Source organism: Lagopus muta, chromosome 11 (genome assembly GCF_023343835.1).
Source record: "Lagopus muta isolate bLagMut1 chromosome 11, bLagMut1 primary, whole genome shotgun sequence".
In the NCBI taxonomy this organism is placed as follows: Eukaryota; Metazoa; Chordata; class Aves; order Galliformes; family Phasianidae; genus Lagopus; species Lagopus muta.
Window position 1 is genome coordinate 16,321,923 of NC_064443.1, and position 63,007 is coordinate 16,384,929.

The 63,007-nt window shown below is 48.8% G+C and overlaps 1 protein-coding gene across 2 annotated transcripts; it reads right to left on the reverse strand.

The window, feature by feature from the left end:
* Positions 1-5,000: 5,000 nt before the first annotated feature.
* Positions 5,001-39,478, reverse strand: LOC125698798 (RING1 and YY1 binding protein). 2 transcript variants are annotated; one of them, XM_048957594.1, is made up of 5 exons: positions 39,237-39,478; positions 38,247-38,372; positions 12,623-12,799; positions 12,408-12,506; positions 5,001-8,899 (listed from the first exon to the last, which is right to left on the reverse strand). In XM_048957594.1, the coding sequence occupies exons 1-5, from the start codon at positions 39,266-39,268 to the stop codon at positions 8,647-8,649; spliced, it is 687 nt and encodes a 228-aa protein (XP_048813551.1). In that variant the 5' UTR covers positions 39,269-39,478; the 3' UTR covers positions 5,001-8,646. The 2 variants fall into 2 exon arrangements, with proteins under 2 accessions (XP_048813551.1, XP_048813553.1); XM_048957596.1 differs by lacking the exon at positions 39,237-39,478 and adding an exon at positions 38,513-38,608.
* Between the last annotated feature and the right edge of the window lie 23,529 nt (positions 39,479-63,007).

Here is a 63,007-nt window from a genome sequence, read left to right on the forward strand (position 1 = left end):
CCCTTTTGCAGACTTCATTCCTTGAAGGCTCAGCTCCGTCCTATGCAGGTGGCACACAAACCACCATTTTAGACTCACACATGAAGACTTTAACTCCTCCTGCTCACCTGCAGCCATTCCCATGCCCATGGCACAGTGTGCCAGATGCCTCCGTGAGGTTTTGTTATGGATGACCAGAAACTGAATTAGGCTGCATCCAAAGAGACAGCGCGACGTTGCTAGGCGATGCCGTCTGGCTGAAAGGAGCCGACAGTCACAGAGTTACTGATCTGCGCAGGGTGCAGCGATAAGGTTATCTAATTCTGCACGTGGGACTGGGGTAAATTTGCACTAAGTATGACTTCAGACAGAGAGGTTGAGAAGGCTTGGGTTTGGCTGCTGCTGAGGCTTCTCCAGTGCACCAACAGCCGTGGCCAAGGCAAATCCTAACTGCTGGAGTCCCACTGCATGGGCACATGCAGCCCCCATAGAGCCCCGGCCAGGGGGCAGGAAACCATACACACACCATCCTATAAGTCTATCTTTTTTAACATCCTTCATTTTCCTGTGCTTAGTGGGAAAAGAGGGCAAAACCAAAGCACAGCCTTCACACTGCCTAAAAGCTAAACCCCCTTCCTCTGCCAGGACAGCCCCCAGCGCCCCCCTAGCCCACTATGAGCCCCAGCACAGCGCTGGGGCCTCCAGCTGCCGAGGAAGCAGGAACGCACCCGCCGCTGCCTCACAGGATCTTGGCGTGTAGCAGCAATTGGCACGGAGTCATCCTTATCAGCTCGCACATTAATCTTAATTAGCAGATCGACAGCAACAGTTCCTCCCTGCAGCTCCCCCGAGCATTCACAGCGCTCGCTGCCTCTCGCAGCGCTGCAGCCTCGCAGCAGCAGGGACTCATCCTGCATCTGCCTGGGGCAAGGGCACCCTGCTGCCTCTGGGATCCCCCACTTCTTTTGGGCTGAAGATGCACTGGGGTTCAGGCAAAGAGGTTTGCTTCAGACGTTGCCTTCTGAACGTGCTGACTTGAGTGTTTTTCCAGCACAGAGAGGGAAAAGCCTGTTTCAGCTGAAATACCGGGGCTTTAAAAATTAGTTGCTGTTCATGTGCAGTAGCTCTTGTTATTAAAAACATCATAAAAGTTTTACTGTGCTGACTTAGGGTGCACGTAAAGAATTGAGTTTGTCTTGACAGACCGTAAAGGAGCATTTATGACCTATGGGGTCAATGATTTGCGAGGCAGGATTTAGCCAGCAGCGGGCAGGGATGTGGCACAGCAGGAAGAGTGCTGAGAGGTTCCCCATGGGGTTGTGCTGGAGAATGGGGGGGACGTGCAGTGTGACATCGCACAGCAGCAGACCTGGGTGTCACACAGCTGTGCTGAGGCAGGGGACACAGCATTACGTGATGATGGGCCTTTATCACTTTGGGGTCAAGAGGGACACTTCAGCCGAAAAGTTCCCAGTGCAGCAGCTCAGAGCTAAAGCTGAACTCTCAGTTGTGCAGTCATTTTATTCTCTGTTGCAAGGTGCTGGGAAAACAACAGCTCCACTGCTCAGCTCAGTGTGCTGTGTGGGGTACAGCACAGGAGAGGGCTCAGAGCCATTCTGTCAGGCCCGCCTGGGCAGACTCAAACTGCCCAAGGGAAGCCATGCTATGCTGGGGACTTTGCAGCAAAGCCATTTCCCTTCAGCAGTGCTCACTGCCCTTTACAAACCAGGGCAGAGCATCACCGTTGCAACATAAGCGCTGCTTAAATCCCAGTGCACAATGCTCCTTCAGCCGTAGAGATTTGGGAAGGCACCCCATCCCCTGCGTGAGTGACAGAAGATCCCCTGGAGAAGAGAACCCCCAACTTGGGGCCGAGAAGCAGCAGAGCACTCTGCATGTTTGCCTTTCCAAAGCTGTTTCCTCCAGTTCTTGCCATCCAGACAGACAGAACCAGCTTTGCTACACACATGGCAACCAAATGAAACGGTTTCTTTAGCAACAACAACCAAAGCACAGAAAAATTTTGCTTTCTCCCTCCCGTGATTTCAGCAGCCCAGGTAACGCAGAGAAACTCCACGTGTCAGAGTTAAATGACCGCCTGCAGTGGGAACCAGACGTGCAACCCAGCGTGTGCTGCACTGTTATTTATTTATTTGAGGTCTGATTGATTTAAAGACTCCCCCTCACCCGAGCAGCACCATGGCACCATAACTCACAGCAGCTCTGATTTATGGTCTGCGTTGGAGTGATGCCGGCCGCTTCTGCCTGGCACAGGGCTGTGCCTCACTCCCTTCTTCTCATCACAGGGATCACTGCGGGGAGCAGAGTTAGGAACTGTTGTTCCCTGCACTGCTGTTTCCTGTGCTGCTTCCCCTTTGGAAATGCCCCATAGGATGAAGGAGGATAAAAATAGCAGCAGCCAGTGCAAGAGAGCTCCTCAGAAGGAGCTGTAATCATACAGAGCCAGATTCTGAGCTCCAGGTCACAGCACACAAACCACCAGTTGGTTGCCTTTAAAGCAGCACTGAATGAGGTCTGTCTCATGACTTCAGGGGATGGAGTCCTTCCTGAGATTTAGAAGATCCATATTCTCCTGCTCTGTTATTTTATATCACCTTCTCCTGGATGGCCTCATTAAACCAGAGGCCCCTCCCTGCCCCGTTATGAGGGCCCCTTTCCCTGGTAGGAATGTTATTTGTGCTGCACAAAGAATTTACCAACTGCCTTTATAGCCCTCCCTGCACTAAATCACACTCCTAATGGATTGCCTGAGGTAAGTGCACCACTGTTTATTGTATTATTTTTTTTAAATCCATTTAATGGCTGGGTCACACACAGCAGAGCTGCCAGGCTGATCTCCGCCTCCTGCTGCGACAAATGGGACATTCTCTGGGGCTCCCCAACCCTCACCCTGGGCTGAAGCACGAGCAGCAGCCCCAGGTAAGCGGCCTTTGCCACGTGCATCCCATACGGCAACGTGACTTCCACGCTTCTCAAGTCTGGAAGATGCGTGTTTCTTCTGCCATTTGCACAGAGCTCTGAGGCACGGCAGTCCTCCTCCAGCCCCAGCCAGCTCTAGGAGCTGTGACAGATTAATGCTTCCTAAAAGCTCCTGATGTGCTCTTATCAGCGTGTGCTACGCTGGGAATTTCGCTGGGAATTTCACGGTGTTGAGGCGAAGGCTGTTGGCATTACACGGCTCGCATGGTGCTGACTCACCTGCTGGCACTGACATGGGGCTGAGCTGGGAGAGCAGAGCAGGGCAGACCTCTGCTCTGCAGATTTTTGGTATGTAACGTGGAGATGTAAGGATGAGGTGATCTGTGCTCTGGAGCGTCATCTTCTGCAAGTTGGAAGAGCATTTGCACCTCCAAATGCTAAAGAAGAAGTTGAAGAAGGAATATGGCTACGGGTGATAGAAAATCATGACATTTTCAAGGTAGTGGAAATAGCCAATAATCGTGGTGGGAGCTTCCTCTTGATATCTAGATAGAGACATGCAGCACAGGGAATAACACCATTATTTTCTAGCCTCATACTGTATGAAGACCAGTGTTATATATAGATTCCTCTGTGCCATCATGAGTTTCCATCTTATTCCATAAGCAGGATCATTACACAGGTATGGCTTGTAATGCTTTGGATTCAGGATTTCTATGACAGCCATTTGGTGCTACTGATGATTTCAGTGCACACTTTGTTCTTTGCAGAGACGCAAACAAGCAATGAGAAAGCACAGCAAGCACTTCCAGCACATTTCTATCAGACAGGTGTGGGCAGGATCAGCATTGGCCTCAACCCTGCCTAGAAAAGGGCTCCCTGCAGTACCAAGCACTCAGAATCGTGTAATAGAATCATAGAATGGCCTGGGTTGAAAAGGACCACAATGATCATCTTGTTCCAACCCCCTGCTGTGTGCAGGTCGCCAACCAGCAGACCAGGCTGCCCAGAGCCACATCCAGCCTGGCTTTGAATGCCTCCAGGGATGGAGCATCCACAGCCTTCTTGGGCAACCTGTTCCAGTGCCTCACCATCCTGTGTGTGAAAAACTTCCTTCCATCAAACCCAAAGCCAACAAAGGGACCTCACTGCACCACCCAGCAGCAAAGTGGCACAACGGGTGAGTCTTGGACACGTGGACACGGTCAGCCCAAGCGTTCCCCACCTCTGCCCACAGCATCCCTCAGCTCGCCTCCTCACTGCTCTGCTGCTCAGGCAGTCTGTGCCACCCGCGCTGCTCGAGCCGTACCAGCACTGCCTGTCCCACCATCACCAGCTGCTCACGGCCGCACCGCACAGCGCCTTTCCTGCCGCTTCTTATTCTTGGCACCCGCCGCTCTGACTCGCTTCCAGCTGAGGTTAAGGCATTTAGGAGTCTGTTTGCACAGTGTTTTTTTAATGCGACCTCTGGTTGTAACACACACTTCCCCCTGCACACACAAAAATACCCAGATTGCTCTTAGGTTAGTAACTGTCTCATATTCCCCAGCAAAAAAGAAAAAAGAACTCTGGATAAGATTTCTTACTTTGCATTTTACCAATCACTTGGTTCCCATATTTCAACTTCGTATTTGGATTAGAATGGTCACAAAATGCCTCCAGCCAGGGAACATCAGCCTGTTTCCTAGCAGAGGATCAAACTACTGCTTGCAAAGTAACAGCACTTCTATGCACCAAAAATACAGTTAGACCCTCAATTATGTTTAAGTTCCATTAATCCCACTCGTGGGAATTCGTTAGTGCACGGCAACCAGAGGAGCTCCCAGGGGCTCTCGCCAACACCTCCTGCACGGAGCTTCACCTCTTCCATGGCCACAGCACAGGGAAAACGTCACAGGAAGAGGACCCCAGTTCTGCAGCCACCACCACAAACCCCAAACCCGACCCTCAGGAACATGGTGGATTCACAGTCGTGGCTCTGCAGAACTGGGGTGCTCCAGTGACAGCTTGAAGGGAAGACAAAGTGCTTCCCTGTTACCAAACAGTGGCATCTCCCAAAAAAGAGAGCTTGCAGATGGAAGTAAATTTTACTATTTTATTTGTGAAAAAACTACAAGCAGAATTCATAAATAGACATTTCTATTTAAAGCAGGAAAATGATAAAGTGGCTTCTAATAACAGTCGTGCACATGCCAGTAACAGGAATATATTAACATCTTTTATTTGCTAGACAAAGAGCAGTGTCCAATATAAATTTCTCGAAAACATTTAAGACCTGTGAATTTCTGACCAGTTCACAAAACCACCATTGACACTTTAGCATGAAGATTAAAACAAACCTAACAGGACTGTCAGCTCTAAAGACTTTACAGAGCGGAAAAACTTTCAGAAGCGTTATACAAGCTGTCTTTCTGGGCAAATGAAAAATATAGCTCGTATAATACATTAACATAAAAATCCACAAGATAAGATTATGTTTTGACATACTTAAACAAGCATTCTATATTTGTCTCCAACAAACAAAGCTAAGGAAATAATGTAACCATCTTTACACAGTAAATTAAGGTTACAAGTCATACACAAGAACAGAACTGCTTGCGCATTAAAAACTGTTCAGCTCCATTGTCATACTCTAAATGTTGGCTCTTAAAACCATTCGGTTACATACAAGCAAAGGTTATTATATAGTCAGCAATTAATAAGTTTTCAATAATTTAAGTTTATGGTAGAGCTTAAAAAAGTAGACTGAGAATGATCTTGGTAAGGCAGGTGAAAAATCTCAGTGGAAATAAACTCATGGAAGCTACTGCCACATTTTAGATCTGTCCAATTTGAGACCAGCCAAGTATTCCAATTAAAATAAATAGTCTGTTTGCCTGAAATGCTTTTGGATTCTTCCTTTGCATAACTACGTTAAACTGAGTGAGTCGGGCAAGCTGTGTTGGTATGTGTGTGTCTGTGCCAAATTGAAACTTAGCGAACGTAACACTGTGCTTTACTTACCTGCTTCTGTGCCACTGAACGCCCAGAGCCCGGTCCTTCCTCTAGACTAGTGTTTTGTTGGCTTGGTTGTCAGCCACGCTCCCCAACAACAGCAGGAAACCTACGGACGCAGTGTGAACAGAATCCCATTTCTGGACACGTGCCTTGGGGCGCTGAGCTCAGAAACCAAGAGCAGAAGTGAATGCTGTCCTTCAAACCCATGGCACAACGAGGCCGGCTGAGCTGGATGCTTTGCTAGCAGTTCCTACCAAATGCAGAATTACAAGTCACTCGTCCCAAAGACATTTTCCCACTTATTTACAGTAAGCTGCTTTATCAAGGAGGCACACCCAAAACCAGATTTTGCTTCCTGAACCAGTAGCCGATGAGTAGCCGGGTACCGCGTTAAAGCTCATCTACAGGTCCATCCGTTTGAGAAAGAAGCCATTTCCTGGTACACACAATGCTTTTTTTGCACCAATTCCCAGATTCAACAACGAGTGGGAGCACACGGCTGACTTGAAGCACCAGGAAGAGCCCCACTGGAGGGACGTGCCATGCGCTCGCACGCGCCGCCGGATCATGGGCACCATGCGCGCAAGCCTAATCGATAATGGATCGTTTATAAAGCAGTGCAAAATATACAAGTTCGGGGGCATCTTCAAAAAATCTCTCTTAAAAAATTATTCCAATACATTTCAGTAAAATAAATAAATATGGCTGACCAGTTTACCCTCCCTGAGACCCTTAAAGGAATAGTAAAAACTGGAAAAGGAATGTCTTTGCAATATCCCACTAATGTTAAAACGTGGATTGAGAAATTCATAGTATTTAAAACTATGTATAATAAATTGTCTTGATGCTCATAGGAAGCATCCGGTTTTCCTTTGGTTCTTTAATAAATACTTTAAAAATGCTTAAAAAGGTAAAGACGGCCAACACCGCGGGTATCAGCAGAGTTACACTGGGGTGCCCACAGGAACGCACTGGGGACACCGCCACCAAGGCACCGCCACCGTGTGCAACCTGGGGCAGAGGCTGGGAAGGAGCGGTGGCACCGCACGGCTTTGTGTCGCTGTGTGAAAGGAACCTACACCTGCTACTCACAACCACGCTGATCTTAAAGGAAAGGTTACACCAGTTGCCTCCATAAAGAGAAACGCCTCTTGCTGAGCAAATAATTCACAATGTAACAGCCGGCACGGAGTTGTCAAACAAGAAAAAAAAAAAGTGGCACTCTTTCATCACACCCCAAAGTTACTCATCAATGTTGACCAAAGCCACCGCCTCTGTGCCTGAAATTACTGCAAAGCACTCTGGGGCCACTAAACAAAGAAAAAAAAAAAAGCAAAAGAGGTTTTTTTCTACCTCTTCAGACTAGTGTTTTAGCAGGATAATGCATGGAAGGTAAACTGTAAAGCAACACTAACAGGCCAGGAAAATGACAGCCTGAATACATCAGAGCACGAAGGAAGGAGGCGCTGGTCACAAGCAGTGCCCAGCACCAAAGTTTTTCACTGCTTCTGCAGCAGGATACCAGGAGCATCTGCTGCCACATGCCTAAAATCCCCGCTGGGTGCTGCTCAGCTGCTCTGGAGTACAGCTGGAATTGTGCTGAACAGCAATCACACAGCACAGGACATGGAGCTGATGGCACCCAAGCATATGCTGCAGTGAGAAACAACCCCACAGCACTGCTGCCTGAAATCCCAAGCACAACTCCAGTTCTAGAGCTACCTCAGTTATTGATGCAGGTTTGAAAAACAGCCAAAATTCATTAAACCTACGAATGCTGAACTTCTGTGGGATTGGCTATGCATGATACAGGGATGCTCGCGTTACCAAAGCACGTGGATCGAGGTGTGCTGACACCAGCCTGGCTCTGAGCACTCATGCCCAAGTTGGACACAAACCTGCAAAGTGCCGAGCCACTCCAGTGCAAACACGAGCTGCCCCGGAGCGATCCTCTGATTTCACATCCCAAGGTATAAAAATCCAAACTGTGTTCAGTACACTTTAGCCATTGCTTAGGGAAGAAATGGGGAAGGAACAAGTCAAGAAAACGGGTCCTGTCTAGGTTCAAACCTCCAGGAACACTCCTCACCTACGACCAGTTCCATTTCAGTTTCAGCACTTTCACAGAAGGGGACTGTCTCAGATCTCTAACTGCTCAATATTTTGTTTTCACTTCACAGTGTTTCAAGCACCAGCGTTTCCATGTATTGGTTTCAAATAACCCTTTATATATATTTATTTATATATATATTTATATATAATTTATATCAAAACTGATAGTACACAGTATAACTGGAAGAAGAACTGAACTTAAAAAGGATATGTTGAGAGAGGATGGAGTTTGTGAATGCAATAAATAAAGCCCCCTTCCCTCCCCACCCGCTCCCTATCCCAAAACAAAAGTCGTAACGTTCATGGAAAATTGTGCACAGCAGATATTATAAAAAGTAGATTCAGGAGCACATCCAATTATAAATGATTGTTAGGAAAATCATATAAAACAATGGAATACATAAAAGTGTCAAGAGTAATCATTAGGGTGAGAAATTCCTTGGTGGCCAGATGCCCACGGCAAGCAGAAATTATCCTGGTTGCATCAGTAAGACGTCGATGTCCAAGGAAGTGTGTTCAAGCACAGAAGAGGCTCTCCAGGATGTGAGCAGCGTGGGCAGGTGGAGTGTTTGAATTTCATACCCTGATTCATAGTTTCCACAACTCCATGTGCAACTTTCAGAAAGATTCATCATTGACTGCTGACATGTCCCCCTTTGGCGTGGAGGAGCGGGACGAGCCCTTGTCTGTGCTCTCAGAGCCCGAGCTGCTCTGATTTTGTTGTTCTGAGCCTGCACTGGAGGTCACTGTAGAAGATGACGTGGAAGAGGAGCGAGTCTTTTCCTTAAAGTCTGTGATAATTACCGTGACATTTCCCACTGTGACTGCCAGCTGTTGTGCAGTACTTCTGTCCACATTTTTCAGTCTGGGTCTAGAATAAATGAGAAAACGTTTATGAACAAAATGAAAACAAATGAGAAAGTAAGAGTTTATTAGAAAAAAAACAAAACAAAACAGCATTCAACAAGTTTGGTGGCCTTCCTTCCACTTGCCTGCACAGACTGTAATAATTGGGAAGAGAACCCAGGCAGCAGCAAAAGCTGCGCAGCAGAGGACACAGGTCTGACCTCCTGCTCCCTGCAGCAGGGTGTTCCATCCCAGGGGGAAGACCTGTCATGTAGAGCAAACGGTGCCATGCTGCTGACAGTTATCTTCAACCATCTCTGCCAGAAAACAGGACACTAAGCCAGAGCCAGGCAGACAGAAGCCAGGGAGACCCAGGGATCTCCTCCCTAAAGGGAGGGATGAAAGGGTTCTGTTATCTAAATTCTCCATCTCCCCATGCTCCCTGATGTTATGAGACAAGGCTGTGACTCCACAGTACAAAGCCACATTAAAGCAGTTGAACACTGCTCTTTCATTCCCATATTGGAGCTTTGCAGCTGCAAACAACACGGGCACTGGGACAACTTGGCTCCTCTTCCAACGGCTTCAAGCTTCTACAAATCAGATGCCCAATCAGCCTGTGTGTGAAATCGCTCAGAACATTCCCTCTGGAAACAAAGAGATTGGAAATAACATCCAGAACACACAATAACATTTCTTGCAGCTAGCTCTTTGGGTTAGAGGAAAAAAAAAACAATAGAAAAGAAACTGATATTTATAGCTTAGGATTATCTCAGTAATTTGCATGCTGTGCTATCTTTCAATTAGTAATGCAGCTAATAAGGGTCTAGACTCTAGGAAGCTGACATCCACGTGTGCTTCAGGGGCTGGTCCAAAGCTCTGATACAAGAAACCTTGGACACTCCTCCAGCTGCCAACCAATTCCAAGTCAGCTTCAGCAACTGCTGCAATTTACTGCTTTTCCTCCTAATTAAAGGTCAGACTTAAGCAGTGGAATATTCTCAGTAGGGAAATTAAAAAGGAGAGTCTTTATACTTCAGTGAAAAGTAGCTTGCTGAGAACTGCCTTATTCCAAGAGATGGAGGGAAGGATAGCTGCAGCTTTTAAACCAATTTTCTCTTTGTCTGCAGCATATTAGGCTAATGCAGCCTAAACAAAAAAGAAAATTAAGCTGATTTTGTATTTGCCATGTATACTTGTTGGCTCGCAGTGCTAAGTTAACAAGAAGGAAGTCCTTAAAAAGTTAATCCACGTGGTATTCCAGAACTAGACAGAGTAGAAAGAAGCATTAAGGATGAATGTACAGCTTCAGGGATAGACAAAACTGTACTGCTGCAGACTTCCTTAACAAAGATGAAGCTGCTACAGCACAAGCAGTATTTTCATATCAAACCGAGAAGGTGTTTCATACAACAAGTTGTATATTTCTAACAAGTACAGCAGGAGCAACAATTCTAATAGCTTTAGAACACAACCAGAATGCTAACCACACAGAAATACCCACGGGTAAAACTTCCCAGTCTTCTCCACCCGGCAGCAATGAGACGCACGCCCACATGCACGCGTTGCACATACACACTTGCTAGAGTGAGCAAGTGTAACGTAACCACAGACCAGATGAGATGATGTCACCTCATTTGTGGGTGACAAGGAAGGGCAGCCAGCTCAGCAACTTCTGGGGTTTCCGTCAGCTTTTGATAACATCTCAGATGAGCGCTGCCCCAAAGCATCAGCACTGAATGCAGTGGTAAACGTTCCCGGAAGCGTAGTACACGTACGTATTTTCCTCCTCAAACCCTGAGTTCCTCTAGGAAACCCAGCTCTTCCTGTAATTGGGCTGGGGCAGTTGTTTTCTCTCTTACTCAGCCCAAGAAATGCTGGCCCAGATAAACAGACCTTGCCGCCTCCACCTCCTGACAGCACCAAACGCTCCTGCTACAGCTTCTCCAAAGCCACCACTGACCAAACACACTGATGCTCCACATCCTCTTTTATAGCTGAAAAAGTTTATGGCCGAGTACGAAATGCAATTCAAAACAAAGAGCGCACGACAATGCAGAATTAAACAAAGGTTCTGTCAGAAATAAGCACAGAACTCGGAGTTCAAACAGGACTCCTTCAGAGAGTTACCAAAAATGCTAAGGAACTTGGGCATGAAAACCAATAAAACAGGTAACCTGGAACTCTGTAAAAATCAGGGCCTTGAAAAGATGACTGACAATTGCTCTTCAGGGCACTGAGCTGTAAGCTGGGTTCCACTTAAGCACTTTGAAAGAGAGTTTAATATTCAAAGGAGATTATGTATCCCCTTAAAAATAGTCCAGGTAGACCTGATACTACTAAGGATTAATTAGAAATGACAAAGTCTTGTCGCAAAACATGAATTAGATAACTCTGCAGTCGACAGAATGACTCCTTTAAGGAGTGAAAACAATTATTTGATGCAATCTATCAACATAACATTATCTCATTAGTCAAGTGCATTGAGACTCGAGCATCCTAAGCTTTGAAGGAAGCACTGTTTCAAACAGAACAAGAAAAAAAGAAAAATCACTGCAATAAAGCTGTACTTCTACAACCAGCCCAAGAATACAGCCTTAAATCTTTGGGCATTGAGGAAGACAGTTGGCAGGAGTCACCACAAACAGCTCTGTCTTCTCGTTTTAGCACAACAAATCTCACAGCACCTTTCCTACATTCAAATGAATTACTCTATAGAGGACAGCCACTGTTAAACATTCTCATTCTATTATTTACAGTCTTCCAAGCCAGTTTTCTGCAGCCACGTCTTGCCAATCTTAATGCCAATACAACAGTGGAAATCATACTTCCCATGTACGTCATGACTGTTTGCAGCTAACTAACGTTGCCTCGGTTCACAAAGCTTCACCGCAGCGGCTCTTCAAGAACATAAAGCCTATGATTCCCAATTTTTGATTTATGAAGTAGAGCACAAGACACTACTTAAGGAAAACAAGCATGGAGTAGCAGTGTAGGCCAAGACTAGGATCAAACCTCTCTCCAAAAACAGCTGCTCATTTCAGATAGGTAAACAAAACCAACCACTGATGCTTTTTGCTGATAGCAAGATTCCAACAAATCTGCTCACACAGCCTCAACTCCAGCACACTCAGGGAATTACCTGACAATTACCGTGACTTAATTACAGGTAAGGAAATAAAAAAAGTAAGCCTTCATTACTGGTATCAAATGGTGGCAAGAATTTGACCAAGATCAGTATGATGGCTGATGAATTCAGTCCGGCCAAGACACATTACTGCCCGAGTGTCATATGATTTAAGCAACGAAATGAGAACCGAGTGGCTAACAGAACAAGCATTTCCAATGCTTGAATCTGTCCTCACCAGAAGAGCGTTTGAGAGCTTACACATGCACAGCCAAGGAAGGTCTTGTCATACTGACTGTACCAGAGCCTGTCCTTTAGGCAGTACTGTCAGCCCACCAAAAGAGCAGTGTCTGCTATGTAATACAATTCTCAAATATTTAGAGCTTAATGTTGTCCATAAAGTTACCTTGAAGTGTGATTTGAGTCGCTTGTCTTCGTTGTAGTATTCCCAGACTGTATGCTGTTTGCTTCACTAGGAGGATCTTTCACAATATCTGACTTTGGTCTGTAAGAATTGGAAGGAAGAGGGGAGATTGTGTTAGATTAACATTCAAATCAATCAATCGATGCACAGCACTGCTGAAGTCACACCACATTTAACACTGCATCCTTGAAACTTACTTAGTCTTCTTATTAGTGTTCTTCTTTGTGACGCTGGGACTGATTTCCTTCTCTTTGTCAGGTTTTTCTTTATCTTGTTTTTCCACTTTCTCTTTCTTCTCCTTCTTGGGTGGTGGTGGGGTTGCATACTGCTGGGCAACTTGCTGTGCCACCAACTGAGAGTTTATCCTAGGTTTTCTACAATGGTAATAGAGAGATCTGTAGTCAGACTTTATAAAGCAAAAATTACTTTACAGCACTGCAAAGATTTATTTCGGCAACTGGGGAAGAATACCTCACTTAAGAAATACCACATGGATGCCCTCATTTCATGTTGAGTACTACTGTTGCTACCAAACAAGACACAAGTGTTCAAATTAAGAAATGCTCCCAACTGCTGTTCCACCATTTTCAGCCTCATCTAATACTCTTAAGTATAATGCTCCCTTTCTCCCACCCATTTCATGAAAACACAGCCCAAATTTAGACAACAGTGAAAAGCAGCTTCCAAGAAGTTGCCAACCACACTGCATGGGCTACTCTTCAACAGAAGGAACAGAGGTAAAGACAAAAGTCAGTTCCCTGATAAATACCAGGCTCCAGCTGTATTTTTTCAAATGAGTTTCTGGTGCACTGATGCAGCAAGCAGTAAATGTAACAAAGAACAAGAGAAGGTAACTGAGATGGCTTTGTCCCAAGCACCAGGATTGAAATTCACAGAAAACAAACAGGCATTCAGTACCCTATGGGGAGAAAGGCTGTGCCAGCCCCCGGCACGTTGTCCTCACACCATTGTCTGAAAGCCCTGAGTGGAGCTCTGGGATATAGACATGGGTTGAAAGAGAAGCAAAAGAGTCACCTCCTCCAAATCACAGTGAGATCCTCAGCACAGGGCAGGAGGAATGGCTGCTCATCATCACAACATGTGGCAACCCAAGGCAAGGCACCAGCTTATACCATGACTGCCACAGGAGCTCGAATCTGAGCAAGGACACCAAGCAGTGCACAGGTCAAGCAATGCACAGCAACACAATTCACAGGCTGAAGCCAGGAAGAGAGAGGGAACACAACACAGGTAAGCAAAATGTCTTGCAAAGACAATTTCAAAATATGATTTACACAAAAAACAAAACAAAAACCACCAAGGCATGCAAGAACCTGATGCTCCCACAGTCCCAAGTAATTCATACCTTGGTTTCTTCCGCATTCCTCAACCAAACTTTTAGCTCAGCAACTTGCCAGCTCACCCTCTGGTCCAGTACAGAGCAGTACCATTACACCACAAAGACCTACACCCTCCCTGTGGCTTTGGAGAGGAAGGAAACAGAGCTGTCAAGTCTATTAGGAGCTGAACTCTAATTGCAACAGTTGTTCATCCACGTTGTTACACTGCTTACAAGCACAGCTCAAGCTTCATGCAGGTTAAGGGAAGACTCTCAAGGCAGCACACAGCTGACATCTGCACCAACTTTGGGACAGTGGGAACTATGGGGAGCCATGACCCTCACACAGCTCCCAGGCTGCTCTGCACTGCAGTTACACCACTGGCTGCTGCTAGAACCCTGACACAAACCCTATTAGTCTGATCATCACCTACATCATTAATGCTGCCCTGCTGATTACCTGGTCCCTGGTCTTTGGTCCTGCTCAGCATTACAGGGCACAAACCCAAGGCACTTCAAGGACCCAGGAGGAACTCGTGGTTGCTGTCCTGCAAACAGGGAAGCCTGGTCAGCCTGCTTCAGCAACAGGCATCACCAACCTCCAGAGCCATCTCTGGTGTGACTACTCTTCCTGCAAATGTATGCTGAGCCACATCTACCCTAACATTTGATTTCACAACAAGTTTTTGCCAAGTCTACAGGCTGGAATCAGGGAAATCTATGTCACCACCACCACCATTTGCATTTTTCATGCAGTACAGAAACTATTGCACAGATTGTAGCACAAAATGCATACGTTTTCTAGAGAACAAAGAATCTGGATTTCAGCCTTCAGTAAGTATGGTGTACCAATAATTATCGTGCCGGAAAGCTCTGCAGATCAGACCACACAGTTCCCTGTTTTATGCAACAGTTTACAGACAGCAGAGGTGTTCAGCACCCTGGCACCTAGAATCCTGGTATACAGCAACTTGTGTCTGCTGACTGTGAATAAGCATGCAACAAAGCCTTCTGTTATAGAGAGAAGTTACTCAGATGCAGCCACACGCAGCTGGCAGCAGCAGCTCGTCTGAAGCAACCTGCTGACCCATCACTCTTCCAGGAACAGAAAATTATGACATTTTTCCTTGCCAGCAGCTAATTCAATTAAATAATAATAATAATGAAGGATGTTCGTGCATTGTTTCCTGATTTTCACTTCCTATATCTTAAAAAGTAATGTGAAAAATCTCAAGCATCAAGGAACCTTGAAAGGAAAGGCAAACACCATCTCCCTGCATGATTAACCCCACAGCGCGGAGCTGCCTCCCGTGCCACACTCTCAGCAATATGCTGTTTATCCACACAGGTAAATCAGAACCTCGGGCTGTGTGTGGGCAGTCCCAGCTCAGGAACCTAAGAGCACCACTTTCCATGTCTCCCTGTTTTTAATTCTGTTGCTGTTTGTGATGTTATTCTCAACCTTAACAGCTACTGAGGTGTACACAGTTCATGTTGCTTGAAAAAAGATTTGAATTTTAAAGGGGAAATTACTTCTTTTTAACGCCTGGCCTTAGTTGATAATAGAACACAAGTCAGAACACCAGTTCAACAACTGGCATAATAGCAGTAATAGCAATAGCAGTAACCAATGCCTTGCAGTCAGACCCACAGTGCTGCCCCAGCCAGGACCCGCTGGTTAGAGGCCTTCACAAGAAGCCAAACAAAGCAAGCACAACAGCATGTTTCCAGCACAGCAAGCCATAACCATAGTAACCACAACCAAAAGATGTGTATGCAGTACACCAGCCTCGCTCCAAGCACAGCCCTGTCCTGCAGCACGCCGGCTGCTCAGCCTTCCAGGAGCAGCAGCAGCACTGTTGGGTGACAGCCCACACTGGGCACCACTCACCTTGCCTTCCTGAGTGCAAGCAATGACATAAAGCTAGTGGGAAGAACTAAGTCCTATTCCCACGAGGGCTACAACAACTTCGCATCCCTTCCAGAACATGAACTCATAAAAACAGAAGGAACCCTCTTTGCTGCCTTTTTTTGTTGTTGTTGTTTTCCTCCAAATTTCTTTTTCCTTTCTTTTTGAACATTACAGTGTGGCTGAGTGCCCCTTATTCTGTTCCCATCTGGTACTTCTTTTTTTTTGGCACTCTCCAAAGAGAATGCTTCAACTCTAATACACCATTATTATCTCAATATAAGTTATCATTCGAGCAGAATAACCTGAACAGAAACTTAAAGCCCCTTCCAAATTTTCTGTATGACAGAGAGCCTCAGAAATGAGCATTAACCATTTTAATCCCAAATCTGCTCACCAGCTTGCTGTCTGTAACGTGAAAACAAATCATACAAACCATGAACATATTCAGGCGACAAAAATTAAACCTCATCTCAGCCTCTTCTAAACAGAACACCAATATCTATCTCATCATTTAGTCCAATGTCATCATGCACACAACACAGCTAACAAATCCCAGTTTCCACAATGAATGCCTTGAAGAGATGCAACACTGCATAGTGGTCTCAAACGCATCCAAGTTCCACGCTAGCAACAAAAAGGGCAGAATTACTGTAGTGATGCCAACAGCTGAGCATAAGAACAATTTGTTAGTGTATGTGTCCAGGACAAGATGGTTTCCCTTTACCTGGCATTAAGTTAGGCCTTGCTTGGGCAATTTCCCTCTAATTAAGTGACAGTCTGGGTAAAAACCCAACTGTGAAGATGCAATCGTGATATGACATAAGTGAATACTGCCTGTGTTTTCAGAATCCAGTGACAAGAATTGGCTTCTTCCACCCTAAAAGTAAGCACAATTAAACTATGCTTTCAAAGGTGCATTCAATCAATTGCTTCACATTAATTATAGTGTTCAACTGCAGCAGACCACAGGAGAAAGTATTTTCAGCAAAGAAATTGTGATTCATGAGAAAGCTGAACATATCTGGCTATTCAGAGTATGATTCAGGCACCCAAGTCTTCACCTCGTGCTGTGCACAAATACTCCCAGCTACCACAGAACATCTCAAGTTGTAAGGGGCCCACAAGCACCGAGTCACACTCCTGACTGCAGAGAGGACCACCCTACCCCTTCCCTAACAGAGCTGGGCTGTACCCTGGACTGTCCCATTAAGTGACACTGTGTGAGACCAACAGGAAGCGCCCAAAGCGCGACTCCTTCCACCAAGGGCTCCCACACATTGCTGTGCTCCCAGAACAAGGAAGCACCATACTCCTAAGGTTCTGCCAAGCATCTCCCAGTGCATTTCCTTCCATATCTTCAGGCTCGCCTTTGGAAACTCGTTTCAGGGCTGAAAATAGAGCACAAGCACTGCACGCAGATCACACCACGCGTTCAACATGTGCTATTTACTCGGAGCTGGATTTGCAGGGGGATAAAGGAGGATAAGTCTCACTGTATTTTTCACGTGACCCTAATTTCTGTATCTGTTTGGGATTTCTCTGATCCTGCTTCCTCGACACATCACAAACCACCCATCTCCTGAAGACACAGCGTGGAAACCGCAGCCCGCTTTGCAGCCACAGCAGCACACACGGGGACTCTGGCAATCCCAGCAATGTGGATCTAATTATAATTGCTCTTACTTTCCTACAACTCTGTTATCAGAAGAATGAAAGTAGCATCAAGTGGGATTTCAGAGTCAAAAGCCTCATGTAACACGAAGTACTGAGGATTTGGGTAATTTCATGCTGTTCGAGCTTTGATGCAAGTGGTGATACAGCAGACCTCTGAGAGGCTCTCTGCTTCTTTTGAGGAAATCTGTTTCATATGCAGCACAGTGTAAAGTTGAAGTACATGATTATTTTAATAATCCCAGCAACATGAGTGTCTCTCTGCTCAAAGGGAAAAATGAGACTAAAAGTATTGATGTGTTTATGAAACCACTAGTGCCAGAACAATGGTACATAAATCCCACTTCAGAGAAATTCTGCAAGAGAGGTTAGGAACCAACCCATGGACACATCCAACAGAAGAGAATAAAATTGCCTCCTTTAAGGAACGTTACACCTGAAAGAACCTAAACTTTAGAGAAATTAAGCCATAAAAACAACAGGGTAAGCACTCCATGCATGTGTTTTCCAGCTCAGTTGTGGTGACCATACAGCCTTTTTCAGCAGCAAGAAAAGAGATGAACGGACAAACTGCCCTTAGTGTACAACTACACAGCGTTACAGAGGCTGTGCACAGATACCTCAGGTTCCCTGTGTAATGCAAGACCACAGGACAGCAGCAGTACCAAAAACAAAAGGTCAAACAGCAAGAAACGTATGACTGAGCAGTACTCTGTTGAAAAAGGGGAGTTTTCCTTCTGCACTGACTGTTTGAAGTAGATGTTTAAAAATAAGTAAATTAACCCAAGGAAGATCTGATTTTGGGTTGCAGGTTTGGGGTTTTCATGAGCAAGACACAGTTGTGTCTACGGGAAGGACAGGCTTTGCTGTAAGCTGTACACACGAGGACACAGCAAAGCATTATGTACGACTTCCAGCATTAGGTCTGAACATTTTAGAAAGAAAAAAGTGCAAGAAAATGACTTCACACACACAAAACCAGTGTTCATCACATAAAGTCCATTTAAAAATGCATGGCCACCTACAGTGAGCTTCCAGCACACCCTCAGAGACTGCCAACCCCCACCTGCTGCCTCCTGTGTGCTCTGCAGCAAAGGGCAGCGATGTGCAGAAACAGCACAGCCAGGACTGCAAAGGTAACCCCTCCTTTTTCTTCTTCTTTTTTTTTTTTTCTTCCTTAGATTAAGAATTAAAAGGTTATTAAATTAAACACAAGCACTACTGGAGAAAGCATTTACTGGAAGCTGCCCGCTCGCTGCCCATCCGTCACTCTGTGGTGTCAGAGGCTCTTTCAGTGATGCCTGCAGGAACGTGCAACTCTTACGTCTTACCAGGGGCCTCAGCATTGGCTTTTTCCTTACTATTTGGGCATATTTACAAATCATGATGATCACCAGTTGGAGAAGGAGCTCAGCAGCAGGAGTATCAGCACACAAATTACACTGAGGATAAAGCCAGAGAGCGGGGATGTCTGAGGAATGGCTGGAGTATTTGTCACTGCAGAAGCACCCTTACAACTCTCCCTGAAGTGCACCTGCTTGCCACCAAGGGACAGAGCTCGAAACCCCGAACACAGAGAGCAGCAAAGAGAGCTCCTGCTGCACTCAGGAGTGATGAACCATCCCCAAAAAGTCCTCTGCAAAACTGCACTTTGAGAGCAAAACCCCTCCTTTTGCAACAACTTAAAACTGTTTTTGCAGGGAAGAAGTTCTACAGCAGCAGGACAACTGCACCGTCATATACAAAACCCACAGCCGAGTTCATACAAAACCAGATGCAGCCATAAACGTAAAAACACCACCAAGTCTGAACTTGAGATGATGGCCCTGAGATCACGGCCCTTAGGCTATGTTCTTTGGTCACCAAAACTGCAAGAGCTGCAGCACTGTTGCTTCTGGCACCTCCATCCAGACACACCTCACTGCAGAACTACCAAACGATCCCTGATTTACAACTTCTAAAATTGTCAGGGAAAATTCACTGATCTCAGCACAAAATTTACTCGCCTGCTATCACCCAAAGGATGATAAAACCAAAGCGATTTCACTCGCGTGTCAGAAATAAGCTGCTCTCACTAGCAAAAATTGGAAAACAGTTCATAAAGCTGGCAGCAACCACAATGCGTGTAATAAAATACTCAGATTTACAACAAAACAATTCCTTGAATGCTCCTTCCTTTTGGACTCGTTATTGAGCTGTGTGTAATCCTGTGGAAAGCAAACAGTCCCCCAACTTGCTATCCTGCAGCAAGGTGCACCGGCAGCACAAAGGCTGACAGCTCTGTGCTTACAACAGCTGAGCCATTCCTCTGGAGTCCCCGTGTTGCAGAGCTACCTGCAGTGCAGGGATGTGCCAGTTCATTGGTGTGAGATCGTGCTGTGCTCATGGCACAGCAGCACTCCGTATGCTTGGGGAAAAAAAAAAAAGACTTATCTATCATTTACCAGCTAGGCTCAATTCACACAGCAGCACGAGAAGATGCTACCTGTTCTGCAGCAGATGCTGAACAGTCTCTGTAGGCCCTAAATCTCCAGGGATGCCATGAGAAGGAGCCAAGTGAGCAAGGTGGTGATTTTAATTCAGCTACGTCAGGAAGGCTTTATCTCACGAGAGAAGCTGAGCTCTGTCACAGCACACTGCACAGAAACGGTTGCTGCCTGTGGTCCGAGAGGAAAGCTCCCTGCCCAGCGGAGCAGCGTGCTCTCCTAACACTGCATGGAATACCAGATGCTCTGAGACAAGGATGCAAGCAGGCATGCCTTTTTATAAGGAGACCATGTGCCTTAGAGCCTTATTTCTTGTTATAAGATACACAATGAGAACAGAGCATAGACAGGCGAGTGAAACCCACCGTGCCTGAGCACAGCACTCTGCTGAGGAAGCCCAGGGAGCCCCCAGCTGCAGCTCTGCCGCTGCTCCCACACCTGCTTCAGGCAAATCAGTACTTCAGCCCCAGGAGCACCACTCTGGCTTTTCAGAATTATGGCTCCTGGGCTGGAGGAACTGACTTCAATTCAGCTCTTCCTCACCTAACGTTTATTTGTATAAAACAGACCCACACAAACATACAGAGATACAATCAGCTGCCCTCCTTCTGGACTCCAAGGGGGGAAAGAGAGCAAGCTCTGTTAGAAGTTCTTTCTTTGAATTCTCCAAAACAATCCTGGTGTTCCATCACATAGCAGTGGTTATCACTGCTGAAAGCTACCAGCTCAGCCAGGAACCCAGGCCAGCTGCAAATCACCACGACCAGCCCAGCACCATCACTTAAAGTCATTTTCCATTTAAAGAGCCTCCCATCAGTGCCCGAGCAGCCTTTCATTACCCATCCCACTTAATACCCACAATCTCTCCACAGCTCACTCGCTCCCTCTCCACTGACCGAGCAGCACAGGGACTGCTGCGTGCATTATTGGGATTCCTGATGCTTTTTCCCTGCCGGCACAGAGCCGCCCTTGGCTGCGTGCCCGACCCACAGCACATTGAGGACTGGCAGCCTGATGCAAGGCAGCAGCTGAGTGGACACACTGAGCCCAGGGCACTGCCAGCAGCTGCACAGAGCTGCAGGATGAGGAGATGCGTGCACAAATGCTGCGGTTGCCCACTGAGAGGTGAGCACACACGGCAAGAGCAGTGACAGCACTCAGCATGCTGCTGGAGCTCCAGGCTGGTCCTGCAAGTGAAGATTCAGGGGTTAACTCTATTGAGAAGGAAGCAGCAGACCACGTGCAATTAGCAGATAGGCGCACGTTTAACGTTCTTCCTAACAAAGATGGGCAATGAAAGGAAAACTGGTTTGTAGACGAATGAAGTACAGATGTGCCAGGGAGAGCTTTCTTGGAAATGGAAGAACACACAACGTATCTCTGAAGTTTCACTTCCCCCATACGGCAACACACACCAGAAAGCCCAATCACAGCACACAATGTATCCCTCTCAGCCTCTCATACCCCGCATGCTGTACCACACACCAAGATTTTCTATGCTTGTATCTGATGTCACATTACAGATTTTTATGAGCACTCAGAAAATGATAAAAGGTTCCTAACTCCACAGCTAAATACAAGAATTTTTACGCAGTGTTATAGAGTATTTTGCTGCTGATAAACACTGCTCCTTGTTTTTATAATACCAAAGACAATACCAGAACTACTAAATGAAAGTCCTGACAACCATCACTGAGCAGTCAGATGGGGGCAGGTTTGGTGCTTCACGTGTATTCCCACAGCACATCACCCAGGCACCTGTATATACAGGTACCACCTGTATTTATCAATTTGGTTCATCTCCATCTAGCAGTGGGGAAGCTGTGGCAGTGACTTACCCCAGGATGACTACAGCAGAGGAAAATACGTAGAGGTCTTCCAATCCTCGAGATCACACCACATCAGAGATGCACATCTACCAGATTACAGAAATTACTCGTTGCTACAGATTTGCAGGAATGAGTCAGTGAGATACTGCCATCTCACATTGCTTCCTCTTCTAATTTCTTCCTGGATTTGTGTGGCTAATTGTTTATTCCAAGTAAAAGCAAGCTAAAAACAGAACCATGTTCTTACTCAAACACAATGCACAAAACAGCATGCACTGCCTTGAGCAGCCAACTCCTAGGAGTGCAGCCCTCCACACCGCACCAAAGCCAGGGAGAAAATAGAGCCAAAGCCTCCCAGGTCGGCCCAATGGTTCAACAAACCGTAGAGAAGAAAAGCAAAATATTCCCCCCTTATCTTAATCGCCAGAGTGACTCCCAGCAGCACCAAGTTGCAGGATCCCATCAACGGAAGGCTTTTGTGCTGTGACAGGGACAGCAGCACCCTGACATGTGGATACAGTGCCCAGAAGTCTTCAAAGATTCAGTGGAAACTTAGAAAGCAGCATAGGTTTAAGTTTGCTGCTTGAAAATCATTACTGTACTAGGAATGCTGGAGGCACACCTAGTCAAAAAGGCAGAAGCAGCCACTTAGAGTAAATGCTGCAAAAACAACTTAAAGAACCACGAGCTTTTCAGACAAATTTCCTCAAAATAAACAACCTTGTGAGGATCACAAAAAAGATGAATGGAAATGATCACTATGGCACAAGCACAAAAGCAGAGAGCTCTCCTGCACGTGTTCATTTCAACAGCAGGCAGCGTTCACTCGGAACCCGCTGCCTCACTGCCCTGGGATGCACAGGGGCCGGCTTTGGGTTGGTGCCTGTTTACTTTGCAGCTTCCCTGTTTACGTAGCTCCTTTCCTCTGCAGCAGCAGCCCAAGAGAGCTGGCTGTGTGCTGCTCAGTGCGGGGTGAGCAGCTCCAGCCAACAGCTACATGCGTCCTGTGGCTGGCTGGCTCCTGCTGCTGGGAGCTGCTCCTCCCAGCCTGGGGAAAGACCCCATAAGGCAGTACGTCATTTCAGAAGCTTCTTAAAACATACATTTATACGGAGCCATCTCCAAGCCTCCGGATGCCCGAGGTTGCTGTGCATATGACAAACATGTCCTGGTCTCAGATGGTCCATCCCAGCTGAGGCTCAGCCCTCAGCCCATCCCTGCCAGCTGGCTCCTCCTGCCCAGCACAGCGCGGAGGTCCTGCAGGGCTGGGGCCGAACCTCCAGGCATGTGTGTTTGCAGTAGGAAGCCTGGCCACAAACGCCCTTTGTAAACAAGCGTGCTCATTTTGCAGCGCTGGTAGAGCTCTTCCGAGGGGATTTCCACTGCAAGGCAGCTTTCTGACACAGCACAGATCTGTTTTATTTCCTCTGGGACCTCCATGCTCGCATGAAGGTGTAAATCCAGCTTTACGGTCCTGATCTCAAACGCTCCCATCTGGCACTCCTGTCCTCATCATCACCAACAGCAGCTCTGCACCATGGCTGCACCCTGCAGTATTTGTACACCTGCAGCCATACCAACAGCTTTCCATCTCCCACACAGAACCAACAGTCACCAAACCCCTCCACAGTGCACACAAACACCAGCAAGTTGGCTCCTTCATACCCTGCAGCTCTCATACACTGCAAGCCAGCATGAGATGTTTAAGGAAAGGCTGTTGCACAAGTTTACCACTTCTCCATCCCACCTGCTGCAGCAGTGCCCCAGCACACCACAGCCCTGCAGACAAGCACGGCAGGCACCCACATCTTGCCCCTCTCTTCTGTAGCAAAATACCTGAAAATAAGTCTGAAAAGGGCATTACACAGCCAAGTCTCATGAACACGGCCTGTCAGACAGCAGCAGAGCATGCCTGTGCACAGAGCCCACTGGAAATGCAGGACCCATGCTTTCACTAATTACTTGTTTTTACTGCTATATAAACAAACAAAACCACCAGAGTGGTTTCACAAACATACTCATCTGTTGTTTAAATACGGCAGGCTCCAATGACAGAATTGAGCAGAACAGGTCTTCTGTCCTGGAGGCAAGTTTGAAAAGCTGTCAGTAGACAGCAATGCACAGGAAAAAGGCAGTGGCTGTGACAACAGCCTCAACTTATGCCTCCTGCATTTGAGTCAGTCTTCTTCTCAGACGTATCCCATTAAAGAAAGCACTCAGAGCTAAACAGATAGACTGCATGAGAACCTAGTCGGAACATGAAGTCTGCAAAGAAAGTAGCTGTGCAGCATTTCACGCAGAGCTCTTATCCAGCACCTCCTCCTACCAGAGGGCTGGCTGCACCAACCTTCGTGTTCATCAGTGGCCACTCCTCACACACAGAGCTCTGCAGCCAGAGCCCAGCACTCTGTGAGGCACCAGAGTCGTGCACAGGCAACTTCAGGGCACAACGGCTCCAGTGCCTCTACAGCCCCAGCAACAGCCATTCATCAACTGCTGCTGCTTTTAATTCACATTGTTCAGGAAACTTTCCAAGTGCACCAGTAGCAAAAGAAAGGAGAGATGCATATTTGGTGTCCTGTCTACAAAGTGACTTATTTCAGGATGCGTACAGATGAGTGGAAAAAGGACTCAGAACTCAGGGTAAGCAGTAAATCCACAAGTGAGATGCTGTGAAGTGAGGTATGCGTATATTTCACCTAAGATTTTGTTTACTAAAGATATTCCAGGAAAAAAAGAACCAAACAGAACACCAACATAGATCAGCTTAATAGGTCTGTGCTGATTTCATCTGCAACACAGTCCGTGCACTTAATCACTATTTCTCAGAACTGGATGCATGGTGGGAATCGAACTTCTTTGTGGAAACAGGTGTGAGTGTTTGTGAGAGCTGCTCGGCTCTGCCTCGCTCCTGTTATAAATAGAATGCAACTTTTGTTAAAGCCTCTCTTCATTAGAACGCTTCAGTTGTGGGATCTATTTTGTGCCACTTGAAGCCTGAATTTAACATACAAAAACCCACTTTTTTTTTTTCTATAGTACACTTTACACAGTTGCTGAAAAGAGACTGCTTGCATAACAGACATTATGCAATTTCTGAAATAAATAATGTCCTTGCAGGGGGGGAAGATTACAAAGTCCTCCAGATTTTCAAGGCTACAGATTTGGCTTCACAAGCAGAGTCTGTAAGAAGCACATGTCATCCCCAATCCTCCTGGGTGCCCAAGTCCAGAGATCCCATCAGGGACAGTGCCCTGCTGGGTGCAAACAAAGCAGCCCAACAGAACACTACTTGCCACCACTGTTCTGTCTCTCAAGAACACAAAGGAAGTTGACACCAGCTGAAATAGTCTGGCATGGATGCAGCTGTATTTTTAAAGCTATTCTTTGGTTTGATTTACTATTACTGCTAAGATGGTTTTATTATATCAGTAAGAAGAGACCAGAAAGAAAAAAAGACAAAACAGAAAAGCAACTTACTAGCCATCTCTGCCTCTTAGAACTATTGCCAGGACAATAGTGCCAGTAGCACTTTATCCTGAGTGAGAAAGGAAGCCCATGCAAAGCGGTTCAGGTGCTGGAGCCTGGGGAGACCTTCACACAAAGCTTCAGCTCTGGAGCACAGAGGGACACAGGGCTGTGCAGGGCAGCATCCATCCTGCCAGCAGCACAGAAACTACACTTCCACAGCTGAGCTAATCAGTCATGTGCCAAACACAAGCAGCATTTATCTCCTCCAAACAGCAGACTTCTTAATTATCCAAGGTCAGTGGCAGTGAATATTGAACAAACTGACACAGGGAACCCACGCAGACCCAGAAGTGGAGGGCAGCAATGCCGCATCTCAATACTAAGTGGCTCTTTTAAGACATGGGAATTACTTTCTAAACAATCAATCAATACATTTGTTAAGGTGCCAATTTTAGAAACCTGTATCAAGTTACACACCAGGATAATTATTCTCTTTTCTAATTAACTAATATTTGGAGTACAGTACGAGGCTTTAGACAACTAAAGTAAGCAAATGGCACAATTACACCAACCTTTTATCGGACTCCTTCAGCATTACAGCAGCATCTCAGCATTCTGATCACTGCGTCCTCAGGACATTCTCATTTGAGCTTGTCACAGAACAGCAGCTACTGGGGAAATCTCAAAGACCATGTCAGTTTCCCCAAAACACAAGTGGTGAGAGGCTGTCAGAGCTTAACTAGCAGTGTACAACACAACGGCACTGCACAAATTCCCTGAAATTTCTCTTCAAAAGAGCAGCTACACAAACACTCAGCCTGAAGAGCTGTTTCACGTAGTACCCATCCTTACACAATAAAGGAAAACTTCTGCAACATAAAGACAAACAACAGATCCAAACCAAGCAGGATCCTTGGTTTGGACCAGTGGTGATGAGAAGGGCACCAGGGAGGGGAATGCAAAGGGCACCAAGAGGAGCTGCCCCATGGCCTGGGATGGCACCAGCCAGCAGCCATACCCTGTCCAAGCAGCTCAGCCTCCTGACCAGTCACTGCAATGCCTCTGTGTGCCACTGAGTCCCTGTCCCTTCACACAGCAGTGCAGTGGCCTCACTCTCTACCTCTGGTAAGCTGGCAGAGCTGAGCATCACACAGATCACACAGGTGGGACCACCTCCCACCCATGAAGGAGCACATCGCCATTCACACGTACACCCAAACCCAGTGTGCACCACTTCATCCCTCCCTCTGGGGCCAGAGCAGCCACCAGACCAACCTCAGCACATCCTGGAGCAGTCCCACATAAAGTCTCACACACCTTTCTTAAGCGTGTGTGTTTTATCTCCAATGTGCCACACCAAGGAGGAAAAAACACACCGCTATGAGTTCATCCGCTAAGACACCAAAGATTTCCTCCTGAAAGTTATCTCCAAATGAGCATGAAAGAAATAGAAAATGGTCTGTTTTGCCCCCTCTCAAGGCTCAACAAGGCTTCAGCCCACCAGACCTTCCCTGACAGGAGCTCTGTCTGTGCTCTTTCCCCCTCACTCTCAGCACCAACCTCCCTTGCAAGCTCCAACACAATTCTGCATGCATTATTTATCCCTCTTGCTAAGTCATGCAGTGGGATAATTACTTAACTATTGTAATGCTATTTTGCAATGGCTGTACTCTATTATTCTAATTGATTTTCACGGGATTGCTTTTGCTGCATGTTTTGAGTGCAAGAACTTACATTCTGCAGAATGAGAAGTTTAGCTTTACACTCACCTGTGTGCCCGTGAACTGAAAATCAGTACTGAATTTTTAGGAGAATATCAATGTCTTTTTAGTAAAAGCAATGTCAATACTTTGCTCCTGTTTTTGCTCTCCCATCCAGCCACCACAGAAGACATGGGATGTTTTTTCAGAAATCTAGTGAAACAAAGTTATCCATCAACTCATACAGCTATTCATCAGAAAACTTTTCCCTTACAGGAGGATGTCATTGGAGTTCAGCACAACATTTGTATTCACCAACAAAAATTTTAAGCCAAAACATGTTTGCACATCTCACTTAATTTAGCACACTACATTTCACTAAGATAAATGCTCAGTTTCAGTCTGGGAGAATTCTTACAGTAAAGAACTGATTTTCTTCAGTGCTTTGAAAATACTCAACACAATATAAGCTACATACCAGAGCAGCCCAAGTAAAGATTATTTAAGCCTCTTTATCCCCAGGATATTCTTCAGGCTGTACATGATTCAAGTGGTACTTGTAAAAGTTTTGTGAACAGATGAATGGGATTTCAAAAAGCACCATAGTCCCAGCAGCTCAGGACAGGTAAGGAAACAACTTCTGCCTTGAGCAAGAAATTATTTGAAGAGGAGACTTACTTGGAGCTGCTGAAGCTAAAACTCACCTGCCAGCTCAATGAGCAAAGGCACAGACACAGCTCAGTGGAAGGAATGTCACCTTTTCAGTCCACGTGAGCAACAGGAGGAAGAGGAAAACTGTATTTGTACACTAGCACCAAAACCGAGAACTTCTCTCAGTTGGCAGCAGAAAGAATACACTTTGGACAGATGAAACTCAAAGAATTATGGCCCTGCAATATTTCATGAATATATTGGACTGAGCATTTTGTTTCCTCCCACGGAGTAACAAGAAGTGGTTTGGCCTTGGTTTGATTACCATCTCTGACACGTATATAAATGCTTAAACAATAAAATCCCAAGTTTCACCAGTCTCAGCATTGTTCCAACTCCATAGGATAGAGGGATGACCAAGGCAATGAGAAATCCAAAGAGGTTCTCTGCTTAACAGAATTTGTCCCTGCAGCCTCATTTAGGGCTTCGCACAACAATTCATTCCTTTCAAATAGATTAAAAAGAAAAAAAAAAAATAATCAAAAAATGCTCCTGGAACAAAGCAAGACCACAAAAGTTACCTTCAGTTTACTGCCAGCTTACTCCCTATCTTCGCAGGAATCAGCCTCAGAGATCCTGCTCTTGCAATTGCCAGCAAAGTGCTGCCCTGCAGCCCTGGACATGATTCAGAGGAGCACGATGCAAACAATAGAAGGTCACCGTTTCCATGTGTCACCTACCTGCCGAACCACCATGACATTTCAATGCTCTCACATTCAGAAATACAGTCACCAACTGCTATTAAGCTAATTTCTTACAGCAGCATTCCACATCCCCACATCCGTGCCTAAAAAGGCATTTCCTTATGCTGTGCTCCTTCATGTAACAAAACACAACAAGGAAACCACGCTGCTCATGCCTGTGGCAGGCTTCTAGAAATGAGCAAGTGCTACAAGTTACCCCTTAGGAAAAGACAGAGAACTGGTACAGAAACACAACAGGTCCCTTATTGTGCACTGTTTTCTGTGCATTGCTTGACACCGAGGCACCTGGCACACACTTGGATGTTCTACCACTCTGCACTGCTGACTTTGTATCCGCTGGTTAATGCGTAACTGGAAAAAAACGTCACCCTCTTCACACAGGTCAGGAAGCTGTTGTTTGTGATGCAGTTTCACTATCACTTTGAATGCTGGATGAGTAATAGCAGACTCAGCACAGCCGTGTAAATTCCCAGTGTGTTTCAACCCAGAGATACAACCGAGGAATCCAAGAGGCACTCCTAGGTCTGAACTTCTGCATGTAAATGCAGTCCCATCTCACAGAGGCCTTTCAAGCTGTAATTATAAATAAATGAGCTAATGAACCTGCAGATGTCCCAGCTGGTGCTCTGGCATTGCCACCTATCCCCACATAGAGCCCCCAACCTCAGGGACACCAGAACACCCATCTGAATGCAGGGATTCTCCTGACTTTGTGAGTGAAGCAACTTGCAACCAACTTGAGTCACATCCGGCAACAAGTGCTTCCAATTAATGATTCTTAATTGCTCCCAGAGTACTACGTTCCCACACCCATGCTGAAGAGTGTTCCTTACTGCTGTCCCACATGTGAAACCATGTGCAGCTCTAACAACCCTATGGCTTCAGTAACACAGCTGTGCCATACCACCTGAATTCTCCAAAAATTAACTTCCCCCCACATACATACCCCTACATACCCTGTCTGTCTGAGCAATGCTTCTCAATACCACTGCCAGACACGGTGGCACTGTGTGTATATAAGAGCCCCAGGAAAGCCCAGCCCACTCCCTGCTGCAGAGTGCAGATACATGCAAGGACTCCTTGCAGCCTGGCATGCCACAGGAACACATAAGCTACATACAGAGGAAGAAATGCATAAGGGCGTATCCTTCCCACAGCAGAATTCATTCCTCATGGTGCTTTAGGATGAACTCTGCTGAGAATGGGAGAATCCCACCCAAGGATTTTTCCCAGAGACATTTTGGCATTTCTAAAGACCAAAAACAACCACTGGAAAAACTGCCAACAATTTGAGCCATATACCATAATAAGAATTAATAAATAATGAGAGAGCAGCTTTTAGGAGTGCAGCTCTGTTCCCCAAAGCTCTATGCCCATTGCAGCCACCTGAACACACTGCCCATTTCTCCCTGGTGTCACACAGCTCCATGGGCACTCAGCTGCTCCATGCCAGGGATGCTGACAATTTCACACTGTAACTCCACATGCAGCAGAACATACAATATTTGATTGAATCATAACATACCTTTCTCACTGACGAGAGCAGTCTCACTACAGAAGATGTAACCTAGGTAAATTAGCCCCACTTTATTTCCTTGTTACAACAAGGCAATGAGACACTTCTAGATGTCCTTACTCTTTCAGTTCTTCACTTCAACAACAACAGCAGAACCCTATTCCAGCAGCTCCTTAGCAAGTGTGGATGGAGCACCTAGCACAGACTTAAGTTCCCTGGGTGAGCTCAGGGAGACAGCAAATACAACCAGGCAGACTAAAGAATGGAGCTTGAGGACATTCAGCGAGCTTGTCACTTAAAGGTGACTCCCAGCTACTTTTACATAGACTCAGATTGCCCCAATGCCACATCCCCACTGGCACCTGCAAACAGAATTATAGAATCATTAAGGTTGGCAATGCCCACCATCACCGTGCTCACAACAATGTCCCTCAATGCATGTTCTCTGGACACCCCCAGGAACGATGCCTCCACCACCTGGGTGAAGTGAGAGATGATACACATCCTTCTGTGTATTTCTCCACCACATCCAGAATAACATTAAAAAAAAAAAAAGAAAGGAGGAATCCTCTTCAATTAACAGCTTCCCCATAAACCCTGCAGCGCTCTGGCCATCTTTCTCACACAGCACTTCTGCATCCTCCATCCACCTCTGTGATTTGGCTGTGTTAAATTGCACATGAATTACCCAGACGTCGTTCCATCCGCACAAAAATAATTTAGCTCAGGAAAAGTATTTCAAGATTATAATCAGTCTCACGTTTGTCTACTCAACAATATAAATCTGAAGTAGGCAGCTTTATCTCAGTGAGATATTTTGTCTCACTTAGCACCTCTGTGTGTTACAGGCAATCCATCATCACTCAGAGATCCCAAAGAGCACTCTGCTTCGGGAAACACGTCCAAACATTTACTCCTTGTTTATCCCTAAACAGAACCCAAAATCGGCTTGTTTTACTGCCACTGGATTTAAAGACAACCAACCAGACAAGATCCTAAAGCTGGAGTTTCTGCAGCTTCCGGACACACTCAGACATTAAGCTGCAGATAGGTTTTTTTTGGTAGTTTGCACCTCCGCACAGCAAGTGACATAAAGCATACGCTGTGCTTGCTTAAATATGGCACATCTCAGCTCTCAGCAAATTGCTGCAAAGTGTGGGTTTCGGGACGTACAGCCGTCAGAAAGCTAAAATCAATTCAAAAATCAGAAGGCTTCTGCAGCACACAGCCACACGTGTTCCTGCCAGCCCTGCAGCACCGGCTGCTCCACAACCCCAGGGCAGCCCCTTGAGCCAGGCAATGCTCTTCTCACAGCCACCTGCCTGCTTTCAAGATCTGTGCTTCAAGTCCATACCCTCCTTTCCATGCTCTTCCAGCAGGGCCCAGTGCTACAAAATAAGCTGGGTCCCACACAGACCCCTCTGCTCTGAGCATCAATGCCTTATGGCCGAGCCACTCAGCATCACACCACTTCCAACACTAAGCTGACAGTGATTTGTTAGCATCCCAATTAGTGCTCTGCTACAAAGAACACGCTTCTAATTAGCAGCTGGCTTATGGGAAGAAAGACACCAAGGCCGTACTTCCAGATGTAACTAGGAGTTTAAATGGATTCGTGGCTGACAGGAAGGAAATCAAAGTAACTAGCACATGGAACCTCCAAGAGGAACTTGCACACACAGAACACGGGCACTGTCACCTTACTTCTGTAATCCTGACATCTGCTTACAGTACAAATGCGATTTTCAATATTCGTAGTCTGCTTCTTTTTTTTTTTAAAGTGTCTTCAGTTAAGATGAGGCAGCAAATAACAGCAGTGTGCCCTCACCTGTCTGAAATATGCACGCTGTGTAAAAGCTCCTAAGCCTTTCTGCAAGATCACCTCCCTCTGAAATGCCCAGATTTCTCCTTCTGCCTTGGGAGGAGGGCAGTGCAAAGAGATGAAAGCACAGCCGCAGGATGCAGCCACATCTATAGTGCATGTGAATCTGATTTCAGGTCAGAGCTGTGTTACGAAACTCCAGCGCACCTTGCAAGTGACCTACATTGTGGAACTGAAACCCACTAACCTACAGAACCACCTGAAAGCCCACAAAATAGGTCAGTGGGTTTCCTGGTAGGAAGGTTCACACAGACACAAAGGCCTGCATGTAAAGGAGAACACAGAGCACGTCCTCTGCCCAGCTAACACAGGAGCATGCTGCCAAGTCTACTTCTCACCATGCTGCCGTATTTGTGTACAGGCAACTACTTTGATTCTCACCAATGGAAGGCACTGCCTGGCCTTCCAAGCGTAGAAGCAAGGAGAAGAAGAGCAGCACTGCAGCAAGATAACACCAACAGCAAAGCTGTGCAATTCCCACTCCTAAAGGGGAGTGGACACCTGATTCATAGCCTGCAGCCAACTAGCCTGGAGTTATGGCAGAGGCATCCAAGCACAAAAGCTGGAGCAAGCCAACCAAAATAACTCATCTAGCCCTCAGCACATTGCCTGACACCTTTCATCCCTCAGGGGCTGTGGGTCACACGCATTGTTTGCACAGATCTAATAATTCAGCCCCAATAGAGCTCCACAGCTCCAAGGGTTGCTGGGAACATTAACACGCAGCACAGGACAGTAAGTCAAGATCTTGCACGAGTCAAAGGTGTCCACAGAGAACTGCTCTTTGTATCCACCACTTCCTCAGAGCGACCCTGTACAAAAGCTTTTCTATTTAGACAAGGCTCCGTGTGCTTGATGAAGCCACACCAGGGCACAAAACCCACACACCGAACTTGCAGACATACAGCCCTTCCACGGGCAGCTGACAGGAGTGTGAAACAATCCTCTCAATATAAGGCAGGCATGCAGGGAGTCACCCTGCATTCTTCTGCCTACAAGCCATCCATGCTGACCTACAGAGAAGCCCAATGTCCCAGGGAGCCCAGCAGTAACAGAGCTGCGCGCTCTCTCCTCCTACATGCACATGCATGCTTTGACTTGGATTCCTGTCTCCAAAAAAAGCAGCCTACAGAGGAAGGAGAAAATAAATAATACCCACACTGGTGTTATCAGTGACAGATTAACATGCTCAGTGCTGCAGTTTATCAATCAGACCTTTACGCCATCACCAGCAGAAATTAGGGGTAGATCTTTAAACCCCCCAATATGCCATCATTTAACCCAAAAAAGCATTCTGCATGAACGCTATAATACACTTTATCCACATTAAACACTTTACCACACTGTTAAATATGCTTTTTTCCTTCCCTAATACAAAAGCATCACAATAGATACAGTTAAAATTCCTCACTAGGATCTTGAGGAGCACAAGTGGTAGAAAAAAAGTGAACCTCAGCAGCTAACACAGAGCCTATGGCATTTGTCACCTACCACACTTCAGGGACCCAAATTTGAAGACCATAGCTGAGTGCTATCCCAAGATGTTACACATTAATAGAGGATCCTCCCTGAGTGGAATGAACCCAGAGGAGTTGAAGCCCAGGAGAAAAATCTGGGATCAGGGTAACCAGATCATTAATGCCAGACACAAACACCAACAAAGAGCAAATCAGGACATGGCTCTCACTCCTTCCCAGCTGCCAAAGCACAGGAGCCTGATCCTGTGCCAGTTTTGTGCTTGCACCAGGATGACAGATAATAGATGATCTGCAGCTGAAGAGCTTCATCCGCCCAGACAGAGCCTAACAGACCAATTCTAGGCTGGTTAAAACAGCAGCTGAATGTGTACCAGTAACAGTTTATAACTGGTGCTGGCTGATGCACTTGAAGTGCAACAACGTAAGTCGCAAAGTCAAGCGGTGTATCACCAAACCACAGCCTGAGAACTCAGGTCTTGCTGTGAACAATCAGCATTTTCTGCTTGTAAAATGCTAGATTCGCAGAAGGCTCCTCCTATTTTTAGCTCCCACACCACAGAGGGTTTGCCAAACCTAGTAAAAGTGCTCTTCAACTACACATTCAGAAAGTAACAGCCAATCAGTTTCAGACAGTGCTGGTAAATAAGATACGAGAAAACTGGGGTCTGAAGAACTCCTTGCACATGGACAAACATTTACCAAACACGTACTGTGAATTCCAGCAACTGAAGTGACCGAGGCAGAACTATGGTGATCTCACTCCCTACCAGCAGTCAGCTCCTGAGGGTACACGTCCCCAGGCCCACAAGGTGCAGGGACATCCTGGGCTCTGGGCTCACACAGACCCCATTGGCTGCCACTGAACTTCAGCCACCAGCTGGACAAGCAGAGATGATTTCACTACAGCCCTAAACAGCCCGTTGGCAAAGTTAATATTCTAGAGCAGAAGCACTGAGTTCCCCTCCCCAACAGCTTTTTTCCAGAAGAGGCAGATACTCATTGAGAATAACCCACTTAAAAGGCCAGGCATGATGACAAAATAAAGCCCACCCTAATGTGGGTGAAAGATATTTAACATTAAAGGACTGAATGAAAACCACTTTGTTTCTAACCTACACCACAGCTACACAGCAGCAAGCATTTTTAAAAGAGCAGCCCTGCTAATAGGTGGCAAATCAGCAGGGCATGTATCAGTCCTGCAGAGGCTGGGATCAGAAGCGATTCCTCATTCCAGGAATAGCAGGGCTATCTGATGTCTATTCTGGTCAGCCCAGCCCGGGTACAGAGCAGGAGAGCACTCAGCAGTGGGGCACAGCAGTGGCTCATGTCCTGCAAGGTGTGAGCACAGTAACTACTGCACACATAGCAAGCTCCTGGAGAAGTGACGGGGGATGAAGGCCAGCATCCAGACACTTGTTCCACAGAGGACAAAATTCATTTTAAAGTTGGACTGAATAGGTTTGACTTGGCCTCCCAAAAACAAGGATGGCTGAAGAATGAAAATCCAATGATGTAAACTCTTTGAGTGCTCCACAACGAAATGCACGTTATCCCCAAACCATGTGCTTTGGGTATACACAGATACTAGCAACAGGCATGCAGGAACACTTACTACTAAATGCATGCCTTCCAGAGGACACAGAGACTGCAACTTGTCTGACTTCCAATTTATTAAAAAAGAAAAAAGACTTTTTAATAGAAAGCCATCTAATCACTGCTTGCGCATCTTCAGGTGATATTTTCACAGCATTTCTCTATAATCAAGGCACACTTACAATAAAGGACACAAAGTTCAGATAGTGAAAGCGCTTATCTTAAAGTTAGACAAATAGGAACATCAGAGAAACCTTCACCTCTGCTGCTGCTATGTTTACCATAAGAAAACTTCAGAAAACAGTAACTTTCTCTGTGAAATACAGGGACATTCTACTCCACAGCACAGCCTTAAAGTCACACCTGGAGAAGAGGCAGCTCCAAGAAGTGCAGAGGAACACGACATACCTGAACCTACAGAGAAAGAATGGGGGAGTGAGAATGTGGTGATGCCTCGCACAGGGACATACAGCTCCCCTTAACAGGGAATACAAGGCCAAACACAGCCTAACGTTCTCAGGAAATCCAAAGTAAACTTTCTTTCCACGTCGAAGAGGGAACGGGTATTGGAAGGGAATGTGTGTTAGTGGAGCAGAGCTCCCAGCAGCAGCTTAATTCCATCTCTCTGCGTTCTGGAGCAGACAGCCTCCAGCAGAGCAGCCACCCGAGCAGCACAGCACACACGTGGGAGCGGTGACAGCAGCAGCTCCTGAGCCACTGCACCAATGCAGAAACCTCCAGGAAAGAAAATGATTGCAAAGCCCAGCAAGCACGTTGCCATTACTCATTCCCAAGCCAGCCAATTAAATTGTCACCTCACTGAACTGGATGCTGCGGCACTGAACACAGCTTGCATCTTTGCTGCTGTCCTCGCAGAAGGAACACTTCAGAAGAAGTCAGTGTGCTCCACGCTCAACATACTTGCCAGAGCAAAGTTTAACCATAAAAAGCAAGAACAGAGTTGGGGAAAGTGAGTCAGTGACAACCTATATCAAAATCCAATACTCAAGTAAATACTACAGGTTTAGAATAACGTTTGCACAACTGCTCTGCGTTTTCTTACTGTAACTAAAGCTCCTTTTCTGAGATCCTATGGAAAGGAGATAGCTGGAGCTGAGAAGGTCCAACTCGTCAAGGCTGCCAGCCCCTCTCTCACACACACCACAGCAATCAGATCAAGCCTGAGAACACAGACACAGTAAGAATTAGCTAACATCTAGCTAGTTCTCAGGTAGGAGAATATTTGTCAGCCAAAATTCTACAGCAAAGAACTGATTCTATGGGGGAGGAACAGGTCGTATCAGATCTTCATAGAAATGCTGGGCATCCTGTAATTTCCCAGTAAGATCTGATGAAAACAAGTTGCCTCATCACATTTATGATGCTCTTCTTTCACTTGGGTTTTTTAGAAGGTGCATTTGGTAAGTTTCTGATAAATGTTATCAAAGTGAGCCTTCACAATGCAAGGCAGTTTCAGATGGGGATAAGTATCACCAACTTGTCAAATTACAACTCAGAAGTCAAGCTCATCATGTTTCAGGTAATAAATTATCAATCACAACTCACAAGGTTTCCTTACATCAGTCATTCATTTAAAAAATCCTGATGAATTTCCCAGCCATCGACTTGTTCATCACACACAGTAACAGTCAAAGCAGAGCCACAACAAAGTGCTCTGACCCCCACCCTTCCCACCGTACAACTGAATGTTGTTAGTGAACTTGGTATTTATTCATAAATGACATAAATATGCAAGAAGGCATGATGGTCCATTGAGTATTTAAAAGACTTTCTCAAATTCTACAAACAAAAGCAACTTAGAAAGTGGCAAAAATGAATAGAAAGCTGATGAATTAAATGAATTAAAATTAGAAGCCATTCATAAGTGCTTATAAAAAAAAGCGAAACAGACACAGCATTGCAGACCCGTGGATCACATCTGCAAGCAAAGCTGTAGTTGTTAACGTGAACCATGAATCGCTTTCCCTCTGAAGAGCCCTTTAGAAGACAAAACCTTCTTACTCCCTCAACAAACCTTTTGAAATTTCTCATTTATAAGGGAGAAAAAAATTACAGCTCCTGCTCTCCAAACGAGCATCAGTATGGTGGCCAAATGACAATGGCCCGGTATGATACCAGCCACGCTCCATGTGGGCTCCTACATCTCATTATGACTCCCCTCCTGCAAACACTCTGCACATGCTCCACGTTATGCTGAGAGCGCTCTCAGTGACTGCAGGGCTCCACGCTGTGCTGGAGCAGCACAGTTTGTACCAGAAGCTGCAGGACCAACGTGTTTTACCTGCATCAAGGTGAAGCCAAGAGAAGAGAAACCCACAGCACTCAAGCATGCTTTGAAGGCTCAGCTGCATGACAAAACAAGATTGAACAAAGCTAGAGAAGAATCAGATCTATGCATGTACAGAGTGCCGCTGTCCCGAGAGCTGGACTGCATTCAACGACATGAAGCAACTTTTAAGTTCAGCATCTCAGTGTATTTTTGTAAGAAGTAGGGCTACCTGTAATCAGTTCACAGTGAATATCAGACTGTAACTTAAAGAGCTTCAGTGGCCCCAAAGCATGCTCCCGTTAAAAACACTGCCACCTCCCACTGCTTAAAGCACAGGCAAACAACAACCAACAATGCCGTGAGTTCCTTTGTCGATCCCATCAAGACACCCAACTCACAAGAACAGCCTGCCTCTGGCAGCACCACCACACACTGCTTCATCCTAAGAAGGAGAAGGATGATGCTTCCCACAAGGCACATCTAACAGACCACTGCCTTGACGGAGAGAGCAGTAACATGAACCAAATACGGGACATGCACATTCAGGAAAAGGAAATCAGGAGACAACACTGTACAACAAAGCAGAAGAAGAGCACCACATGGCTGTTTCAGCACCAACTGGTCCTTCTGGAACAAACTTTTTGAACCAACTGACAGAAGAGTACAATCTGGGGGGTTTGGGAGTTAAATTAACCACTCCATGTCAGCTTCACAACTGCACAAAGTTACTGGACAGAAGGCAGTCAGAGAGCTGACAGTTCAAGCACTCCAAAAGAAACTCCATCCCCACAACAGCCAATCCCTTCCAGGCGACAACAGGCAGAGATCAACACCTCAGGGTGGAAGCTGAGCTCTGGTGACATCTCCAGACCCAGCTGCTGCCCTCCTCAACTCCTGGTTATTGTCACTCCAGCACAACACACAGGTACATCTTCCCCAAAAGCCATCTGTTCTAAAACACCATCTGAGCGCTCCTGGCTGCCTGCAGAGCTTTAAGAGCTCTTTCTCAAAACAGCAACAGAAAAGCAGAGAACAAAAAGATTCAGGTCGCTGCCACAGCCACGGAACACGCTTCCTGGGGCTAATTAAGTGCTTGAAAGAGAATTTTTAAAAACCACACTATTTCAAATGGGGACAGCTGAAGCATATGGTGGGGGGTTGCACACAACCGGGATCAGGGAGCAGCAAAACCAACCATCACTCTGTGTGATGAAACACAACCGGAGAGGTGCAGCATACCTGGTCGAGGTGCCTTTCCGGACATCACAGATGCTGCATTTGAAGGCTTCAGCGCTGTTCCTGAAGGTGCACACACTACAATCCCAAAAGCCTTCGTCGGCCGCAGGTTTGGCTTGCCTCTTCGGCCTGGAGGAGGGAGGGAGAAGCGTTGTGTGTGTGTGTGTGTGTGTGTGTGTGTGTGTGTGTGTATGCGTGCGTTTGGGGAGGAGGAGAAAAGCAGCGGGAGGAGGAGAGAGAGAGGAGGAGGAGAGAAAGAAAACACACACATTAGAAACCATATTACAGAGCCCTGAAAACCCAGCGCTTTCTCCGCTCGCCCCGCCGCTCCCCAGCGCGGCCCGAGCCCGGTGCCGCGGCTCCGCTCCGCTCCGCTCCCCGGGATGGCCGCCCCGCGCTGCCCCGGCCCCGCCGGGAGGGCCGCCCCGAGCCCCGGGGCGGGGGCAGCGGCGAGCGGGGGCCGTCTCCCCCTCGCCCTCCTTTTTCGGAGGGGCGGCGTGGCGGAGAGTTGGAAGGCCGGGAGGCGTGTTCGGCGCCCGCCCGCCGCCTCCACCTTGTTAAATCTCCCTTTGTCTGGGAGAAGTGAGTGTGCGGGGCGGGAGTGCGTGTGCGAGCCGAGCCGCCATGGCTGCTGCTCTCACACCAGATCAGCCCGGCACCGGCGGGGAGAGCCGCGCACACTTCTCCTCCTTCTCCTCCTCCTCCTCCTCCTCCTCCCCCCGCTCCGCGCTCCCTCCATCTTAGCCGCCTCCCGCCCGAGTCCCGCACCTGGCGCCGAGGCGAGGCCGGGCCGCCCCTCCCGCACTCCCTCCCTCCATCTTAGGGCGCCCCTCCGCCGCCGCTCCCCCCCGCCCCACGCGCCCGCAGCGCGGGGCCTACAGCCGCCATCCCCGCACACGGCGGCGCCGGGCCGGGCTCCCTCCCTTCCTCCCTCCCCGCGCTCCCTCCATCTTAGGCGCCGCTCCCCGCCCGCCCCCGCGCCCCCCAGCTCACCTGGTCGGGCTCTTCTTGTCGCCCATGACCATGGATCGGGGCCGCCCCTGCCCTGCGCACAAAGAAAGCCGCGAGGGAGGAGGGCGGGCGGAGGGGAGGGGGGAGAGAGGGGGACGGGGCTGCCTCCGGCCGGCGGGCTCCGGCTGCCGCTCACCCCCGCGCCGCCGCCGCTCCTGCCGCTGCCAGGCTCCGCTCCAGACTAGCAGCGCAGCGCAGCCCGGCGCCCTCCCTCCTCCTCCGCCTCCTCCTCCTCCTCCCCGCGCCGCTCCGGCGGGCGGAGCTCTCCGCCGCGCCGCGGCCAATGGTGGCGGCCCCGCCACCGGCCCTGAGCGGGGAGCGCCCCCCGCGCCGCGGCCGCCCCGCCGGGTTCCCCCCGCCCTCCCGGCCCCGCGGCTCAGCCTGCCCCGCTGGAGCCCCCCGGCGCTCTCCGCCCGCCGCCCCCTTGGAGCGTGCCGCGGGAGGAGGGATGGGTTTCTTGCGCGCGGAGGCGACCCCTTCCCTTCCCCCTCGCGGGGCTCCTGCGGGAGGGGCGGCCCCGGAGGCCCTGCTCGCCTCGCGGAGCTGCGGGGGGCGGCGGTCGGGCAGGGGAGCTGCGGTGCCCGCTCCGAGCGCGGGGGGAGCCCCGCCGCTTCGCGAGCGCTTCACGAAGTGCCCTCGCGAGTTGGCTTTTCTCCTCGGATCGAGCCGCCAGCCCTGCGCAGAGATGGCTCTGAGTTGAAGTCTTCTGTCAGCGCGTCCGTAAAGCGACATCCTCGTGGACCCGGTGCCGATCCATAGACGCGCTCCAACTGAAGCAAAACTCCTGAGGTGGCAATGAGTGGCGCTGCCCAAAGCAGCTCCGAGCCCCCGGCTCGCTATGGTGGTCAGGCTGCAGTCCTCCACGAGCAGTAGGTTTTATCCCACCCCAGTGCCCACCGAGTCCCCCTCCCTACGTAATGGCTGCATGGAGCCCTCTCCTTGCCAGTTCTCGAGCAGTACAGCAAGAAGCAGACATACTCCGAGGGCAGAGCTAAGGTTGTGTAATTATCACAAGTAGGAAGTGTCATTTTCCCATTGCATCTGCTGTTTTCCAAACATCTTTGCTCTTTTAGATGATAGCATCAATGTTTGCTGCGGGGACGTGTGTGGGAACAGGCGCCCGGCGGTGTGTGTGGGGCACGGCGGCCTTTGTGTGATTGCTGCCAGGGCTTCCACCACAACGCTGTTGCAGACAACAGCAACATGTTTGGGGACAACATCAGCAAAGGAGAGCACATAGAGGCAGAAAGTGCCTGAAACTTTGGCTTGGGAGCAGCCCAACTCCATTGGCAGCCTCAGCCATTTGCCATCCCTCTGTTAGACAAAGTGGCACAACAAAATGGCACTTTCTCTGTGGTACCGACAGTGCTCAGCTGCTCTTCTGAGAGCCCTCACAACTGCAGGAGGACCGTCCCTACTCCCGCTTCCTGCTGCAGCTCAGGGAACAGGGGTGGTTCCTAACTGCAGCACACACCTCCCCCTGAGCAGAGGTGCACCCCTCTAGCAGCGCTGCAGCCTGGCACCATCTCCTGAACCCCGTGCTGAGAGCATGGAGGTGTTTCCACGCACCTGGACCACTGGTAGAAATGGATATGAAAACAAAGCGGGACGCTACACACGTGGCCAAAGTCAGTATTTGTGCGTAGGTTCGATGCCAAATATAAATGTTAACTCAAGCTCTTCGGCCCCGTTAGCTGCTGCAGTAAAGATGCATTTTTGTAACTTCGCATCAGAGCTGCGTAACTTCTCAGAAGTGACTGCTGTTCTCAGCAGCCCAAACTCTAACCACTTGTAAATGACTTCTCTGTGGATTTAATGGGGAATGTGTTACCCAGGAATGGGGCTCGGCACATAGGTGTTTCTATGAGTTTCTGAGCACCAGGAGCACCAGAAGCGATGCTGCTGCTCTCCGGGGCAGGAAGGCTGCGTCTCACCACATGATTAGCACCTTTTAGTGGAAGTGGGTGGAAAGAGAAGTTAGCAATTGAGGGTAGGAAAAGGGAACCATCTGCACAGAGCCTATTAGCGGCAGCCATTCACTCTGCAGCATCCAACACATCCTGCTGAGGGGTGAAGCACTGGTTTCCAAGCTGAGAAGACGTTGAGGGGTGGAAGAAAAAGGCTGTGTGAGAGCCGACGGACTTCACACAAAGCAGGGCAAGGTTTGCCACAAGAGCATCCTTGGCAAAGGAAGCAGGCATTGTACACTGGAAGTCTTTGCCACAAACAGCCAGAACAGCCAAGCAGAGGGCAGGCGGTGGCCAGAAGCACGGTGGCCAAGTGGCCGCACCCCGCACTGCTTCCAGCACAGTTCAGCTGCCGCCGGCTCTCAGGTGCCGCTGCCAGCAAGCAGGCAGGAGGAAGCTGCTCTTGGAAATCTCACTTAGTGCTTGACAGGATCCTTAAAAATGTGGCCCAGGCTGAGTCCATAAGCTTTTGGGGAAAGCGTTGTGTGAGGAATTGTGTAAACACAGAACTCGCTAATGGATAGCCCTGGTGCACCGCTGAGATTTATGCGCACTGCTGCAAAGCGTAGCGAGCTAACAAGTGTGTTGGGTTAAGGAAGAGACACGGAGAGACTTTGCTGATAATTGTGAGGGAGAAACAAGAGATAAGGAAGGGTTCCTGCACAGCGTGCATTTTCCAGACTTCAGTAAGGACACTGATAGCTGTCAGTTGGTGTATTTTTAGCTGAGCTGAGAGCACGGGCAGGGGATGAAGTGAGGAGCTCAGCCAGGCTGGAGGAAGGTCCTTGGCAGAACTCCTCCATAAAACCTGCCTTGGGATGAGCATGACTTATCTTTTCAGTAGTGACCCTATTAGGAAAACGAGGGGTTGTATAACAACCCAAAGATGTGAAGCAGATGTCACATCTGAAGCAAAGAATAACTTTGAGATAAAGTGAAATGAGGCGAAATGCAGCGTTAGCCGACGGTTGGGTGCCGATAATAAAACTTTCTGACTTCTCCTTGGTTTGGCACACAGGAGGCAAAGACTCAGCTGTTCATGGATGGGAGGCAATCACCTCATGTTGCACCACAAGAGGTTCAGGTTGGATATTAGGAGAAATTAATTCTCAGTAGGAGCAGTCAGGCAGCTCCCAGGGAGGTGGTGGTGTCACTGTGTTCCAGAGCTGAGGAGATGTGGCACTGAGGGGCATGGTCAGTGAGCACGGTGGGAATGGCTTGGGGTTGGACTCAGGGATCTTAGAGGTCTCTTCCAACCTTGACAATTCTATGATTCATCTGCCATGAGTGTGATTTAGCTTCTGGAAAGACAAATGTCAAGCCGAGGGGTCCAAAGTTCCAGCAGAAACAGAGAAACAGCAAGTGGCATTGCACAAGGCATAGGCAAGATCGTATTGGAACTGCCATTCTCCATGTTCTCCAGACAGTTCTCCAGTTGAAGACAGAATGCATTTGGACTGGAACAGGCACAAAGGAGAGCTTCTAGGATTGTCAAAGGGGCAGAAAGCCTATTTAACAGAAGTCTCTTTGAGAATGACTTGCACAGCCTGGGGAAACAAAGGCTGAGGGGGGTATGGCTGCGCTCTGAAAGCACAGCAGGGAATGAGGGAAGGATACAGCATGTTAGAGCAATAAAAGAGCTCACAGACAAGAAGGAAGAGCACAGCCGAGCTGTGCTGGCCATGTGGTCTGGAGATCTGACATCTGCTTCGAACCTTCACAGGGAACAGCCTTACGAAGGGAGGAGCGAAGCAGGAGGTGTCAGGATGGACCTCGAGTGCCTGCAGAGGGAGTTGCACAGTGGAGCGGCCACCATGGTTCCCCCTGCCCTGTGCCCCCCTGGGCTCAGCGTCCCACAGAACACACACATCTCCCTGCTCACCCCCAGCACCGTCTGAGCTCCTCTGGCTGCTTCCTAGCAGATCTCCCCTGGAAGGGGAGGATAAAGGGGAGGAGAGCTCTAGAAGTGGATTTCTCAAATACCCAGGGATTTCTGACTTGCTTCTAAATTTGGTGTGTGTTCTTTGCCATCCCAGAAAACTTAAAACTTCCTCTGTTCAGCAAAGTAAGGGTCTTTTAAAAGTTCTCCTTTAATATATATAATCTATTTATAGATGGTCTTTCATGGGTTCTTTGGGAAATAGTTTTAGAACTGAATTAGCAAGTGATCAAATGCTGACTATCAGGGACTTCAAACGGCAAGCCAAAAACTTTCTATCAGAAACAGCCTGCCGAAGAGCGACTCAGGAGAAAAAAGATCTGAAAGATGAGGAGCAATGTGCAAGCACAAGTCAGTGCCAAGAATCCCCCGGACGGCAAACCCTTGAAATGCCAGAAGGCAGGAGCAGAAAGCAGCCTAGAAAGGTCTAGAGAGGCACACAAAGCTGAGTGTGCAACAGCGTTAAATACAAAACTCTGCTGAGAGAAAAGAAAGGCAACAAAAAGCAGAGACACAGCTCAGCATCCTGCACACTGCACTCTGCTGATAGCGAAGGCTGCGCACTTTAAATCTGTAATCCCTTCCCAAGCAAAGAGGCTTTTGCAACAGCACAATCTGGATGTCACCGGCATATGAATAGGCATCTTGGGACTGCTCTGGAGAGCAGAGGTCAAAGTTTAGTGATGTATGTAGTTGTCTGCCTAATGGGTCTTATTGATTATTATCCATAGAAACAAGCATCATCGCCAAATCTGCCTCCCCCCTTTGTGCTACATGCTGGCAGCCAAGAAAAAGCACCTTGATATTCCAGCCCCACGCAGCATGCAGAACACTGAGGCTTGAGGCAGGGGAGGACACTGCGCTGCTGAGACACAGGCAGTGGGAAACAGGGAATACATCTGTGCAGCATCTGCATAGAAATGATACCTGCAAGCAGAATGTCCAAAAAAATCACATTTAATAAAATTATAAATAAATAAATGATAATACAGGAAAGAATGGGAGAAAATAACAAGTCAACTTCGGAAATCAGTAACTTAAATAACTTCTGTGTTGTGGAAGAGGCTGAAAAACCCCACTATAGAGATATCCAAATCCTTATTTGTCCAACAACAAAGCTATCTTAAATATTGCAGCGAGATTGTCAATCTGTGATACAAAATGGTGATAATAGATGGATATCTTCACAGATAGGTACAGTTCTGTTGTGGAAACTCCTTGGGAGTGCAAAAAATAGAAAAACTGCTGCAAAAAAATGGAACTAAAAGCACTGATGTGATTTTTTCTCATTTTTGTGGCAGTGCAGTGGTTGCCAGCCATCCCACGCTGGGCGCTGGGAACCCCTTGGATGGAGGCAAAGCTGGCAAAGAACCACGGGCAAGGTGGTAATCAGGAAATGTCCTCAGCTCTCAGGACTAAGCTGGGAGATGCATGCTCACATGGGAAATTTGGGTCCTTCCAGCCCTGGCTGCACCCTTCGGTGTCTGGGAGCTCCTGGCCCTGCAGCTCACTGTGGGGCTGCACCCTGCTGGCTCCATAGCAGAGCTGAGGCATTTTGGGAGGCAGGACCCATTCTGCACAGCCCACACTGAGTCCTGCCCGGCCCTCAGGCACTGCAGATCCTTTGCCAAAAAGGAATCTTTGTACAGGAGGCATCTTCCCCAGCAGAACCACATCCCAGCCCTCCTCCTGCGGTCAGTGAGCTCATACGAGCCTTGTGTGTCTGGGTTAGCATAGAACACAGACATCCATCTGCATGTCCTCGTGGAGGCAATGGGTCTTCCCACCTGAGAAATAAGAAAAACACAGGGGTCTAAAGCAAAGCACAGAGTGTGCCATCTGTTCTGAGGCCACAGCACACATCAGAGTGCAGTAACCACATTTACTGCATGGAGCCACAACATAACACCAGACCAGGGACATCATTACTGAGCACACAGCTGGGTGACAGAGCAGCACCAGGCCCGTCTCCTGCTCCATTTCCTTACAGGTACAGTAACTCAGCCTTGGCTCTGCAAAGGGAAACCCATGGTGCTGCACTCATGCAGCTGGCATTAAGATACCAGCATCTGGTGTGAGCACAGCTCCACAGGACTCACTGAAGAACAAAACAAGACCGTCTTTTCTACTCGAGTGCAGCTGAACCTCTTCCTCCCATCTCCTCAACACATGCCAGAAAAGAAGCACGAGGGGCTGCGGCCGTGCGACCGACTCACAGCTCACACACTGTGCAGAGCAGCTCCTGCACCCGGGTCTGAGAGGGGCTGCTCTCCAAAAAGGAAAGCAGAAAGGAGGAAAAAAAACCCTTGAACACTTCATGGCAAACTCCTTCAAAAGAAAACTTGCTTCGAGCCAAAAAGCATTTGCCAAGTTTCAACTCAATGTAAGTTTTCACAATGCTGTAATAAACAGCTCAGGATGGGGGTTTCCAGATGAGAATGCTGAGACAACTTTGTTCCAACCAATTAAAAGAATATGTGTGTGTGTATATGTATGTATACGTATAAATCTAAAAATCAAACTACCCAAGGAGAGATTTCATGGTGTTTTTCATACATACGTATGTGTATCTACACACACACAAACATAAGGACAAAAACAAACAAACAAAACCCAGCTGGTGGCAATGGCACTGCCCAGAAACGTCCTTGGGCTGGCAGAGCTCCTGCCGTGCTCAGGTGCCAATGGCTTTCCTTGCCCTGGTGCACAAGGTGGGACACGCAGAGCTTTGGGTGCACAGCAGTGCTCTCAGGGCCGTGTCTGCCTGCTGGCTTACAGACAGCTGCCCCTTTTGGATTGTACAGAAAGGACCTTTTTGTAACCTTACACTGAGAGTTTCCCTTTCTGCTTCCAAGTGACCGCCTTGCTCACATCTGAGGGAAACCGAGTGGGAGCGTGGTTAAAGCAACCCGTGGGCAGCAGGCAGAGGGCTGGGTAGGGCTACAGCCTCACTGCAAGGTGCGGCCTCGCCAGGGGAACTGCTATGAGCTATTCTACCTAATTAGATCATTAGATTAATTATGTAATTAACCGGGATTGTTGTTAGACAAAGGCAGGTAGAGCCTCAGAGGTGATAAGGAAGATACCAGGGCAAGGTTATGCTGTGATTTGTATTGATTTCTTTAACTGTTCCCTTGGTTCCCACATCTATTTACCCTCATCTTGTTCCTCCAGGATTGTTTAAAGGTGATTAAAGCGGGAGGGGGGCGGAGGGAGTACTTCTTGTAAAGAGAGCAAAAAGAACAAAACGTCACTGCAATTTTATGCCCCTGTGCTGCGGCAGTGCAGGGCTGTGTGGGACCCTGTGTCCTGGGGCTGGGTTCTCCTGGGTTCTGCCCAGTTTGTGCTTCAAGGAAGCGCACAGCAGCTGCGTGTGTTCCTGCCGCGTTTTGCTCCACTGCTCGCTCGGTGCCTGCAGTGCTGGTGGGAACCACAAGCCAATTAAGGAGCCCTTGTTGCGGTAGACGTGGTATAAAAGCAGCATTAAAGCATCCTGCCCCAGAGACCCGGCAGCCCGAAATACCCAAGGGTGAGCACAAGGCACGGCTGCAGTTTAATAGCCGAGCCCTCCTCGCTCAGGCGTGAAGCCGGGCTGGAGAGGGCATTGTTCAGATCCAAGCATCGCCCCGACAGAGCTGGAGCTGAGCCCGGGCTGCAGCACGCAGTCACCAACCCTGCCCCTCCCGTCCCACGGCTATCGTTGGATGCATCGAGGAACTTGACCCACTTTGGGAGCTTCTGTTGGTTTTTCGCATTCCATTTGTCCCTTCTGAGCAACGCTCTGCCCTTGTGTGTCACCGCTCTGGCTCTGCTCCCTGGGGTGGGTGCTCAGATTGCTGTAAGAAGATCCAGCTGCTGCATACCGCTGTGCTTAGAGCTCCTGCACGCTGGGCAGACTTGCATGGGGTTTTGGGGAGTCCTCTCCAGCATCCTCCCTTCTCACCCAGAAGCTTAATTTGGACAGCAAAACACTGCACATTTGCTCACACCACCAAATAATTGGAAATCCAGCAGCGCTTCTCACTGCTGCCTTGGTGTTTGGACCAGAGAACAGGGAGCTGGGGAGCGGCACATTCACACTCCTTAGCATAAATATCAATTTTCACACTGCGGTCAGGTTCTGTAAGTGTGGGGAATTGGTGTGGCAACACGATTTTAAAGGTCTGGCTGAGATGAATCCCTTCCCCGGGAGCCCCTCGGCACAGCTCAGCTCCTCACCATCGCTCAGCGATGAAGAGCCCAAACCAGACTGCAGGGGACCACACTGAGCACAGAGCTACCCGAGCCTGCAAAACAAAGTTACTTGCAGGGAATTACTACAACAGCACATTGCCACAGAAGTTACCCAGAATGGGGTAACCAGCCTACCAACGACCTGAAGCAGCTTGAATTCCTGTGCTTCCATCTCTGTACCCCGCGGGCAGGGAAGGTTCTCTGCCTGCAGGCAGCGCAGCCGCTCCCGGAGTGGAGCAGTTTGCAGCCCCAGCAGATCTCCATCTCTCGCCATCTGCCCACAGCTGATTGCAATCTGTCAGGAGGCAGCGGCTGCAGCCTGGGCTCAGCACACATCTGCGACAGCACGTCCTTTTCTGCATCCCTCCCAAGAGCGGCGATAGGCACGGGGCTTCTTCCAGGCAGGGGCCGAACCGAGAGATGCTCGGGGATGGGCTCAGCGTTAATCACATTACTGCAGAAACCCAGCACGGCTCCTGCAGTGCTGGCGGTGAATCCTCCCGGCGCCCAGTGAGCCTCACTCCAGCGTGCCAGAGGTCCTTTAATTCATTAATCATATTTGCTTAATAACCCCGGATCGCTCCGGCGGAGCGCTGCCAGGCTGGCAGGAGGCACTGAGGGGTGGCAGGGGGGGACCGGTGCTCAGCACACAGCCCTGCGGTGCCCCAGGGGCAGGGGGCACCTTCTGGCAGCGCTCTCTCTGGCAGCAGAGTTTATGGTGGAGGATTTATGGTGTTCTGGGTGTGCGCTGCCATGTGATTGACAAGCTGCCCTCGGCAGCAGCGTGTTTATTGCAGGTAATTACTGATGATGTCAAGGAAAAAATTGCAGAGAAGATCCTGCATGCAGCCTGCTAATTGTACCTGTTTCTCGCACTAAAAGTTGTGATAGGTGTAATCCATCAAATGTGCTTTATGCAACTTTGCAATGCTTCGCTAAAGGCCCATTTTATTGCTTTGGCAATCGATGGGAGCAGTGCTGCCTGGAGCATCATTCCCCCGCAGCCGCCCCACGTCAGCCCCATGCTGCTCCCATCCCACCCTGCAGCCCTGGGGCTCAGCAATGCGCTGCTCACAGCAGAGATTGCTCCATAGCTGACGTTGAAACCTTCCTTTGGATTTGCCATGTGGATAGTTGGGATCTCCAGATATCCTGTGATTACATCCTCGGAAATCCTTACCTGGGGTAAAGAGAGCAAACTGGTCTGTTACATCTGTCCGTGTCTGAGCGAAAGCACCAGAGCCAGAAGCTGTGCTGGGTCTGTCTCTATAAACGTGCTCAATATTTCAGCAGCTGGATATTTGTGCCTTGGTTCTCAGAGAGAAAAATACACTCATTTATTTCCCTGAAATAGCATATTATGATGGATGCAACTGCCAAGCTTCAGCTAATGGATGTAACATGATGGAAAACATCATTATTTAGGTGTGGGAAATTGTTCTTTAGGAATCTGGTGTCTGTAGCAAACCTGCACTCCTTGAACCTCAATCCCACAACGTGTTTCAGATGTGGATTTTAAGTGACTGTTTCTAATTAGTGCATCACAGAGTCCTGTCAAAATACCTTTTGGTGAATGGCAATAGCGTGTGCACGGGATTTTAAACGGCATCTCAAGCTCGACTGTGTCTCTCTATGTTTTGAAGGCACGCCACCAGCTGCAGCGCTAAGGGGCTTCTCCCTGAGGCTGTGCATCCCTGCTCACTGCCAGACTGCTGCATAGTACCTGCAGGCCATGCTGCACGATGGGATGTGGGCATCATGTAGCAATGCTTCTTAACTCACAGGGGCACCGTAAGCTCCCCGGTGCTGCATGACATGGAATTGGGGCTTTTTGTGCACAAGAGGGGACAAGCAAGGCACAATGAACACAAGCAGCCTGGCTGCTGCAGTGAACATTCCCTGCTGTTTTGGGATTTCCCTTCCTGCCCAGACTGATGGATGCTCCCTGCTTGTGGTGGCTCAGGACCAGCCAGCACTGAGCTCTCTTCACCCGTTTATTGACACTCTGGCACTGCTCATTGCAAGCACTGGTGACACAGCCCAGAGCCCCGCAGCCCCATCCAGGGGCCTGCACAACCTGCACAGCACTCATAGCTGCAGAGGAAACCAGACCCCGTTCCTTGGGCAAAAGCACGAGCACAAACATGTGCAGCTGGTTCCCATCAGCCCTGCCGAGGCGCGCGCTTCAGGTGCCTGATAAATGCTCCTCACTTCCTATGGGGAGGCTCTGCTGTATCTCAGTAGAGGCATTAAGCCTCCCCCGCAGCGTCTCTCAGGGGCACTGCTGTCCGTGTCAGGGGAATGCAGTGCTCCTCCTGCACCACTGCTGCTCACGGAGCTGTACCCACTGAGTGCACTGTGCTGCAGGCTGGGCTTCTCAGCACGCCGTGCCAGGTTTCACGAGTGTGCAGCACAACTTCTGGTCCCTCTTGGCCATGAGCTCACTGTGCACTTCCAGCAGCACTCAGTGACCCTGGCGGTGCCCCTCAGCCTGACACCTGTGTAGCTGGAGCAGGCTCAGGCACCTGGCAGCATTCAGAGAGACAGGATCGAAGCCCTCTGCCCCGCAGCAAACCCGGCCCATCAATTCTCTCTGCCGACTGCGGAGACGTGGATTTTGGCTGTTCTCATGGCACAAACCCATCATGCTGCGCAGCCCGATGGGGACAGCAGGACAGTGCTGCCATCCCCAGGTCCCCATCCTGACACTGCTATGCCCAACACAGCCCCAGCACCACTGCTCAGGGCAGTTCATGTCAAGCAGTGAACGTGTTTATCACAGCCCAAGTGTTAGCAGTGCGGCTACAGGGTCTGGAGCAAGGACATGGCCATGACAAAAGGAGAGGCTTTTATTTATTATTCAGCCATCTCCAGGGTTTTGGTGCCACAACACATTACTGTGCTTCCTATGTACATTATTTATTTCCTGGTTCAACACGGATAAAGCTAAAGCAGATCTGAAAGCTGTTGGAAGCCCTCACACCAAAGCCTCGTGCTCCCTAGGCTGCGATCCCTGCTCAGAGCCCAGGTGAAAGCAGAAACCCTACTCCTGCTGCAGGCAGCACGGCTGTGGGCAATGCATTTCCAGGGGACTGCACTCACAGCCCTAGCAAAGGGCTGAGCGAAGGGTCCCTTTCAGAGGGACTGAAGGATGTCCCCACCCCTGGCTGCAGTGCCCACGTCCTCGGGCAGAGAAAAATGAGGGTCTCATAGCAGAACCCCAGGTGGGGTTCTGTGGGATTTGCCTGCACTCTGCCCACTCAGACAGCCCCCAGCCCTCACCACATCAAACACAAACAACTGCAAGATGTGAGACAGCAGGCTGGTGGAGCAAAACCAGCCCTGCAAAAATCAAAACATCATGGGATCTGGCTACTTCTTCTTTCCCTTTCTTTATTTATTTTTGGCATCTGGCGCTGGAAGGACAGCAGACACCTGAGCACCTTTGTTAACACCACTGTTTAAACAAGGGTGCCCTTGAGCCGGGTGTCTGGGACCCGTGTCAATATTGGCAGCTGATAAGCGATAAGCAGGGCCGTAGGGCTGGGTGTAGGACACAGCTCTGGGCCTCTCCATCTGCCTGTAGTGCTGGGACCTCACCCTCAAACCTTTGATCGCTTCCCACAGTTGTCTCATCATCAGAAGCAGCATGTGACTGTATAAATAGCATCGGCTTTGATGTAAGATCTCCAAATTTTGTGCTAATAAAATGGCCTTGATGCAGCCCAGCACTGAGCACCCATTTGAAGCCAATAAATACGGCTCTGCCCATCTTCAGAACATGCTCAGGTCCCACTGATATCAAAGGAAGCGCACATGCTGCCGAGCATGGGGAGGATCCATCATGTGCTGCAATTTAGCTGTGTACTGAAGTGATTTGCTGAGACGGAGCATTAAATGGGAAGCAGTGATTTCTTTTAACTGCCTATAAATACCACAACTTCTTCTCGTAGCCGGAGCTATTTTTTAATGACTGGTGCTTGGCTACATTGAAGTTTAAAACCCTATGGCAGAAAAAAAAAAAGAAAGAAAGAAAAAAATAAAGCCTTACTTCAGCACATGGGTAACACAAAGGCAACATTTCTTGTCCATATGGAGAACATATTGGTTGAACTCAGCTCTGAATCGACCTTTATCTTCGTTCATGAGATGAGACCAATCAAGGCGTTGGTGGCAACGCAGCGCTGAGTTATGGCTCTCTGTCCCCAGGCAGAGAAAGGTCAGGCAATGCAGTGATGATGGCTGCAGGACCTGAGCGGGATGTGAGATGGCAGTGGGTGCCCATGTGCTCCTCATGTGTCCCCTGTTCCAGCTGACTGCAGGTGGTGCAGCCCCGGCTCTGCTGGGTGCTGGGGAGAGGCACAACCCTGATTCCAATTCCTCTTAGAGACACACCGGGGAGATGGAACGCGTGGCCAGGAAAGGGGTATCCTTCTGCTCACTGTCTTCAGATGGGCTGGGAAATGTAAGGGTTGGATCATTGGCATTGTGATTAAAACAGTAGAAGTGACAGAACAGGAGCGTTAGCAAAGAGAAGGCTTTTCCGACTCAGAAACTGGGAAGGGAGAGGTCTCCAGCTCTGTGCCCAGAAATCCCTACACCTCTGGGGCTGGGGGTCGGGCTGGAGCCAGACTGCAGTATTCCAAGGGCTTCTCCTGGGGAGTTGCATATCTGAAGCCAAAGTATCCCCCAAAAGCACTCTTCACCCTCCAGAGAAGAAACTGGAGCATGGAATTTGCACTCTTTGCACCCAGAAGATTCCTCAGGCTCTTCCATCCCCCTGGGGATACAAGGTGGCCTTGGAGCCATCCATCACTGCCGTGGGGCCGCAGGGCCCCGGGGATGAGTTACGGAGCCATAAAACCTGCCTGGCTCAGCAGGAGGGTTTTATGCCCACCATCCATCAGGAGGCACAGCAGCTCTGTGCCAGCAGACAGCAGGCAGAGGTGGGTGCACAGGGATGCTGGGTGTGCTGGGTCAGTGCAGCGCTGGGTGAATCAGCAGCCCCTATCTCACCTGTTTCCCAGCACAGTCTCTCTGAAGCAGCACTGAGCTCTGGCTCTCGTATCGCTGCCTCGCCCTGCTGCTGGATGGATGTTTTTCCAAGCTAAAAATAGGATTATCTTTCTACCAATCGACTGTCTGGGATTATGCATTCAAAGGGTGCAATATAGAGACGTGGAATAAAGGTTTAATGAATCACAAAATTGAATTCTTTATGGGCTGGCAGCATTTTTCTGAATAAAACAACAACTTAATGTCCTGCAAGTTGTACTTTATGAACTGGGGCCTAAACTTATCTCGTACAGAAGAAATTAGGGAAGCAATCACAGGAGGTCTTTTATTAGCGCTTTTTCTCTCCCCAGCACAGAGTAGAATATGAATTGATTGTCAAAGATTTTTTAAGTGCCTGTGATTGAAGAGATGATCTCTGATAAGCTGCTGGAGGAAAACAGAAGCCAACAGCTGCTCCATTTAGCAGCAGTTAGCCTCCAGCCCTGGTGGCTCGCTGAGTGGCTGCTTTGCATTCACAAACACATCCCCACATCGCAGCCGCACACCTCCCTGCTTGCACGGGCTCTGCTTGCTGCCCGAGGAGATGCCAGCGATGGAGAGTGGTTTGTGAGGTCTGGAAGTGGTCTCTGGGAGCACACCCATGTCCTTCCTCCTGCTGCCAGCTGAATTAGCCAAGCAGAGCCTTTATCCATCTCAGATCATAAACTCCTGTGTCACAAAACGAGGCACAGAGCAGCCACTGGAGCAGAGCAGGGGCTGGTGCTGAGCAGCTCAGGGGGCTCCAACCTCCACAGCCCAACACGGCTGCGTGCTGTGGGCTCCATGCCCTGGCTGAGCAGGAGGATGCTGGCACGGACCCATCTAGAAGCAAGCTGGCGTGCTGCTGTGCTGGCACAGAGCCCGAGGTGCTCTCTTGTCATCAAACACACACCGTACCGCTGCCCGCTGCTGCACTTTGCGAGGTCAGCTGGGAACGTCAGGTCTTCATATTATACCTCACTGACTTCTCACAGCACGCGGCCGGGCTGAAGAGCAGCGCTCTGCCTGCAGCTCAGACTCCCTGCTGGGAAATCAATGGTCATTTGGTGATGTGCCGGCACGTGGGCTCACTGCATTGCAATGCCTTGAGAGGAGCAGGCTGATGCAGAGAGGGGCAGGCTGGCCCCGGGCAGACACGGAGCACTGACATCGTCCAGAGCCACCAGCAGCGGGATCCCCAGGTGTGGGAATGCTCCGAGCATCCACAGCACGAGAGCAGGCAGGGAGCTGGATGCACTCAGAGCTGCGCCCAGAGCCTGGCTCCTGTGGCAGTGAGGAGGACACGATCCTCTGCTGATCGCTGTGCATGCAGAAGGAACACAAGGCATGGAACAGAGGTTGCATCTCGGCTTTTCTTTCACCTTCACTTAGTTCATTTAAAGAAACATGGGATAGGAGTCACACCATTCTGGTCTAGAAGTGCTGGGAGGTGAGCATCACTGTGCTAGAGCAAAGCTAGAGCAGAGTGAAAGGTGGATGGGATGTGCCATGCAGTGCTGGCAGCTCAAAGCAGGAAGATTAAAATGGATGGGAGCAACTTTGAAGCACACAAATAAAAGCCGACAGCATCTCTCTTTAACGAAGAACAGAAGTTGCTCTTTTCTGCACGTTGAGGAGAGCACCGGTGTGGCTGGACTTCAGCGGGTTTCAAAAAGCAGCACACATTGCCTTTGAATGATAAAATGCTAGAGTGTGACCTCAGGAACTCGAGCACTTCCAACACACTCCTGTTTCTGTAATACCTGTCTGTGGGTGCAGATGTGAGAGCTGCCACAGCCTCCTGCCACGGCCTGGGGTGCTGGAGCTGCCCGAGCTGCTCCCCAGGGCTGATCAGGGCTGACCCCATGGCAGCTCTGCAGGGCTGTCTCCATGGGCGCTGCCTGCAGTAAGAGCAGCATGCAGCCCTCCAATCTCTTCCTAATGGAGAGGTTACAAGAGGGCATTTTGGAAGCAATTGAAAGGTTGGTAAAGAGACAAGGGCAGGAAATGTACGGAGTCTCATTACCTTTTATCTTCCTGGAGCATAAAATTGCAGTCTCTGTTTAGGCTGGAAGGAAACCCCTGCAAGAATTATGCATGCTGCTCGCATGCTTATCGAGATTGAAAGAGCTGTGCTCCATCAGCTTGCTGCGGAGATAAGGACCCCCTGCCCCACAGCACACAGATAAATCCTGCTGCCCACACCCTGTCCTCATGCCTGACCCCACCAGGCTCTGCCATCACACCACGTGGCTACAGAGTGATGCACATCACCACAACCCCAGGAGACTCAGTGTCCTATATGTAAGCTCCATACATACACCAGGAAAACAAAACTGTGTGTGAGAGCAAACAAATTAAAATTCAATTTCATTGACACCAAGGAGTTGCCATAATCAGGGGAGGGATGTTGGAGACACATCGGTGCTGGCGTAGCTCCTTGGTGAAATTTTATGGGCCAATTGATAAAAAATATTCTCCTGAGAGCGATGCACGCTGCTCACAGGGCTTCGTATCTTACTGGTAAGGCAGTTTGGAGAGCAGTGATCCACGCTGTGAGAGCAGGGGGCTGCCTGCATGCAGGGACTTCTGCCTCTGTTAGTGGCACCAAATGGCTCTGCTGATGCTCTGTGCTGCACCTGCACTGCGGTCCCAGGGCACAACAAACTCGCAACCTACAACAAACACACCAGAAAATATCTCCTAGTCAATTATTGATGGTACCGAGATGGCAGCATAATTAAGTTTCCAGAGGCCTTTGGGCAAGTATGTGGCAGCATAAGGTGCTGCACGCTGTTGGCACGAGCTTTATTTAAGCACATTGGATCAATTTGAATCAATCTGACATGTACACACTTCAGGGCATGGCTAGTTTCAAATCAATTAAACTCCTTATGACTTTATGATTAGAAACCTGAGGTTATGAAACATTAATGTAAAATCACAGTTTATAAAGTGAAAAAATAAAATCCCGGCGAAACGTCTCATGAAGATCACAGGAATCATTATATCAGCTTCATTAAACAAACAAGGTAAGGGTAATTAGGCTGTAAATTGAGTGCAGTAGTTAAAAAAAGAGAAACTGTAATTAGGATGTGATGGCCACTTAAACAAAAATAAGGAAGTGTGGCTAACTGGCTGCCTTCTGTCTCCAGACAGAAAAGCAGTTGATTTCTGCCTGAGGTGGAGCACCCAATAAAGCCTTCAGCGTGGGAAGCTGTTTCTAGAGAGCAGCTCTGGGATGGGCACAGCAAAGAAACTGATTTTTGGGTCTGGGAAGGGAAAACAGACATTTAGAGCAACAAAATACGTACAGATCTTGCCCAGAATACTGAATAAAAGCCTGGCTGGTGTCACGTCCACAGCTCATGCTGAAAGATAGGATTTGGTGGAGGGGTGGAGCGGGTACTGTGCTCCTTCTGTGCAGAGAACAGAGCCCAGGAGCTGTTCCTGCCAGTATGAAGGGGCTGAGACATGATGGAGCTGAGACATGATGGAGCTGAGGCACGACAGGGCTGAGGCACGAGGAGTCAGAGATGTGCATGCAGTGCCCAGCTGGGATGAATTAAGCTGTGGCTTGAGGGCGTTTCTGGGGGAAGGTCTGCCAACAGATTGTACCTCCTTGTGCATGTAGCATAGGAAGTGCCAAATCCCGAAGAGCCGCCCCCTGCTAAGCCAATCTTCATTAACAAGAGCTGCAGGGGAAGGAAATCCTCGAAGCCGTGCTCAGGCTGCTGAGAAAGCACGATGCTCTCACTTGGCACAGCCAATGCAACTACACCAAAACCATGCCAAGCTCAAGCTTCTTGGGCAGCCCCAGCCTGCTTCACAAATTAGGTCCTGTGAGCAGCTCTCCTTTAGAAACACAAACAGTAATCCCATGCGTTGGCATCAGCCCTACCCAAAATGCCCATTTTAAAAAACAGCTGTGGATGGAAAAGTTCCCATGTGGGGCACGGATCCTCCCTGATGGTTGTGGGTGCAAAGTGCACTGAGTCAGCAGAGAGCTCGAGGCTGCAGCAGACTTTGCCCCAGGCCCTGTGTGGACTGTGGCCTTTGCTCCTCTCGCTGGGGCAGTGCAAGGAAGGGGCCGGCCCTGATGTGGGGGTGTGCAGACTGCAGTGCCCTGTTCTGCCCCCAGAACTGTGCTGCCCACCAATGGCCCCAGCCCTGCACTCTTCCCTGGGGAGCTGAGCAGGTGGAGGTGGCCATAGCACTGGGCTGCAGAAGCAGGAGGCTTTCTCCATCTCTGCACGAGACCCAGCCCAGCTCAGCTCTCAAGCCGGGAACCAGCAGCAGCCCTGTAGGCAAAAGGCTCTGTGAGTACACAGAGGTGGAGGAGAATAACTGGTTCTGTGAGGAGTGCAGCTGGAAGCAGGCAGCCTGCAGGCACAGCAGTGGGGGCCCGGGGCTCCCAGCCCTGCCTGGAGCTCTCTGCCCACTGATGGTACGCACAGTGCAGCCTGAACAACGCTGGGGCATTTATTAGGGGACCCGCTGGCTTGCCAGGAAATTGCCCACAGTGCAATGCTTTATGTGTTGGACTAGTTTATTAAGGAGCTACTTGAGGCTCTCAGAGAGGCACCATTCTGGAAAGTAACATCCTGAGGGCAGGAGTCAGGCCTGGCGATGTGGCACAGCCCCGTGCTGCGGTGCACAGCTCTGTGTTGCAGTGCGTGGCTGCATGCCGTGTGAATGGCTCCGTGTTGCTGCATGGCTCCGTGTTGCTGCATGGCTCCGTGTTGCTGCATGGCTCCGTGTTGCTGAGCTGCTGCTCGCAGGGATGGGGCAGCCTGCCAATAAATGCAAAAGGGCAAAAAAGCAAAAGGCAGCCGTGCACAGGGCTGCAGCTACATCTTTGCACTAGCAAAGTCGCCGCTGCTGCATAGCCTGGCAAACCCTTATGGCTTTTCAAGCCATGAAGCCATAGAAGGATGAATGTTATAGGGAAGAACATTTATCCTATGCTGGGGAATGCAACAGAGGTGTGGGCCACTCGTGTCACCTCAGTGTCCCATAGATGCCCACTGTAGCTCAGTCCAGCTCCACATAGGGCAGGACTTCAAGGCTGGCAGGAGGGAAAATGGCAGCATGATGACTAATGAGGAATCACCCCCGCCAGGTAAAAATTGACTCACATGCATTCCCTGTGCTGGCAGGTGCCAAAACCAACACAGATACACATGGCAAACAATGAACCTTGAGACAAGGCATAAACCAACGTGCTGAGTGGAAAGGTCACGATAGGGACTGACCAGAAATGTCATCAAGCTTGTTGCAGATAAGAGAAAGGAAAAAAAAGCTCTTATCACAGTAAGAGGCAGCAAAGGGGCACTGAGCTCCCAGCACCACCTGCCTGTGAAATGCCAGCTGCTCCCTGCTCCCATCGCCCTTCTGCCTTGATCAGCACTTTCTGACACCAGAGGGGAAGACCATCAGGTTGCCAGAACGGCTCCAACCTGTGAGCTCCCAATGCAGTTTATTAGAATGGTTCTACCGACCCAATGCTAAAGGCTGAAAATGAGTTTTCCATAGTGGCCGTAATTGTCAGCAGAGTGTTTGCATCGCATTGATTATCTCTGGAGAAAACAGGCACAGTGAGTGCATTGACCTTTATGGAGGAAGCACCCAGATCCTGGACGATTGCTGGTGTGGCAGGACTCTGCTATCAGCCTCCGGCCCAGGAAATCCAGGCACATGGAGCCCAATGGGGTGGGAGATCATCTGCAACTGCTGCCACAGCACTGGTGAGGATGTGGCAAGCAGCAGCTACAGCCACTCACCCATGAAATGTAAATTTAATGTAACTATTTGCAATGTAAAATGCTTTGCACTTTGAAAAATATGCTATTATTTGTGCCTTTTATTGGAGAGAGAGGGGGAAAATATATTCAGAAACAGTCTCTTGTGCACGTTCAGTTCTTTCTGCATCCAGAGTTATGGAGTTTATATTGAAATTTAGCAGCTGTGGGATCTGTGGCCCAATAGTGCCATCACCACTAAATCATCTCTTATTTAGCTAATGCCCTTCATGGCTCACACACGTAGAATAGAAAATGACCTGCCAAGCTGCCACCGGGCTGGTTCAAAATTCCTCCCTCGCTCAGCTCCAGCAAAATGCACCATCCCCAATAACACAACAATGTATTTATAGATATCCCAGATGCAGGGGGTTTAGTTGGTGTCATTTTGCCCAAAATCTTTAGCTATATCCAGAAGCTGATGTCTTACACCTGTGCCACGGTGGGCGAGCAGAGATGGCAAGCTGCTCAGATGTTTGGTAAGGAATGTCCTGGCACCAAACCTCCAACTTCCACTAAAAATCAGGTGCATTGCCAAAGCAGAGGATCAGGCACACTGGTACCAGGACAGCAGACAGGTTGGCACCACACCTCAGCAGAAGCTGCAGCAGTGACATCCAGAAAGACAACCCCAGCCCTGATCCCCCCCCCCCCCCCGGCTGGGGCTGCAGTCAGTGCCTGGCTACAGAAAGCTGAAGATAGATGGCGGTGAACACAGCTTTCATCATTCAGTGAGATAAGAAGAGGCAGAGATAAATCCTTCGTTAGGCTGCAAGGCTGGTGGGAGTGGTCTCACCTCCTGGTTCATTAAGCTTCCAGAAAGCCTCATCTGCCATCATTAAGTGCTGCGCTAATGGTACTCGCTGGGTGGTTTTTCAGTGGTTTTGCTGTGTCCCCTGGAGTCAAACTTTTTCCAAGCAGTTCTTTAAGCCACAACCTCAGATCCAGCATCCTTAGTCTGATGTAGGGGGATGCAGGGCAGTGGTCATCACCCTCCCGGCTCCTGCTGGCTCTGTGCTCTGCTCTCCTGGTTGATTAGTGCACGCGGTGATGCTGGTTGAAACCTAAAGCCATTTGTAATCATTATTCTGAAGGCCGTCTACAGATAATGAAGAAAATTAGACTGGACTTGAAAAAATAAAAAAACACTTTTTTTTCTTAGTAAAAGCATTTGGAAGCATCAGGAGGTTCTTTATAGGGTGTGTAAATGTAACACGAGGAGAGACAGAATAAAGGGAGTTCAAAGGGTGTCTGTGAAAAGGAAAAAAAGCTCTGCTATTGGCACTGCTTCCTGTTTTCTCACACCCAGCAACATTCTTGACCCAAACCAGAGGAAACAACAACAGCAAGAAGTTCTGAGGCCCGTGTGACACTGAGTGGTACCTTCTATGACAGCTGGCAGGAGGAGCGCTGGGCTCACACTGCAGTGTGCCCGGGCCAGGCTCTACCTGTGAGGACTCCAATTAGTTGGGGTGCAGCTCTCTTCTCCCCACCACAGCCAGGACTCCAGTGGACACAGGTTAGGGAAAGCTCTTCTGGTAGAAAGGCAGCCTTAGGCAAAACCAAAACAAATTCAGCCCTGTATCCCAGGGCTCTGGAGCATCCCTGACTGCACTGGGTGAGGAGGAGCTGAGGGTTGCCCTGCAGCTCCAACAGAAGTCCAGCTGCAGTACTGATGGACCCAAGGACATGTGAACATGGGGTGTGAGAGCACCCTTTAAAATGTCTTCTCTTCATCGTTGGCTGTTCCCTTAAAATAAAAAGAAAATAAAATCAAAATGCATTACATTATGTTACTAAATGAACTGAAAGCCCCAGGGCTTGGGAGCCTGGATGCTGCATTAGGCAATTGCAGCAGCCGAGGCCGGCCAGCACCAGTCCTCCACCCGCAGGCTCTGCTAACGAGCGCAAACAGCAGGGCCAGGACATGCAGCAGGGCCAAGGCTCAATGCTGGATGCCAGCCCACACCCAGCACATCATCCGGACCTTCACTGGCGAGTGCAATGTGGGGCTGAGCATCGCTGCTATAAGCACCACGCTTCTCTGCTTCAAAAAAAAAAAAATCAGCATGCTGCAGGAAAGCCATCGGTTCAGCTGGCTGCTCCCATTATGTTTCATGAAAGTCAGCTGGTGTATTGGATATTCATTCATTTTGGGCTAACTATCTTTTCCATTTCTGAACAGCTTCAATTTTCTTGATGTCTCTGGGAATGGTTTATGAGGAAATAGAGCCTTGAGGGTGGACAGACAGAGAAAAATCTCCTTTCTCACCAAATTGATCACCATAATCCTTCATCTGCTCACTGTGCAGCTGGGCTGCTGGTACCAGCAGGCTGTGCCCACAGAGCAGCCCCGTGTGCTGCAGTGTAAAGGAGCCTCACCTCACTGCTGCTGAAGGGGAGAAGAGATCTGGCCATACTAGCTGCCAAGTGTGTGCTGACACGTCCATGCTGTAATGAAACTCATGGCAATGAGATGCTGTGGGATCTGCAGCAGTGGCAGCACACGAGGATGGACTAAACAAGCAGCTGCTGGTGATGGTTTGATGTGGATAATCCTGCCTATGGCCAGGCAAATGGCTCTTCTAAGCTCTGCCTCCTTCCCTGTTCCTCAGTGCAATGACGTTATTGCAAGAGTTTTCCCTCCCCAGCCCTGCAAGCACTGGGAATGTGAACAGTTTGAACTGGCCATGAATGCACTGGTGCCAAAAACTCCTGCCCTGCCCAGCACTTACACCAACAAACACACAGAGCAAGTGGGCAGCAGCTGTGCAGGGCAGCACACAGCCAGGTGGGGGGGCAGAGCAGCAGCACAGGACTGGGGGCACTCCAGCTTTGTACAGCCCAAGCATCCCCACGTGCAGCTGCTTGATTTATTTCTTACTGGTAATTTATGGAAATGGATTCTTTAAAAAAAAAAAATAAACTCAAACCAAATACTTTACTAATAGGCCAGCCACTCTCTGGTATCACGCTGGGTAAATGAGCATTTGTGCCCAGTGGCATGTTGTCCCATAGCTGAACCCCCATAAAGGGCTTCAAAAATATCTATTAGCCAAGCTCATTAGTTTAAATATCATTAAAATAAATTATATTTCTCCACACAGGGCTTTGATGGGCCCCAGAGAGAATGCTGCTCCCAGTGGCTACGGGTCAAACACTCATTTACTCGAAGGACTCTTTGCTCTGGAAGTAGAAAGGCTGTTACAATCGGTTTACACAACTGTCACGGTGCAGAAATGGGCCTGTCCACGCCTCACTGCTCAACTTAAAAGCATAACACTGAATAAGAGAACATAGCACACGTGTTCTTTGCTGTAAGAATCAACTGCAAAGCTGCCTTCTGGTTCTGTGAATATAGAAAGGTCTGTACCTGGCTTTTAGATTTATTCATTTATCCATTTGACCTGTTTATTCCACTTGAAGGTCAGTTTATTTTGGCATAGCTTAATTTCTGATGTTTCTGGTTTCAGGCTTGTTTTTTTCCCCCCACAGCAACCAGGCCCCCAAAAATGCAGTGGTACCATTCTATGCTGTATGAACTCAAGCTGATTTGAACCACATGGACAGGATTGATGCAGGCATGCCTGCCACTCTCATGCTGCTCCAGCTACAGCCAGGGCACAACTGGGGCTGTGCACCAGCACCATGCATATGAACATCTATCCAATAACACCACCATATCTGAGCAGCAGAAATGGAGCTGTGGGTTTATGCTTCACATCAGTGAGAGCACCTCTATTTCACACAGTGCCTCAGAAAAGGTGTTCCAAAGCTCTGAGCAGGTGCATTTCTCTTAGAACATGGAGTTAACAGGATGCCGGCATCACCAACAGCATCACCAGGGAGCAGAGAACTCACAGCCCTCACTCAACCCCTGCACAGGTTTGTCAGAAGGAATTCTTTACTGTCAAGGTAGTGAGACAGAGGAACAGGTTGCCCAGAGAGGCTGTGGATGCCCCCCTCCTCCCTGGAAGCATTCAAAGCCAGGCTGGTTGGAGCCCTGAGCAACCAGATCCAGTGGGAGGCAGCCCTGCTTATAGCGTGGGGCTGGAAATACATGACCTTAAAAGGTCCCTTCCAACCCAAACCATTCTATGACAGAAGGGAGGAGAGACCACAGGCAGCTCATGCACCCCTGGGTTAGTGTTGCAGCAACAGACATTGCTAACGAACCATCACAACACAGCAAGCACAGCAACCCACAGGGATTTCACAGCCACGCACCACGGGCTGCCAACAGTCTGCAGCAACGGGAGCCAGCCAGGTGCTTGTTGTGTCTCGAAAGAAACCCTCCCAGTGCCCAGCCAGGTGGCTGCACACCCAGCAGGGCTGCCTCTCACTCATCTCTGGAGCAATTTGGGCGTTGCTGTTCTCGAGGCACTCCACCAGTTGTACTTTCCGTGTCAGCAGCACCGCAGAACAGAAACGTGGCATCGAGGTTCCCCATTCGGGCTGTGACGGATCGCAGGGAGGAACGCAGCGATGATGGAGGACCAGTGCTAATCACACCAATTGATATAAATCACCACGTCAGCAGCAGGCTGTGGGTTTACACCTCATTAAGCTTCCAAGTGCCAAATTAATCAACAGGCTTCAGCAGAACCATTCTTAATTAATTGTTGTAGCAATGGGGAAACGCAACAGAAAAAGAGAACCAGAACTCGCAGCGAGCACCACCAGGTTTAAACAGACAGAAACTCTGTTTTCCAGTTCACCTTTCAGTGAGGGACAGCCACACACCCATCACAGGCAGCAAACTGCCAGGGCTGCTGGGGA

Bases quoted from the DNA above. Each gene is read 5' to 3' on its own strand.
- LOC125698798 (XM_048957594.1), bottom strand. From the start codon at position 39,268: ATGGTCATGGGCGACAAGAAGAGCCCGACCAG. The intron at 38,373-39,236 runs GTGAGCTGGGGG...TCCCTCCTCCAG, and splicing joins GACAAGAAGAGCCCGACCAG to GCCGAAGAGGCAAGCCAAAC. The intron at 12,507-12,622 runs GTAAGTTTCAAG...CAATTCTTACAG, and splicing joins AACACTAATAAGAAGACTAA to ACCAAAGTCAGATATTGTGA.